Below are 63,294 nucleotides of genomic sequence, written 5' to 3' on the forward strand. Positions count from 1 at the left end.
CGTTCAGGAATTTGCACAAAAAAATAAGTGTAATCGCATTCCTTCACCAGATACTCAGCCCACTCCAAACAAGTGCGCATTGAAATAAATCAAAGACTATATTCATGTATTTTTAGATAAGAGGTTAAGCTTTTTGGTGCAGTCACTTAGTTCCCATATGAACTGACCCCTAGCACAGCTAGAACATCCCAATAACTTCTGCTCATAGTTCCATCCAGACTTTAACCCCTTCACGACCTTGGGATTTTTTGTGATCTGGGGCCAGTGAGGGCTTATTTTTTGCTCGCCGAGCTGACGTTTTTATTGATACCATTTTGGGGTAGATCCGATATTGTGATCGCTTGTTATTGCATTTTATTGCAATGTTGTGGCTACCAAAAAAAGGTAATTCTGGCGTCTTGATTTTTTTTCTCGTTAAGCCATTTAACGATCGGATTATCGTATTTTTCGGAACATAAGACGCACTTGTCCCCCCCAAATTTAGGAGGAAAATGGGGGGAGTGCGTTTTATGGTCCGAATGTAGCTTACCGGGGAGTTGTGGTGGTGGTGGAGCGGGATCGCAGGAAGCAGGGTCCCTCCGTCAGAAACCCGGTGGCGGCAAAAGTGGTGTGATGATACTGGCCCGGTATCGGCGGTCAGGCAGAGCTTTCCCGGCGGCCATTTTCCTGAAGTCGTGGATTGCATGCGCAGACTGGGATCTTGACCCAGCCGAGATCTCAACCGCACATGCATTGCATCCAGCGGCCATCTTCCTGAAGCCGTGAGACTCAGGGAAATGGCCACCGAGATACTACTCTGCCCATGCGCCGGCTCAGGCTGCCATTTCCCTGTAGACTATGGCTTTTGGAAGATGGCCGCTGGAAAAGCAGTGAATTGCACTCTGCCTCACTGCCGCCACCGGGCCTACAGCATCTCACCACTTCTGCTGCCACCAGGTTCCTGAGGGAGGGACCCTGCTTCCTGCTATTACACTCCACCACTGCAACCCCCTGCTGCTGGGACACCCCTTTCTCCCACCTAGGGCCCGCAGCATTGCTCCACTTTGCCAGCTTCCTAAGGGACCATGCCTTCTGTGACCCCTGCTCCACCGCCGCCACCCCCCAGGTAAGATACCTATTCGGACTATAAGACGGACCCCCATCTTATAAAAAAATATAATTTTTCCCATTTTCCACCCCAAAATTTGGGGTGCGTCTTATGGTCCAGTGCATCTTGAAAAATATAGTTTGAAAAATATGGTAATTATTTTTATATTTTGATAGATATATGTATATTTTTTTATTGCTTTATTTTGAATGGGGCAAAAGGAGGTGACTTGAACTTTTCTATATATATTTTTTAAAACATTTTTTTCTACTTTTGACTTGGTTCAATAGTCTCCTGCGATCGTCTGTGCTGTACATAGCAAGGGTGTATTTAATTTTTCACTCGCTGCTTCTGCATTTTAGCCTAGTTTTTATACATAATAACACGCTGCAATTTATCATTTGAGGTTGCATTTACTGAATTTTAAGACCAGATTTTGTGTTATTGTGTCCTGATACGTAAAACCATAAAATTCAAAGAAGGCGTACTTTATTTTCTCATCATATACAGAGAAAAACGAAGTTCTAGCTCTATGAGGACATAGTCCACATTAATGGATAACTTGTAGTGACCGCTAACACACAGAATAACTAGACAGTAGAGTTTATTTTATCAGTGTAACGTGAAGGGTGCCGGATTATTAAAAGTTCTGGATTATCAGATGGGCCTAGAAAGTATATAAAGCTAATGAAAGTGTGGAGAAGAAAGCAGAAGAATTCATGGTTAAGTCAAAATGTGCTGCAAACCCAAGCATCTGATTATCCAGAAAATCTGATATTCTGCCATTAGTTTTTAATATGGTAATCCAGCGTTACTACCTTCCGCATGGTGAAATGAGCGACGCTGGATTACCCTTGTAATTAAATGCATAATCCAATGCTAAAAACAGATTGGTACAGCACTTTTTTCATCTGAAAATGATGGAGGATGAACAGGGGCAGAACTAAATGGGGCAGAGATAGGGAGCGCACACAGGCCCTGGAGTTTGGAGGGTCCAGAAAGTCTATGTCCTGATTAGTGTTGAGCCACCCCCGTAGTGTTCGGGTTCGGTTCGTCGAACACCGGTATGTTCACCGAACTGTTCGTCAAACACCGTCGAACACCGTTAAAACCAATGGCAGGCAAACAAAAACACATAGAAACACATAGAAAACACCTTCAAAGGTGTCCAAAAGCTGACAAACTGCTCAGAAGACACAACTACCACATGGAAAAGTGACAAGTACATATAGTCATGCGAAAAGAAAAAAGGTGGAGGAGTAAAAGGAGGGGGAGACACAGATATAGGCATGTCATGCCCTTCTAAAACCAAAAAAGTGAGAAGCCGACACAGCCAGTCCGTTCCTGCCCGTGCGACCTCTGTGTCGCCGGGTTTGTGCCAGAGCTGCGGTGGACCCTGACGGCCAGCCCCCCTCTCCCAATACTGGTGCCTGTCCGCTGGTGGGTCGAGCCCCCCCGTGGTGGAGGCTGGTCTAAGCTCTGTAATTTAAATTGTCTCTCTAATTTGAATGAGTACACTTTAAATCCTTTTACAAGGATCAATTGGAGGGCAAATCTGATGCCAGCAGCCACGGTAATTCCAGCTCCAGTAGCGTCCACTAAAGCTGCTGCAGTTAAAAAGCTTTTATAAGGATCGAGCTTGGCGGTCCACCACAAGGCGTCCTACCGCCAGTCCCAGCCCCAGTGCCTTGGGGTGCCTCCCCCGATGCTCTTCACTGAGTGTCCCAGGGGCCCGAAGCATTTCCTTTGAAAAAATTAAGTGTCCAAACTACAGGTGGTGTAGCTTGCTTAACAGCTGGGATAATCCGCTGACTAGCAGACACTGCTACTAGGCCCAAAGTATTGCCTGGGCTAGATGCAGTTAAAAATTTGTAATTAGATTTACAGGCGGTGGCTACTCCGCTGACTAGCAGACACTGAAGCTTTGCAGCAGATCTCTGATTCCCAGGCTAAATTATGAGTAAACAGCTCTTCAGACTCAACCATCTGTGTTACCCCAAGCCATAGTGTATGTACTTTCTTACGGTTAAAAGGGGGGGTAGAGACCCGACCCACTTGGAATTGACGATGCCAACGTCATGTAAAACACAGCAAGGGGACTCCAAAAAGAGTCTCCATTTTTTCCAAAAATTGTGGCACAGACATCAACTTAAGTGGCATCAATTGTCCCAGAGTTGCTTAAAATGGTTGGTGAGGTGATTTTCCAAAATCCTAAAGCTTTTAGTCTCCCCAGGATGACACAGGTGGGGGAGATGGTGGTTGGACCGGCCCGCTAGGCCGCATTGTAGCACAGTGAGCTTCGCACTGCAACTTATGCTTCATATTCATGTGACGGTTCAAGCATAAAGTACTCAAACTATTATTTTTTTGGCCTCTACTTAGCTTTTGGTGACAAATGTTACAGATAACATGAGTTGGGTCATCCTTAGACATCTCAAAAAATGCCCAGGCTATGCAAGGTTTAGAGCCCATGCGACTCTGCTACTAGCAATACTATCAAATGATTGGCTGGGTTAGATACAGTAAAAAGTTCTTATTAGATACACAGGCGGTGCAGCTTGCTTCACAGCTGGGCTACTACTCCCAAAGTATTGGTAGACTCTATACTAAATAAGGAAGGATTCACTGACTGTGGTGGCCCCTCCGCGAGCCGTGGCGATTGGTCATCCACTTTCGCTGCCCCTTTCTCAATGAATTCACAAACATCTCCCATCAGTTTGGAGTCCCATTATGCCCAACCAAAAACATAGGCCCCACAACAAAGATATCGTTCTTAGGCATCGAAATCGACACCACAGCAAGGTTGTTTCGCCTCCCATGGGAAAAAATACCAAAACATTACACCTGATCTAGGTTTTTTGCGCAGTATGGAAAGTAACACTACAGCAGATGCAAGTATTACTAGGTCTCCTCGTGTTTGCGAGCCGGGTGATGCCAGTCGGAAGGGTTTTTTCTCTTCATTAGTGTTGAGCCACCCCCGTAGTGTTCGAGTTCGGTTCGGTTCGTCGAACACCCGTGTGTTCGCCGAACTGTTCGTCGAACACCTTCGAACACCGTTAAAACCAATGGCAGGCAAACAAAAACACATAGAAAACACCTTCAAAGGTGTCCAAAAGCTGACAAACTGCTCAGAAGACATAACTAACACATGGAAAAGTGACAAGTACATATAGTCATGCGAAAAGAAAAGAGATGGAGGAGTAAAAGGAGGGGGAGACACAGATATAGGCATGTCATGCCCTTCTAAAATCCAAAAAGTGAGAAGCCGACACGGCCAGTTCGTTCCTGCCCGTGCCAACTCCGTGTCGCCGGGTTTGTGCCAGAGCCGCGGTGGACCCTGACGGCCAGCCCCCCTCTCCCAATACTGGTGCCTGTCCGCTGGTGGGTCGAGCCCCCCCGCGGTGGGGGGGGGGGTAACAGCTGCAGAAGAAAGACCATCTTCCAGCCAAACTAAGATGTCGACTTCTTTTCGTGGACAATGTGATACGATCCCTTTCTTACGGACACGCTCATCGCTACAAATTCCAGATGAGGCACAAAAACAGCAGGTGCTTCAGCGGATATCAAGTGCTCCTTCAAGTGGGCTCTCCTCCACCTCAATTTCAACATCACAAATACTCCAGTCCTCAGAGGTGTCACCCCAATCGCACTTGCTTCCTCACAGCTCCCAAGTCTCCAGCTGCCCGTCTGAGTATGGGGTAACACAGATGGTTGAGTCTGCAGAGCTGTTTACTCATACTACAGCCTGGGAAACGGAGGTCTGCTCCAGAGCTTCTGTTAATCCAGACGAGGAAATGATCTGCACTGATGCCCAGAATCTTTATAAGTCAGATCCAGGACCAGATGAAGAAGGTTCTGAGCATAATGTAGACCCTCGTTCCCAAACTGTCACTCCTGTTGGTGGAGACAATGATGAAGACGATGATGAGACTCAAATACCTGATTGGAGCGACAACTTGACTTTTCGGTCAGGGCAGGAAGAGGTTGGCTTTGAGGACGACGGGTGTGATAACACACAGGGTGATGATGACGAGGTTGGAGATCCCACTTACTGTCAACCCACAGTCAGCCAATCGATGAGGTCAACGGAGGAGGTGGAGGAGGATGTGACTAGCCCAGGGGATGGGGATGACTCGGTACCCGGGCCTTTGCCTGGCCTTGGGGATGTCGCGGTGGTCGGCTCCCTGGCCCGTACTCTGGGGTCACTCTTTAAAAGAGTGCATAATTGTTAATTTTAGAAGAGTTCGTGACGCCACCTGTGGTATCTGGTGAGAAGCACCAGCGCTGCAGCAGTCCACTGAGACCCGTGATAAGGCAGCTTGATGGTATAGCTCCCCACAGGTGGAGCTAGGTCTCAGGGCAGCGTATGCAGGGGGAATGCTGGACAGGCGAGACCCAGCTGGGTCAGAGCAAGAACGGGAACGGACACGGTAGTCACTTCAGTACCTTTTACTGGAGGAAATTCAGGCACATCCCGGAGCACTGTAGGGTGAACGGTGAATATCAGGATCCTCCCCAATGAGCGGGTGTAGGGCCTCCTGTTTCTTGCCTCTGCGTAGTAAGTTTCTGACCTGCCTGGAGCTAGGCCTAACTTTGTCTCTGTCCTGCGCTGGCTGACCTTGTGGTAGGGCCTTCTCTTGGAGTTCACGCTCCCACTATGCGGGGCCTAAGCGTCTCCTGGCTCTGTTACGTATCAGCACCTTAGTGATCCTGGGACTTGTAGTTCTCCAGGGATTCCGGTTATGCCTTACTGAATCTAGCTAGCAGGAGTCTCGTGCTCCACTGCTGAACTATTAACTGAGTTCTCTAGACTAGACTGAGCTCCACTGCAGACTGACCTCTCTTAGGCTTCTCTACTGCAGGAACTCTTCAGAGGAACTGAACTGCCTAGCTCCACCTTCCCTATTTATATCCCTAACGGGCTCCCTCTGCTGGTCTGAGGTGGAAGGTGGAGATGTGTGAATGTTTATGGGGGCCTCTTGTGGAGGATCTGTGATACCAAGCACAGCGGGGCGTCACAGATGCTATTGACGACGAGGTTAGGTTGCGCCTTCCTGGACAGAGACGGAGTACTGTAAGCACGTCAACAACTGCATCCTCAACCACAACTCTGCCTCTGACCACAAGTCGTAGTGGCTCTTCAGGTCGCATGGGCTCTAAGCCTTGCATAGCCTGGGCATTTATTCAGAATGATAAGGATGACCCAACTCGTGTTATCTGTAATATTTGTCACCAAAAGCTAAGTAGAGGCCAAAAAATCAATAGTTTGAGTACTTCATGCATGTACCGTCACATGGATATGAAGCATGTAACATACCTGGCGGCGTCCTTGCATGGTGGTCCATCTCCCACTGTGCAAGAGCGCGCACTTGGTCTCCAGTCCAGAATGTCTCTCTGGCTTCCCTCCATGCTGTCTGTTTGTGTCTGTTTCTGCTGCTTAAGGGCGGCGCCCGATCACTTCCTGCTTTTTGTACCTGCTGTGGGTCACACCCCTTGTGCGTCCTCAGCCTATTGCTGTCTGTCACCTGGTATATAGCTCAGCTGCTCCCATCTATCCCTGCCTGAGCATAGTGTTTCATTCAGTGTGTGCTGCACTCTGAAGGTGCCAGGTCCCGTTCTTTGTCTCCTGCCTTGCGGTATCAGTTCCCGTGTCTGAACTGAGTCCTGTCTTTGTCTCCTGCCTTGCGGTATCGGTTCCCGTGTCTGAACTGAGTCCTGTCTATGTCTCCTGCCTTGCGGTATCAGTTCCCGTGTCTGAACTGAGTCCTGTCTGTGTACTCTTGCCTGCTGCCTCTCCTGGAGGCTGTATTTCCAGGCCTGTCTGAACACGCTCCTAGCCTGTTTCTCCCGCCTTCTAGGGGCCGATTACCTAGACCCGCTCCTGTATCTTGTCTGTCCTGTCTGAACACGCTCCTTGCCTGTTCGTCCCGCCTCTCTGGGGGCCGTATTCCCAGACCCGCTCCTGTATCCCGCTGCAGTGTCGGTCTCCTCCGTACACTCAGTTCCAGTCTGAACTCTCTCCTATCCTTTACCTGTTTTGCCTCTATGTCCGTTCCCTTCCTTTTTCTGCAGAGTCTGAACTCGTACCTAACTCCTGCTTGTTGTCTCTGTACTTCCGTTTGTGAGTTTGTGGTCCACTCGCTACTTCACTGCAAGTACCCTGTGGGTATCTGGCTCTGCCTTTCTCTTCCTGTCTGTTCCGTGTGAACAGAGCCCTGTCCCCCCTGCTCTGGCTCCTTTGCTCACCGCTCCGGCGGTTCTAGCCTGCTCTGGCTCCTTTGCTCACCGCTCCGGCGGTTCTAGCCTGCTCTGACTCCTTTGCTCACCGCTCCGGCAGTTCTAGCCTGCTCTGACTCCTATGCTCACCGCTCTGGCGGTTCTAGCCTGCTCTGATTCCTTTGCTCACCGCTCCGGCGGTTCTAGCCTGCTCTGGCTCCTTTGCTCACCGCTCCGGCGGTTCTAGCCTGCTCTGACTCCTTTGCTCACCGCTCCGGCGGTTCTAGCCTGCTCTGACTCCTATGCTCACCGCTCCGGCAGTTCTAGCCTGCTCTGACTCCTTTGCTCACCGCTCCGGCGGTTCTAGCCTGCTCTGGCTCCTTTTGCTCGCTGCTCCGGCAGCCTTGCTCCGCTCTGACCCTTTTGCTCACTGCTCCGGCAGCCTTGCTCCGCTCTTATCCTTTTGCTCACTGCTCCGGCAGTCTTGCTCCACTCTTGCTCACCGCTCCAGGCGGCCTCGTCCTGCTTTACTCTTGCTCACTGCTCCGGCAGTCTCGCTCAGCTCTGACCCTTTGCTCACCGCTCCTGGCGGCCTTGTCCTGCTCTACTCTTGCTCACCGCTCCAGGCGGCCTCGTCCTGCCCTGCTCTCGCTCACCTCTCTGGGCGGCCTCACTCTGCTGTGTTTGTCCGCCACATCTGTGGTTCTGTTCCCGAGTCCCAATGTGGACTGGGTCCTATCCCGCCAGCGTCCCTACCTGCTAGTGCCTCCCTGTCTGCACTCTAGCTGTGCTTGCCTGTACCCCTCTGCCTGTATTGTTCCTGAGTCCCAGTGTGTACTGGGTCCTATCCCGCCTGTGTTCCTACCTGCTAGTGCCTCCCTGTCTGCACTCTAGCTGTGCTTGCCTGTACCCCCCTGCCTGCATACCCGCCTGCCTGCATCCTATTCGAGCCAGCCTATACCCACCAGTCTGTGTGCCAGCCTACCAGTCTGTTCCTGTATTCCCCTGTGTGGGTCAACAGCCGCGTCCGGGGTCTGTCCTGGAGTAGCACCTGGTCCCTCTGCTCGGTTCCTCCTTGGTGCACTGGCGTCGTATGCCGTCGTGCGACCCTGGTCGGATCGGGTGAATACCTAGTTACGCCCCTCCAGGCATTCACTCTCCGGCACGGTCCAGTGGAATCACTACAATCACACGCACACGCCGCTCAGCCCGGGCGTGTGCATTACAGCATGCTCAGGCCATGGTTCCCGTTGAGCCCCACGGCCTTCGCTCTCTGAGACGTTTTCCAGCGAATACATGCATTAAAAATAAATAAATAATTTTTTTTTTTTTCTCAGCTGAGTTCCAGGCGAATTACGCACCCGTCCAGATGGATCTATCTGCTCTCGTTCCTGCGGATCCGCCACGTTACTATGGGGATCCAAGACAAAGTCGTGCATTTGTGGAGCAATGCATGCTACACTTCAAGTTCTACCCTCTATGTTTTCCCACCGATCGGGTTAAGGTGGCATTCATTATGTCTTACCTGGCGGGTGATGCCTTGGAATGGATCAACCCCCTATATGAAACACAGGATCCGATCCTCCTGGACCTAATGGCCTTCCTGGTGGCCTTTCTAATGGTCTTCGATGATCCTAACCCGGAGGCTCCTGCTGAAGCTTCACCTCCCAATATCCCGGAGCAGCCCCGATGGGTAATGTGTGTGGGTAGCGCAATAGTCCTCCAGCCCAATGAGACTACTGCCCACCCAGAATCCTCACAGGGTGACTACGCTTTCCGGAATACTTCTCCCAACCTCAAGAGGCAGTCCAGACGTGCTAGACGTAGAGGCAAGCCGTCACGCCAGGGTCTGTCCTCCCTGAGACCTCCTGACCCCAACTTTGAAGTCCCTACTGAAGCTTCATCTCCCTGTATCCCGGAGAAGCCCCAACGGGTAATGTGCGTGGGTAGTGCACCGGTTCTCCTGCCCGAAGAGACTTCTGCCCATCCAGACTCCACACAGGAGAACTTCCTGCACCCGGCATCAGATGCTTCACCCACTTTAACCGGTGTGCATGTCCAAGGATGCTCCAAAGCTGTGGATACCTCTGAGTCTGTGCACCTCTACTACCTGGCGGAGGACCCCCTGTTGCCTCCTGAATCCTCCGGGATACCACTCGATGACAAATGGAGAGAGACTTCTCTACACTCGGTACTCAATACTTTGTCCGCTTCGTCCTGTGAGCCTGACAATGGGTACCCCAAAGTGGTAGTTACCCCCGAGTCTTTACACCCCTCCGACCAGGCGGAGGACCTCCAGTTGTCTCTAGAGCCCTTCGGGGTGCCACCTGGTGGTGAATGGACAGAGACTTTCCTATATCCTGGATCTGGTACCTCGCTTGCTTCGTTCAGTGAGTTCGACCTAGTGTACTCTGAAGCAGAGGATACCCATGAGTCTCCACACCCCTCTGACCAGGCGGAGGACCTCCAGTTGTCTCCAGAACCCTTCGGGGTGCCACCTGGTGGTGAATGGACAGAGACATTCCTATATCCTGGATCTGATACCTCGCTTGCTTCGTTCAGTGAGTTCGACCTTGTGTACTCTGAAGCAGAGGATACCCATGAGTCTCTACACTCCTCTGACCAGGCGGAGGACCTTCAGTTGTCTCCAGAACCCTTTGGGGTGCCACCTGGTGGTGAATGGACAGAGACTTTCCTATACTCGGTACCCGATACCTCGCCTGCTTCCTCCAGTGAGTCCGACCTAGTGTACTCTGAAGCAGATGTTTTCTCTGAGCCTCTGCACTCTTCTGACCCAGCGGAGGACCTCCAGTTGTTTCCTGAATTCTCCGGGGTACCACCAGATCACAAAGAGACAGTGACTTTTTCTCATTATGTACCTGATAACCCGTCTATTTCTTCCTGTGAGCTTGACAAGATGGACCTCGAAGCAGAGATTACCCCCAAGTCTCTGTCCCCTTCCAACCCGGTGAAGGACTTCCAGTTGTCTCCTGTACCCTCTGGGGTGCCACCTGAAAATATGTGGAGAGAGACTTCCTTGTGTGCTGTTCCTGGTACTCCACCCGTTTCGTCTGTTGCTGAGGATGGCTGGATAGGAGGTAGCATCCTAGCTAACCAGATGGGATCAATTTTTCCTGTGGACAGTGGAAGTGAACTCCTTGAAGTGAACGACTGGTCCTCGAATTCCCTGCGGAAGATTCTGGCAGGCCTGAAGAAGAGGGGGCGTAAGGGGGGGGGGTACTGTAACATACCTGGCGGCGTCCTTGCATGGTGGTCCATCTCCCACTGTGCAAGAGCGCGCACTTGGTCTCCAGTCCAGAATGTCTCTCTGGCTTCCCTCCATGCTGTCTGTTTGTGTCTGTTTCTGCTGCTTAAGGGCGGCGCCCGATCACTTCCTGCTTTTTGTACCTGCTGTGGGTCACACCCCTTGTGCGTCCTCAGCCTATTGCTGTCTGTCACCTGGTATATAGCTCAGCTGCTCCCATCTATCCCTGCCTGAGCATAGTGTTTCATTCAGTGTGTGCTGCACTCTGAAGGTGCCAGGTCCCGTTCTTTGTCTCCTGCCTTGCGGTATCAGTTCCCGTGTCTGAACTGAGTCCTGTCTTTGTCTCCTGCCTTGCGGTATCGGTTCCCGTGTCTGAACTGAGTCCTGTCTATGTCTCCTGCCTTGCGGTATCAGTTCCCGTGTCTGAACTGAGTCCTGTCTGTGTACTCTTGCCTGCTGCCTCTCCTGGAGGCTGTATTTCCAGGCCTGTCTGAACACACTCCTAGCCTGTTCCTCCCGCCTTCTAGGGGCCGATTACCTAGACCCGCTCCTGTATCTTGTCTGTCCTGTCTGAACACGCTCCTTGCCTGTTCGTCCCGCCTCTCTGGGGGCCGTATTCCCAGACCCGCTCCTGTATCCCGCTGCAGTGTCGGTCTCCTCCGTACACTCAGTTCCAGTCTGAACTCTCTCCTATCCTTTACCTGTTTTTGCCTCTATGTCCGTTCCCTTCCTTTTTCTGCAGAGTCTGAACTCGTACCTAACTCCTGTTTGTTGTCTCTGTACTCCCGTTTGTGAGTTTGTGGTCCACTCGCTACTTCACTGCAAGTACCCTGTGGGTATCTGGCTCTGCCTTTCTCTTCCTGTCTGTTCCGTGTGAACAGAGCCCTGTCCCCCCTGCTCCTACTCCTTTGCTCACCGCTCCGGCGGTTCTAGCCTGCTCTGGCTCCTTTGCTCACCGCTCCGGCGGTTCTAGCCTGCTCTGACTCCTTTGCTCACCGCTCTTGTTCTTGCCTGCTCTGACTCCTATGCTCACCGCTCCGGCGGTTCTAGCCTGCTCTGACTCCTTTGCTCACCGCTCCGGCGGTTCTAGCCTGCTCTGGCTCCTTTGCTCACCGCTCCGGCGGTTCTAGCCTGCTCTGACTCCTTTGCTCACCGCTCCGGCGGTTCTAGCCTGCTCTGGCTCCTTTTGCTCGCTGCTCCGGCAGCCTTGCTCCGCTCTGACCCTTTTGCTCACTGCTCCGGCAGCCTTGCTCCGCTCTTATCCTTTTGCTCACTGCTCCGGCAGTCTTGCTCCACTCTTGCTCACCGCTCCAGGCGGCCTCGTCCTGCTTTACTCTTGCTCACTGCTCCGGCAGTCTCGCTCAGCTCTGACCCTTTGCTCACCGCTCCTGGCGGCCTTGTCCTGCTCTACTCTTGCTCACCGCTCCAGGCGGCCTCGTCCTGCCCTGCTCTCGCTCACCTCTCTGGGCGGCCTCACTCTGCTGTGTTTGTCCGCCACATCTGTGGTTCTGTTCCCGAGTCCCAATGTGTACTGGGTCCTATCCCGCCAGTGTCCCTACCTGCTAGTGCCTCCCTGTCTGCACTCTAGCTGTGCTTGCCTGTACCCCTCTGCCTGTATTGTTCCTGAGTCCCAGTGTGTACTGGGTCCTATCCCGCCTGTGTTCCTACCTGCTAGTGCCTCCCTGTCTGCACTCTAGCTGTGCTTGCCTGTACCCCCCTGCCTGCATACACGCCTGCCTGCATCCCAGTCGAGCCAGCCTATACCCACCAGTCTGTGTGCCAGCCTACCAGTCTGTTCCTGTATTCCCCTGTGTGGGTCAACAGCCGTGTCCGGGGTCTGTCCTGGAGTAGCACTTGGTCCCTCTGCTCGGTTCCTCCTTGGTGCACTGGCGTCGTATGCCGTCGTGCGACCCTGGTCGGATCGGGTGAATACCTAGTGACGCCCCTCCAGGCATTCACTCTCCGGCACGGTCCAGTGGAATCACTACAATCACACGCACACGCCGCTCAGCCCGGGCGTGTGCATTACAAAGCATAAGTTGCAGTGGGAAGCTCACTGTGCTACAATGTGGCCTAGCAGGCTGGGCCAACCACCGTCTGCCCCATCTTGTGCATCCGCGGCCTCTTCATCCTCTGTGACTGGGGGGACAGCAGTCACACATGTTTTTGGACGCAGACCTGCCACCTCTTTACCTGCAACAGCCAGTGTGATTGGCAGGTCGTCAGTTCATTGGGAAGTGGAAACACCTGCTGGTGTTGAGCACTCTCTGACATCGAGAGCACCACCTTTGGATCAAGGCAACCTAACATGTCCGCCTGCATCTTCCTCACAGACCGGCTGTTTGCTGGGGACACCCTACTCAACCCCGTCTAAGCACAACAGCCAGCCCTCGGTCCCTCAGATGTGGACAAGTAAAAGACCATTTCCTCCTAGCCATGAGAAAGCTAAGAGGTTGAATTTCACCATCTGCAAGCTCTTGGCTACAGAAATGCTGCCTTTCCGCCTGGAGGACACAGTGGATTTTCGAGACCTTATGTCCGTCGCAGTGCCCCAGTACCAGATGCCCAGTCGGCACTACTTCTCAAAGAAAGGTGTGCCTGCGCTCCACCAGCATGTCGCACACAACATCACCGCTTTTTTGAGAAACTCTGTGTGTGACAGGGTGCATTTCACCACAGACACTTGGACGAGTAGGCATGGACAGGGGCGTTACATGTCGCTGACTGGGCACTGGGTAACTATGGTGACAGCAGGACAAGGGGCTGCTGTCCAAGTCTTACCGTCCCCACGAGTTGTGCGTCAATCCTCTTTATCTCAAAGTTCCTCCACTGCTTCTGCCTCCTCAACCTCCTCTCGGTCCTCCACCTGCACCCAAAGCCTGTCTGGTAATGCCACCTGCTTTCTAACTGCGCAGAAGGAATCCTGCACACCTCCTTACTATGCTGGCAGCAGGGCTCAAGGCATCAGTGTTTACTTTGAAATGTCTGGGAAATGTGAGTCACACAGCTGAGGAGTTGTGGTCAGCTCTGGAGACCCAGTTTCATGAATGGTTGTCTCTACTGGACCTGCAACCAGGGAAGGCCGTGAGCGACAATGCTGCAAACCTGGGTGCGGCCCTTCGCCGGGGCAATGTCACACACGTGCCTTGTATGGCTCACGTGTTGAACCTGGTTGTCCATAAATTGTGCATCCCGGACTAGATGGCCGTCTGCAGAGGGCACGGTCGCTGTGTGCTCACTTCCGCCGTTCGCATCCCGCAGCTCAGCGACTTACATCTCTACAGAGGTCGTTGGGCCTGCCAGTTCACTGGCTGAAATGCGATGTGCCGACACGGTGGAATTCAACACTGACCATGTTGCAGCGACTGTGGCAGCACTGACAAGCCCTGGTGCAATACGTTGTGACGTATAGCCTGGGCCAACGAGATCCAGAGGTAAGGCAAATCACGCTGCAGGAGTGGTCTCTGATCAGGGACCTAAGAAGCTGATGCGCCCCCTGGGCCGTGGGGTACCCTGAGCCGGGCCGGTAGACGCTGGGGGTTGTAGTCACTGTGGCGGTGACCGGGTCCGTGATCCAGGGCGGTCAATCCAAGGGTAATTTGTATATATGGGTTTTATAATGTCCGACTACGCCACCTCTGGAGTGGGGCAAAAGGGGCCGCCGCTGCTGAACAGTCCTCTGAAGCTGGTGGTTTTGCAGCAATGGTATTATTACTCACCACAGGAAGAGTGTAGCTTCAGGGCAGTGTGGGTAGATGATGGTGGTTGTAGTGCAGGGAGTCAGAAATGAACACAGAGTCCGTGTCATGCAGTCCCAAGATCTTTACTCACAGTTGTTGCAGTCCAGATTACAGGTACCAGAGCAATCTCACCCGTCGTGCTGTGCGTACTCAGTGAGGGGCTCAGTCCACCCCCAGATAGCTCCGGAGTACTTAGCAGGACCCCCTTCTGTGTGTCCTTTCTCTGGCCTTCTCCCTGCACCTCACACCCAGTGACACTTCTCTCCGGTATCCTCGGGCCTTGGCGGGCAACTTGTGTTCCGTCCCCTGGGTCCTATGTGGCTACCTTCTTAGTGAGACTGGTGTGGACTTTTACCTGCAGTATATGAAATGCTGCAGCCTCCGGTTTCTAGTTGAGCCTTGCTGTTTCTCCGCTAGTTGAGGGACCGGTTCCCCTTATCTGGCCTGACCCCTCTACCTCCTGGTAGCAGCAGGAGTACGGGTGGCCTTCTTCACGGCCCGTAGCCCTAGGGTCCCTTCGGTTCCTGGAGCCTTCCTGCTCCCACTCCTCTCTTCTCTCCTTCAGTCCTGGGCCTCCCAGGCTAGGCCCGCCTCTGGAGCAGAGCTCATGCCGAGCCTCTGCTCCTGTCACTTTTCCTCCTCTGACTGGCTTGCTCTTTCTAAGATGGCTTCCTATTTATACTCTTCCTGTCATGTGCTCCGCTAAGCTGCTCCCCTAAGCACCCACTGCATAGGACCCTCCCACCAGCTAGGGACCTGGGACTGTGCTCTCCCTTAGGAGCAATCTCGCCCTACCCCCACTGCGGGTATGTGTTGGATGCAGGTGTTAGGGTCCCGAGCCATATGCCTTCCTTACCTGAGGGTGAAATACCACACCTCTGAGTAAGATGCAGTAACTCTGTGGTGACTGAACCCTCAGGGGCGCCACACACCCTTCTGCACAGTTTTGAAATGGCGACGAAGATGTTTAGTGCTGACGACGATGCCATTATCAGCATGACTATTCCGGTGATTTACATGCTGGACCACACATAAAACAGAATTCAGAGTCAGGTGGTGGGACAAGAGGAGGTGGAGGAAGTAGAGGAGGAGTCGTATGTGGAAGGGATAACATCTCCAAGGTCCAGACGGTTGGCAGCACCAAGGCAGCAGGCATGGGAGGGTGGGGGAGAGGGATTAACCAGGGCGCATGGTAGCAGCCAAACTGTTGAGGAAGGTGCAGGAGCCGAGGAAGAAGTGGAGGACGAACTGGCGATGGGCATGGAAGACTCATCAGATGAGGGAGACCTTGATCACATTTCTGTTGTGCGAGGTTGGGGGGGAGAGGGCAGAGGAAGGAAGCATGATTCTTACCTCGCTACCAACACAACAAGGAATTGGTCCTCCTGGATGCGCAAGACACATGAGTGCCTTCTTGCTGCACTACCTGCAACATGACCCTCAGATTGTCAGAATTCGAAGTAATCCCGACTACTGGGTTGCCACACTCTTAGATCCCCGGTACAAAAGTCAATTTGCCGAAATAATTACTGCCATAAAAAGGGATTGACGCATGCAGGAGTATCTGCAGACGCTGTTGCAGAATCTTACATGTGCTCTTCCACAAAACACCAGTGGTGCACGTAGTGAATCTCACAGTTCTAACTTGCCAACCGTGGGACTGTCGAGTCTTCATCACTCAAACCGTAACAGTAACACAGTATCTGCTGGTAACAGCAATTTTGTGGAATCGTTTCACCACTTTTTTAGACCACAGGAAACAAGAAGTCTGACACATAGTTGTAGCACCCTGAGGACTCGGCTGCTACAGGGGTATTACACCTCAAGCCAGAGGTGTGGTATTCCACTCCCGGGTAAGGATGGAGTGTGGGACTGAGCTCAGATAGCTGCATACACTACATACATCCCATTTCCGGGGGACAGACCGACGGTACTCCCACCAGTATATGTGCAGGTACGACAGTGTCTGTCCCTGGCTGGAGTGGGAGGGGGGTGGAACATCCCAGTAGTGTAGGGGCAGATAGGGGGAGCAGTCTGGGTAAGGCTAGGAGCTCATTGGGTGCTGGTCACCTGAGCTCACACATAGAGGGAGTATATAAGGTGGGCACCATCTTAGATCAGGGTCAGTCTGTCAGAGTTTAGCCTGAGGAGCAGAGCAGAGAAGCTCAGCCAGAAGGGCTGACAGGGAGTTGTGGTTCCGGCTGGGCCCAGCTCCAAGGCCAAGTCTGAGGGAGAGAGAGGAGTCAGAAGGACCCAGAGAGAAGAAGAAGGAACCCCAAGACCCCAGAATACAAACAGCAGGGTGAAGGGTTGGCACCCAGGGTACCGGATCCCAAGCTGGCAGAGAGAAAAGCACACCTTAGCCAGGAACCGGAGGTCGTGGGCAGGATCTGCCACGACCCTCACCAAATCCACTAGAAAGGCATACCAAGCATAGGGTCAGGGAGCCCAGAGGAGGCTTGACCAACAAGAGACCCGAGGGAGCCGGACATAAGTGGATCCCTGGTGGGAACGGCCAGTAGAAAGGACAGTCAGAAAGGAGCTCAGGACCACGCTCCAGAATTGCTTGGGGGTTGGCCGAGTCCAGGACCTGGTGGACGCAGCACGGCTCGGGTGGTCGCTTCAGGCCAGAGTGACCATAAGAACACCCGTAAGTAAAAACCCCTGAACTGCACAGCCCGACTCTGAGTCTTCTTGCTTGATCATCCTGCACCTTCACAACCACCATCCTCTACATCTGACCCCCTGAGGCTATACCCCTCCCGTTGGGGGTTATACTACCACAGCTGCACACATACCACCAGCCTCAGCGGACCCTGCTGCAGCGGCGGCCTTTTGACCGCAAATCAACGGGTGGCGTAGTCGACACTAAGAACATCAATAACATCTATCAAGACTGCCACACACTGAGTTTGACACCCTGGGCACGGACCGGGTCGCCGCCACTCGGAGACTACAACCCCCATCTGATCCGGCTCCGGGTATCCCCCAAACAGCACTGGCCCAGGGAGCGCGTCATAGTCAATGCCTAGAGAGGATGGTGCAGGAGTATCTCCAAGTGAACATCGAAGCCATGACTGTGTCACTGGACCCTTGCTCATTTTGGTATTCCAGTCTGGAAAAATGGCCGGAGCTCGCCACTCACGCCTTGGAGATCTTGTCATGCCCTGCAGCCAGTGTTCTCTCTGAACGGTGCAGCTTGCTTCGCAGCTGGGCTACTATGCCCAAAGTATTGCCTAGGCTAGATGCAGTTAAAAATTCTACGCTGACTAGCAGACACTGAAGCTTTGGAGCAGACCTCTGAGTAAACAGCTTTTCAGACTCAACCATCTGTGTTACCCCAAGCCATAGTGTATGTAGTTTCTTACAGTTAAAAGGGGGGGGGGAGCGACCCAACCCACCTGGAATTGACGATGCCAACGTCACGTAAAACACAGCAAGGGGACTCCAAAAAGAGTCTCCATTTTGTGGAAGTGAGCACACAGCGACCGTGCCCTCTGCAGAAGGCCATCTAGTCCGGGATAGTGGGCTAAAAATTGCTGGACAACCAGGTTCAACACGTGAGCCATACAAGGCACGTGTGTGACATTGCCCCGGCGAAGGGCCGCACCCAGGTTTGCAGCATTGTCGCACACTGCCTTCCCTGCTTTCAGGTCCAGTGGAGACAACCATTCATGAAACTGGTTCTCCAGAGCTGACCACAACTCCTCAGCTGTGTGACTCACAATTCCCAGACATTTTAAAGTAAAAACCGCCTGATGACGTTGAGCCCTGCTGCCAGCATGGTAAGGAGGTGTGCAGAATTACTTCTGCGCAGTTAGAAAGCAGGTGGCATTACCAGACAGGCTTTGGGTGCAGGTGGAGGACCGAGAGGAGGTTGAGGAGGCAGAAGCAGTGGAGGAACTTCGAGATAAATAGGATTGACGCACAACTCGTGGGGACGGCAAGACTTGGACAGCAGCCCCTTGTCCTGCTGTCACCATAGTTACCCAGTGCCCAGTCAGCGACATGTAACGCCCCTGTCCATGCCTACTCGTCCAAGCGTCTATGGTGAAATGCACCCTGTCACACACAGAGTTTCTCAAAGAAGCCGTGATGTTGTGTGCGACATGCTGGTGGAGCGCAGGCACACTTTTCTTTGAAAAGTAGTGCCGACTGGGCATCTGGTACTGGGGCACTGCGACGGTCTTTTACTTGTCCACATCTGAGGGACCGAGGGCTGGCTGTTGTGCTTAGACGGGGTTGAGTAGGGTGTCCCCGGCAAACTGCCGGTCTGTGAGGAAGATGCAGGCGGAAAAGTTAGGTTGCCTTGATCCAAAGGTGGTGCTCTGGATGTCGGAGAGCGCTCAACACCAGCTGGTGTTTCCACTTCCAAATGAAATGATGACCTGCCAATCACACTGGCTGTTGCGGGTAAAGAGGTGGCAGGTCTGCATCCAAAAACATGTGTGACTGCTGTCCCCCCAGTCACAGAGGATGAAGAGGCCGCAGATGCACAAGATGGGGCAGACGGTGGTTGGCCCGGCCCTCTAGGCCGCATTGTAGCACAGCGAGCTTCCCACTGCAACTTATGCTTCATATCCATGTGACGGTTCATGCATGAAGTACTCAAACTATGGATTTTTTGGCCTCTACTTAGCTTTTAGTATCAAATGTTACAGATAACACAAGTTGGGTCATCCTTATCGATCTGAAAAAATGCACAGGCTATGCAAGGCTTAGAGCCCATGCGACCTGAAGAGCCACCACGACTTGTGGTCAGAGGCACAGTTGTGTTTGAGGATGCAGTTGTTGACGTGCTTCCAGTGCTCCGTGTCTGTCCAGGAAGGCGCAACCTAACCTCGTCGTCACTAGCATCCTCCTCCACCTCCTCTGCTGACCTCATCGACTGGCTGACTGTGGGTTGACAGTAAGTGGGATCTCGAACCTCGTCATCATCACCCTGTGTGTTCTCACACCCGTCGTCCTCAGAGCCAACCTCTTCCTGCCCTGACCGAAAACTCAAGTTGTCGCTCCAATCAGGTATTTGAGTCTCATCATCGTCTTCATCATTGTCTCCACCAACAGGAGTTACAGTTTGGGAACGAGGGTATACATTATGCTGAGAACCTTCTTCATCTGGTCCTGGATCCGGCTCATAAAGATTCTGGGCATCAGTGCAGATCATTTCCTCGTCTGGATTCACAGAAGCTCTGGAGCAGACCTCTGATTCCCAGGCTATACTATGAGTAAACAGCTCTGCAGACCATCTGTGCTACCCCATACTCAGACGGGCAGCTGGAGACTTGGGAGCTGTGAGGAAGCAAGTGCGATTGGGGTGACACCTCTGAGGACTGGAGTATTTGTGATGTTGAAGTTGAGGTGGAGGAGAGCCCACTTAAAGGAGCACTTGATATCCGTTGAAGCACCTGCTGTTTTTGTGCCTCATCTGGAATTTGTAGCGATGGGCGTGGCCGTAAGAAAGGGATCGGATCACATTCTCCACGAAAAGAAGTAGACATCTTAGTTTGGCTGGAAGATGGTCTTTCTTCTGCAGATGTTACTGTTGCTTTAACACCTACCCCACGGACACAACCTTTTTTTCCCTTCCCAACACGCCTATTCCCCTTTCCACCAGCAGCAGGCCTTTTGCCACTCATTTTGGAGGATAACTAATTGACAACTCTATAGTTGTTTGCACAAAAAACGATGGATGGAAACCGAGCAGAGCTGAGTGGCCAAACTGTGGTACTAGCCCAAAAGGATTGGCTGGGTTAGAAGCAGTAAAACAATTTTATTACATACACAGGTGGTGGAGCTTGGTATAGATGGCCTAATACAATGAGTACCACACACTGCTCTAGGCCCAAAATTATTTTCCGGGCTAGATGCAGCTAAAAATTATTATTAATTTCAAAGCTGGTGGAGCTTAGTATAGATGGCTTAATACAATGAGCAACACACACTGCTACTATGCCCAAAAGGTTTTACTTGGCTAGGTGCAGTAAAAAATTCTTAGCTAGATTTAGCCAAATGCTGTGAAAAACATTTGCACAGCACTAAAACAGACCTGCCTGGCAAAAAGTCCTAGGAAATGCTGTAACCTAGCCCTCAAAAGGGCTGGAATTACAACTAGTCCCTACTCCCAACCTACAGTATCTGTCTATTTAAGAGCAAATTCGCTTGCAATTCACACAGTTAGAAAGTATAGCGCCCACAGCAGCAGCAGTGCCGTCTAACACTCAGCTGCAGCAGTGAGAAAATGGTGGCGACGGGGAAAATGGCTTGGTCTTATAGGGCAAGGACATGTGACATACACTGCCAATGACACATGCCCTTGCTTGTGTGAAAAAAAGCACTTCGCTCCGTGTGTGCGCTGCTGATAGGCTGACAGATTGCACCTCCCCACTGCAAATGCGGGAAAGAGAAAAAAAAATGGAGATCTTCATTATTTCTGCAGAGATCCATCCCCTGCCCCTCCCCCCACCCCGCTGTACACTCAAACTGCGTATTAACATTAATTTTCATCATTACTGAGAAAAAATCCAGTTATGATTTTGGTGCACGAACAGTTATCGAACATAACCTCGAACAGCCGAATTTCTCTCAAATCGTTCGTGTTCGCCGAACGGCTCGAACACCGCCCAAAACAGCTCGAATTTGAGATTGGCGAACAGTTCGAGTCGAACAACGCTCATCTCTAGTCCTGATAGTGGAGGCCGACACTATGCATGTGGCCCTGGTGCCGGTCTTGGATTGGGGCCCAGGAGCTTCACGTTATGCCTTTCATGATGAGATTGGTGATGGCCCTACTGTCAAGCGCCTTTCCCCTTCTTCACCACTTTGCCCAACGCCATCATGCACAGGCCTCATCTATCCATTTCTTCTATTTTGCTGACATAAAAAATTGTCTTGTCACCCATAGCAACCAATCAAAAAGCCCAGCCTTTATTTCCTAAACTTGCTATGGGAAACTAGGCCCAGGTTTTCTGTTGGATGGTTTTGCTATCATAGAGAAGAATGGCTGCTGGTTGCTATGGATAAGGTATATGTTATATGCACATCCTTAGCAACAAGTCCAGACTGTCTCTTGTATCTCCCACCATACATCTCCTGCTATTTCACTACGACATATAGAAATAAAGAACTTCCTAAAGATGAGACTCCAGGCAAAAATGGAATACATTTAAAAAAAACTTTATTTAATTTTTTTACAATATTAGATTGCTGTAAAATAGTAATTTCGTATTTCCAAGTGACCACTAAATGATTTATTTTCTATTATAAGCATATTTACCCACACCTATATGAACCATGTGAAAAAGTAACTGCCCCCTCTCAGAATGCTGTCACAGCGGTTCCTGCTATCCCTGGCCTTTTGTAAGACAAGGCTTTGTTTGGCCAGACATTTCCACTGCATGCAGGGAAGATATACTATTGTCACTTTTAAGGGGTTGTCCGGCCTTAGGCTACAAGTCTGCAGTTACGCTATGTGACTGCAGACTTGTGAATACTCACATTGCGCTGTAAGGATTCTCGGGTGCAGGTGCTGGGAGCGGGCGATCATGTGACGTCAAATATGCAGTATGCATACTCACGGCCACATTCCGACTAGACTGTATCCGTCCTCGCTCAACACACTTGCATTGAGCGAGGCCACACACATGTAGTTGGAAAGTGACTGCATGTATGCAAATCACATACAGTACTTGTAGTCAGACGCCCGCCGCTCTTGGCGCTGGCATCAGAGAACCCTCACAGCGCGCAATGAAAGTGATGTGAGGATTCACAAGTCTGCAGTCACATAGCATGACTGCAGACTTGTAGCTTAAGGATAGACAACCTCTTTAACAAACAAAAAATACACCAAACTTGTGCCTCGCATCTAATTTTTAATCTATTTATTATGTGTTTAAAACACTGTTGGCATTTGACTTCAAAAGTGGGCATGTCTTTGCGGAGAGGGGTCTGGTCTATGCTGCACCAACGAGCTGCATTTTTCTTCCCTTTTGCTGCATTTGTGGGTCACTATTTTTAGTATTATTTTTTATTTAAACAGTGAAGCTTTTTTCCACACCATCTCCCATATGCTTTTATATAGAACTGGAAAAACGCATGAAAAAAACTTCTTAGAAATTGTCAGTACAAAAAGCCACCACCAAAGATGCGTGAAAAAAATAAAAGCTGCAAAAAAATTATGTATGTAGAAATGATATAAACCCTATGGTAAGTAGTTACAATTTTGCATAAGGCCTGTTGGCATGAAGTGGAAATCCATAATTTGATATAGAAGATACAGTATAAGATCTCACGTGATCTCAAACTCAAATTGCCACGCAAAGGTCTCAAAGGTTTTTAATAAAAGAAACAACATTATCCATAGCCAGCTTTCCAGATACCACCTCAGGTTGACCAAAGAAACTGACAATTGCATGGAAGCCATCTTTAACATGATACCATGTGACCGGGACTCCATTATCTTCCAGCCGTTTCTTGTAGAGTATCCCATCATCGCGGAGAATATCAAACTCACATGTTAGTATGTAGGCCTGTGGTAATTGCCGGATTACAGCATCATCGGAGAACAATGGAGAACATGGAAACTCAAGAGCTTTCTTAACATTTACATAAATGTCTTCATTAAAGGGCGCCATGATGTGAGGTTTGTAGCCTTTGACCTTAAATTCCTCAGAACTCAACCACTTACTTAATTTTTGTCTTGTCTCAGGAGGAACATGGCTGCCCTTTATCAGTTCTTTCGACAAAGACAAATCGCCACCTATATATGTCAATGAGGAGTGTAACGCAAGTGATCGGAGGTACAAAGGGACCATCTTGTTTTGTTGATATGAGGGTAAATTGAAGTCCGCCATCTGGACCACTGGGTATATCATCACCTGGGCAAGAGGTTTTGGAAGATCTAATCGACCCACAAGTGCTTGACAAACCGTAGCTGTTAGATTGCCCCCGGCACTGTCTCCACATATGATAACAGAAGAAGGATCGACTCCATGATCTTCTGCCGTCTTCAGAAAGTGAACTGTAGCTGTGAGACAGTCATCAAATGCAGCTGGGCATCTGTGTTCTGGTGCCAGGCGGTATCTAAAATTAGGCGAAAAATTTGTCATTGGGCTTGTAATATCGAAATCATGATTCAGTATCTGGATAATAAAGGATCCCCATGTGCATTCTTTGCAACCTCCACCAAGTATTCCAAATTTGGAGGTACTTTGCATAAGGTATTATTAATTACCCCTGCAATATTACACAATGAAAAAGAGCTGCGGTCAAGCTAGGTCCTCGAGAATAAGAGCCGCTGTTTGTTGCTACTCCCAGTCCTAAGTGCTAAAGTTTAGTCCTGAGTTGGGAAACCCTTCCATTACTTCAAAACACTTTAAAAGGGTACATGGATAGGGTTTGTCTTACGTAAACCACATTTTTTAATAATATTACTTATGAGATTAAGGAAGGAAATTCTAATTAATTTTATTATGGCAACCATTCATGTTGCAGCCTTTTCATTACAGTGTTTGCCTTGGACAACCTCTTGACTACTACAGACAAAAAGTGGAACAGTTGCCCAAAACAACAGGTCATGTCATCTTTTATCCAAACTAGTTGTCACAATACCTACAACCTGATTCCCTTCTCATTGTCACTACTGTCCATCATTAATTTAACGATAACGTAAGAAAATTATGACACCTTACCCAACAGAGACAACCACGGCACCAGAATTTTTAGTGATGTGCAGACAGTAAAGGTCATAGCGGTCTAAAACCAAATAAACAAGACATTAGTTCCTGACATTCTTCCATCAATTCTAAAAGAAGTCTCCAATATGAGAACACATTAAAAATTCTCTATTTCCCACAGCAACGAAACCATATAAAAAGAAAGAGAAGATGCTATATGCTGTAAGCGATAAGGTAGAGAGCCGGATATCAGATATCTATAATAAAAAAAATAACAGTGTTATATACAAAGCACAAATGGAAATTATAGAGAACTAACTAACAATGACAGTCTGGTATAGAAAGGAGAGGGTCCTCCCTTGCGGGCTTATAGTCTACAGCAGAGGTCCCCAACCGCCGGTCCGCGGACCAGGACCGGGCCGTTGGAGTTTTTCAGCCGGTCCGCGGCACCGCCACAGACAATCACTAAACATTGACAGTGTGCTCTGGTCTGCGGTGGCTCAGAGCACACTGTGTGGGGTGGATGCTGCCCGCTGTTCTAGACTCCCGCAGGGTAGACCTGTAGAGGACCTGTGATGACATCAAGGTACATAACTGTGATGTCACCACAGGTCCTGAAGCAGGATGAAGCAGGGGCGGAACTACCGCCCGTGCAGCCGGTTCATTGAACGGGGGCCCCGAGGGAGAGGGGGCCCCTCCAGCCTCCAGCAGGGCCGCCATCAGGGCATGACTGCACTGACTCCAGTATGGGGCCCGGCCGGTAGGAGCCCCCTCGGAGCCCCCCTCTTGTGCATCTCTCTCCTCATGGGGCCCCCGGCCCCATGCAAAGCGCCGGGTCCAGGACATCTCATAATTCCTCTGACTTCCGGTCATGTGACGGCGCCGTCACATGACCGGAAGGCAGGAGAACCTGGTGTCAGCGATTTGGACGAGCGCCAGGATTCTGCAGGGATCGCATGGGGGTAAGTATAACAAGTTTTATTTTTTTTTAAATACAATTAACTAGGAGTGGGGGGAATGGGAGATGCACATGGGGGGAGGGGAGAGATGAGAGATGCACATGGGGGAGGGGAGAGATGAGAGATCCACATGGGGGGGAGGGGAGAGATCCACATGGGGGGGAGGGGAGAGATGAGAGATGCACATGGGGGGGAGGGGAGAGATGAGAGATGCACATGGGGGGGAGGGGAGAGATGAGAGATGCACATGGGGGGGAGGGGAGAGATGAGAGATGCACATGGGGGGAGGGGAGAGATGAGAGATGCACATGGGGGGCAGGGGAGAGATGCACATGGGGGGGAGGGGAGATATGAGAGATGCACATGGGGGGAGGGGAGAGATGAGAGATGCACATGGGGGGAGGGGAGAGATGAGAGATGCACATGGGGGGGAGGGGAGAGATGAGAGATGCACGGGGGGGGTGAGAGATGCACGGGGGGGGATGAGAGATGCACGGGGGGGATGAGAGATGCACGGGGGGGATGAGAGATGCACGGGGGGGATGAGAGATGCACGGAGGGGATGAGAGATGCACGGGGGGTGGATGAGAGATGCACGGGGGGTGGATGAGAGATGCACGGAGGGGGATGAGAGATGCACGGGGGGTGAGCTGCACATGGGGGGGTGAGAGATGCACATGGGCGGGGGTTATGTTTACATAACTTTGTTGCCTTATGAAGGGCGGGGGGGGCCCCCAAAAATTTCTTGCACAGGGGCCCACTACAGTCTGTGTCCGCCCCTGGGATGAAGTAAATGCAGCTGAACAGCAGCTGTCAGGACAGCTGCCCTGTCCTGCTGCAGGGCGTGATGGGGCCTCAGTGATGCGGCTCCTGGCACAGCACATTATGTGGGGCTCCTGGCATAGCTCCTGGCGGGGACCTGGTCTACACTATATGATAAGTATGCACTAAACTCCAAATCCCTCCATTACCCCGCCCCCATATGACCAAAGCCCCGCCCACCCCACCCCCTCCTTGCTGGGCCATGGAAAAATGATCTTGCTTCAAGCCGGTCCCTGGTGCAAAAAAGGTTGGGGACCACTGGTCTACAGGATAACGGGGAAGGAAACAGTAGGTTGGGGGATTTGTGGGAGCTTCGTGGTGAGGTGGCAGCAGGGTCAGTGCGGGCTGTAAGCTTTCTAGAAGAGATGGGTTTTCACGTTCTGTCTGAAAGTTCCGAATGTACAGTACAGACCAAAAGTTTGGACACACCTTCTATTTTAAAGATTTTTCTGTATTTTCGTGACTTTGAAAATTGTACATTCACACTGAAGGCATCAAAACTATGAATTAACACATGTGGAATTATATACTTAACAAAAAAGTGTGAAACAACTGAAAATATGTCTTATATTCTAGGTTCTTCAAAGTAGCCACCTTTTCCTTTGATGACTGCTTTACACACTCTTGGCATTCTCTTGATGAGCTTCAAGAGGTAGTCACCGGAAATGGTCTTCCAACAATCCTGAAGGAGTTCCCAGAGATGCTTAGCACTTGTTGGCCCTTTTGCCTTCACTCTGCGGTCCAGCTCACCCCAAACCATCTCGATTGGGTTCAGGTCTGGTGACTGTGGAGGCCAGGTCATCTGGCGTAGCACCCTATCACTCTCCTTTTTGGTCAAATAGCCCTTACACAGCCTGGAGGTGTGTTTGGGCTCATTGAACTGTTGAAAAATAAATGATGGTCCAACTAAACGCAAACCAGATGGAATAGCATGCCGCTGCAAGATGCTGTCGTAGCCATGCTGGTTCAGTAGGCCTTCAATTTTGAATAAATCCCCAACAGTGTCACCAGCAAAGCACCCCCACACCATCACACCTCCTCCTCCATGCTTCACGGTGGGAACCAGGCATGTAGAGTCCATCCGTTCAACTTTTCTGCGTCGCACAAAGACACAGTGGTTGGAACCAAAGCTCTCAAATTTGGACTCATCAGACCAAAGCACAGATTTCAACGGGTCTAATGTCCATTCCTTGTGTTCTTTAGCCCAAACAAGTCTCTTCTGCTTGTTGCCTGTCCTTAGCAGTGGTTTCCTAGCAGCTATTTTACCATGAAGGCCTGCTGCACAAAGTCTCCTCTTAACAGTTGTTGAAGAGATGTGTCTGCTGCTAGAACTCTGTGTGGCATTGACCTGGTCTCTAATCTGAGCTCCTGTTAACCTGCGATTTCTGAGACTGGTGACTCGGATAAACTTATCCTCAGAAGCAGAGGTGACTCTTGGTCTTCCTTTCCTGGGGCGGGCCTCATGTGAGCCAGTTTCATTGTAGCGCTTGATGGTTTTTGCAACTGCACTTGGGGACACATTCAAAGTTTGCCCAATTTTTCGGACTGACTGACCTTCATTTCTTAAAGTAATGATGGCCACTCGTTTTTCTTTACTTAGCTGCTTTTTTCTTGCCATAATACAAATTCTAACAGTCTATTTAGTAGGACTATCAGCTATGTATCCACCAGACTTCTGCACAACACAACTGATGGTCCCAACCCCATTTATAAGGCAAGAAACCCCACTTATTAAACCTGACAGGGCACACCTGTGAAGTGAAAACCATTTCCTGTGACTACCTCTTGAAGCTCATCAAGAGAATGCCAAGAGTGTGCAAAGCAGTCATCAAAGCAAAAGGTGGCTACTTTGAAGAACCTAGAATATAAGACATATTTTCAGTTGTTTCACACTTTTTTGTTAAGTATATAGTTCCACATGTGTTAATTCATAGTTTTGATGCCTTCAGTGTGAATGTACAATTTTCGTAGTCATGAAAATACAGAAAAATCTTTAAATGAGAAGGTGTGTCCAAACTTTTGGTCTGTACTGTATAAGTGTGGAGGAGAGAAGGAGGTCTTTAGAGGACTGGAAGTTACATGTTGGAAGATATCGGGAGATTAGTTTGGAGATGTACTGAGAAGATAGATTATGGACAGCTTTGTAGGTCAATGCTTGTAGTTTGAACTGGATATGTTGGGGAATTGGTAGCCAATGAAGGGATTTGCAGAGGGGAGAAGTAGAGGAGTATTGAGGAGAAAGGTGAATTAGCTGGACAGCAGAGTTAAGGACGGACTGGAGAGGTGCGAGAGTGTTAGCAGGGACGCCACAGAGGAGGATATTGCAGTAGTCGAGGTGGGAGATGATGAGGGTATGAACTAACATTTTAGTAGATTCAGGGTTAAGGAAAGGATGGATTTTTGAGGTGGCGAGAGCTTGGATGTGCGGTTTGAAGGACAGGGCAGAGTTGAGGGTTACTCCGAGACATCGAAACTCCAGCACAAGGGAAAGCGTGATGTCATTTATTGTGATAGACCAGTTAGGGGTATTAGGTGAGATGGAGGAAATATGATGAGTTTTGTTTTGTCCACATTCAGGATCAGAAAGCGTGATGAGAAGGAGTATATTGCTGATAGACTCTCTGGGATTCTGGACAGCAGAGAGGTGACATCTGGGCCGGAGAGGTAGATCTGAGTATCATCAGTGTATAAGTGGTAATGTAAGCCATGGGACTTTATGAGTTGTCCCAGGCCAAAGGTATAGATTGAGAAAAGTGGGGGTCATAGGATAGAGCCTTGAGGGACACCGACAGAGAGATGGCAGGATATGGAGGTAGTGTTGGAGTGGGAGACGCTAAATGTGTGCTTGGAAAGGTATGAGGAGATCCAGGAGAGGGCAAGGTTTTTAATGCCAAGGGAAGAGAGGATTTTTACTTGGAGGGAGTGATCGACTGTGTCGAAGGAAGAGGACAGGTCTAGAAGGAGGAGTATAGAGAATTGTCTATTAGCTTTGGCAGTAAGCCATTAGTAATTTTGGTCAGGGCAGTTTCAGTGGAATGGTGGGGACGAAAGCTGGATTGTAGGTCATTAGAGAGTGAGTCACATGACAGATGGGAGGAAAGTTCAGCATCGACATGCTGTTTGAGGAGTTTGGAGGCAAACGGGAGCAGCGATATGGGGCGATAGCTAGACGTAGAGCTTGGTTCGAGGGATGGCTTCTCAGGATAGATGCGATCATGGCATGTTTGAAGGCAGGAGGGAAGGTACGAGAAGTTAGCGATAGGTTTAAGAGATGGGTTAGAGCCAGGATAAGCAAGGTGGGGAAGTTGGTAGGGGGTTGGGTGGGATGAGGTTGAGAGCTCAAGTGGTGAGGTGCACTGTGGAGAGGAGATAAGTAGGCTGTCCTTCAATGATAGTGGGGAGGAAGGTTATGGGTGAGGGGAAGTGGCCTGTTATACATAGAGGGTTGTGGTGAATGGGCAGTAAAGATTTGCCTTGTTTGGTCAATCTTATTTTTGAAATGTGTGGCAAGTCTTCTGCAAAGATTAAGGGTGTCGGAGGGGGCAGTGGAGGAAGTTAAAGGTGTTGTGGGATAAAGAAGATACAAGCGTGGTGAAGTAGTCTTGTTTATCACAGGTGAGGGACGACATGAATTTGAAAGTTGTTTGTTTGAATGTGGTGAATTCATCCTATGAGTGCGAGGACGCACATTCCGATAGGACTGGCAGTGCCTCAGAACCAAATCGGGGCACTGCTTCCTGTTGGTTTGGGGAACCGGCAACAATTTTAACAATCGGTTCTCCCAAACTGGTGGTAACCACCTCAATCCCACCCCTGGACTGTACCATTGAAATGAAAATACACTATTAGCCAAGCTGAGAATTCTGGTGGAGAATGGAGAATTAGTTTTTGGTTGAAAGAGTAATTGGCCTACAGCTATCCCATATGACGCTTTAGCATTTTTAGGATCATGGTTCATGCACCCTACAGAACCGTGTACATGGGGCCTGTAAAATGGTGCATGGAGTCCCTCATGGACTTCTATATTTATTTCTGTTATAGAGCCTTCCAAAATAGAGCCATATGATCTGAAAGCTGGCAACATCATGGATGATATTACAAAATCTCATCAACTTGCTGCAGAGAAAATCCGCAGCATAAATTGACCAGTGTTGCGGCTATGACATCCACAGCATGTCAATTTATGCTGCAGAAATTTCACCACGGATTTTACCTTTTTTGCAATATTTCTGATTTCTGCAGCAAAATCCACAGTGGATATTAAACCAAACCGAGACTAGGAGTATAAATGGCTTACAAAAGAAGATTGTTTATTAATAGATAAATATACAGTACAAAAATACATTTTAAATATCATAAATGTAGGAGAAGGGGAAAAAAAGTGCAAAGTGCATAAACCAAGGTCCCCCAAAGTTCACTGCATCCCATTCCAAATGCTGAGGAAGTTGCTGCCATCAAAATTTAAAGCCACACTCACCACTGCAGTAGTGGCCCAAATGGATGTGGGAAAACCCCACTTACCAGGTAGGAAACAGTATGTACTCACCGCAAAGTGGATGGGAAAGCAGGGAAGGGGGGAGCCTCAGGGTAGCAGGTGCACCTCGACGCACGTTTCGCTGTCCTGTAGCAGCGAAACGTGCGTCGAGGTGTGCCTGCTACCCTGATGCTCCCCCCCTTGCCTGGATTCCCATCCACTTTGCGGTGAGTACATACTGTTTCCTACCGGGTAAGTGGGGTTTTCCCACATCCATTTGGGCCACTACTGCAGTGGTGAGTGTGGCTTTAAATTTTGATGGCTGCAACTTCCTCAGCATTTGGGATGGGATGCAGTGAACTTTTGGGGACCTTGGTTTAGGCACTTTGCACTTTTTTTCCCCTTCTCCTACATTTATGATATTTAAAATGTATTTTTGTACTGTATATTTATTTATTAATAAACAATCTTCTTTTGTAAGCCATTTATACTCCTAGTCTCTGTTTGGTTTTATATATGCTGTGAGTAGGCTGTCTGGGTAAGGCCCAGTTATCCGGGATTCTAACCTGTTTTTTTTTGTTATTTGACATGTTGGCTGCTGTTTATAAAATCCACAGTGGAGTCTGTACAATTTTGTCGCTGCTGAAGAGGTGCAGGAGATAATTCCTCTCTGGACCTAATTAAGTGCTACTGTGTGCAAGAGCCATTCAACAAATGAATAGACAAAGTCAGCCCTTTGGAAAATGGATCAATCTTTAAACCACAGCTTTGATTTACTTACCAATACTTCCAGACAAGAATCCTCCTCCATGAAAGAACATGACTCCTTTTCTGCTACCAATTGAAGGAGATCGGGGCTGGTAGACTCTCACCGGCACGCCTCCAAATTGTAAATCTTTCTTGAAGATCTCTGGATCATCCTTCAGTGTAGATACAAATGATTTTTGGAGAAAACGAAAAAAACCTTCAAAGCTACATATTCCAAGTTTATCAAAAGCTGTTGCCTGTAGTGTGAAAGAAATACAACCTTAAAGGGATTTTCCATACTGTAGGTCCTACAACAGTCTGTTATTGACAAGCAAGTGGTGATTAAACGCTCAATTTTCCTGCAGTAATGACATTAGGAATATAAACTATTATTTTGCACTTATGAAAATCAGTGTGCCGCAAAAGTTTTGGGTAGGTGTGGAAAAAAATGCTGCAAGGTAAGAATGCTTTCAAAGATAGAAGTGTTAATAGTTTATTTTTTATAAAGTAAGAAAGCGCAAAGTGAACGAACAAAAGAGAAATGTAAATCACATCAATATCGGCTGACCGCCCTTTGCTTTCAAAACAACATCAAAGCATCAAATTCAGCTGGATACACTTATCACTTATACACAGTTTTTGAAGAAACTTGGAGGGCAGGTTGTTACAAATATCTTGGAGAACTAACCACAGATCTTCTGTAGATGTTGGCGTGCTCAAATCCTTCTGTCTCTCCATGTAATCCCAGATATACCGAATGATACTGAGATCAGGGCTCTGTGAGGTGGTATCATTACAGGACTCCTTGTTCTTCTTTACGCTGAAAATAGTTTTTAATGACTTTGGCCGTATGTTTGAGTGGTATTGCTGCAGAATGAATTTGGAGTCGATCAGATACCTCCATGATGGTAGAGAATGATGGATAACTTACTGTCTGTATATGTCAGCACTCAGGACACAGAGAAATAGGCAACACTGAGGACTGTAGACGCAGTGGTCGGCGGAGGACATTTAGTGCGGCATATGAAAGTCACATCATGCTTACTTCCCTTCAAAATCAGAAGATGTCCAGCAGCGCCATCAGATCAGAACTGGCAGCAACCAGTGGGAACCAGCTACACCCATCTACTGTTCGGAGGAGTCTGGCTAGAAGTGGTATTCATGGAAGAATTGCATTAAAAAAACAGACCTTCTACATGGAAACGAGACCAAGCGTTCCAACTAGGCAAGAAAACATAGGAACTGGACTGCAGAAAAATGGCAGAATGTGCTCGGGACTGATGAGTCAAAATGAGAAATACTGTGAAGCATGTTGAATGTTCACTGGAAGTTTGGGGCTACATTTAAGCAAATGGAATTGAGGATTTAGTAAGGCTCAATGGTGTTGCCAGTGCTAAGAAATACAGGCAAATACTTATCCATCATGGAATAACATCATAAATATATTATGCAGTGTGATAACGAACCCAAACATACAGCCAATGTCGCTATAAGAACTATCTTCAGGGTAAAGAAGAACCTTATGGCCTCTGCCCTCTGTTGTGCTCCATGTCAGGTTTTGCAAGTGGCCTGGCTTTCCTCTATGACATCATCTCCCTTGGTCTTTTAAGGACTGTTTGGATACACCCCTGTCTCTGAGTGTTTAACCAGAACTGAGTCCTACAGACTTGTGCTTGACTGTGACTTTAGTCCTGGGTTCCTGTTGTTTCTTCTGACTTCTGTGAACTCTTCATCATTCGAGCAGGATAACTCATCCCTTTGCTTCTTGAACTATGATTGAAGTCTGTTGGCAATACCTGCACCTGCTGCCTCTTAACTGATTACCTGCTGTGAACATCCTGAACTGTTATTGAAGACTATTGACATTACCTACATACCTGTTCCTGCTTCAGACCGGCCATCTTCCTACTTCTGTTATTCTGCCTCTGTGGCTTCCAGCGTGTCCTGCATTGCCAGTTTGTCTGCTCTTCGCATTGCTAGTTATCTGAGTCCTAATCATACCACATGCCTGACAACCGGCTGTGCCAATGCCCGGGGTCCATTTGTCTACCCTGACTAGTGGCTTCGTGGATCCACCTCACCAGATGACCTTAACAGGCCCTCACAGAGCCCTATTCTCAACATCATTGAGTCTGTGTGGGATTACACGGAGAAAGACAGAAGGATTTGCACAAGCCTCCATCCACAGATGATCTGTGGTTTGTTCTCCAAAATGTTTGGAACAACCTCCCTGCTAACTTTGTAACATTTTTCCAACACCTGCCTAAAATGTTTGCAATGCACTGTATATTAAAGGGAAACTGTTACCTCAGAGAACAACATTTACCTGCAGATATAAGGTTAGTCGGTAGATAAATAGAATTACAATGCTTCCTGGAAGCCGCCCGCTTTCAGTCATTGGGGCATGCACAAAGAGGCTACAGTCACCACCACAGTATAGTAAGCAGTGACTGAAGCCGCTCTTGCACGTACACATGACTGAAAGCTGATGGCTCCCAGGAAAAAATAGGTTAATTTCTCCCAACAGCCGCACTTTCAATAAGTCAGCCAGGAAGCACGGTAAGTCTGCAGGTAAATAGCGTTTTTCAAGGTGACAGGTTCCCCTTAACACTTCTACAGAGGAAAACTTTGCTGACATTGTAGCATACTCAGTAGCATTGAAAAAAACGACATAAACATGATAGACTTTAGTCTGGTGGTATAATCCAGGTCAAAAATGTGGTGGTGGCCCCCATCTTATCTTTTGAACCAAGAATATCTAACTCCCCTCAGATTGGAGATCTGACAGCGTATGCATGTGACCCCACCAAAACAGACACACATTTGGGATAACTGCGTCTGTTACTTCCCGTACAATTAAACTATTTCACTATTTATCTCTTACTTATTCCAATAAGGACTATCTAAACAAACCCTCACACGGCTCTCCAAAAAAATGTTATGGATCTCAGAATGTGGCAACCAAAAAATCATTTTTAAACGTAGTGCTTTGTACACAAGTAAAATAAAGTATATGAATAAAAAAACAGATTTTTTTCTTATGCTCAACCCTTTAAACAAAAAAAGGATTAAAAAGTGGTTAAAAATATGCATGCACCTATGAATAGTGCCAATGAAAGCTAAGGCTTGACCCACCAAAAAAAACAACAAAACATATAATCTATGATGCTAGTCACTACCCACGGAATAGCCGTGAGGCAGAGTGGTCAAGAGCTCCTAGGTTAAAAGCCAGGAAGGTACAGAGGGATAAGACAAACGGATAGTCAGGGGTAAAGTCCGGGGTCTGATAACTAAAGTGAGAATACATCAAAGGCAAAAGGGGTTATACAAACGGGTAGTCGAAAGGTAAATCCAAGGTCTGGCAACAAAAGATCAGAATATCAAAATACAGAGTAAGCACATCATTGAGTTAAAGCTACAATTGACAATGATCTGACATTGCCAGCCAATTAAATAGCCTGGCAATTATCCAGAAAGTAAAACACTTGGAGGAAACCCAAACACTACAGTGACAGCCCGACACGCACCTGCTATCCATAGGGCGGCTGAGCTGTCATTCACAGCGTCTCTAGGACACAGCGAGTGGCGGATTTGTGATACAATCCAGATTTTGTTTTTGTTTTAGTTTATTCCACCTCCCAAAATGCAGAATAAATAGTGATTGGAAAGTTGTATGCAACATAAAAGGGTAATAAAGAGAATCTGTCATCACGTTTTTGTTACCCCATCTGAGAGCAGCTTAATGAAGGGGCAGAGACCCTAATTCCAGAGATGTGTCACTTACTTTACTGCCTGGTGTAGTTTTTATTACAAATAGTTTTCTCTGCTGCAGATCTAACAGTGCTGAAATGCTGAGCCTTGTATAACCCCGCCCACATCACTGATTGGCAGCTTTCTGCTTATGCACAGTGTACATAGAAACTGCCAATCAGTGATAGGGGTGGAGTTGGACTACATGGCAGCAAGTTTACTAGTCCTCTAGTGATAATCTCAAGCTGAATAAACAGTGATTTTATAAAATTACAGCAAGCAGCCCAATCAGTGATACATCGCTAGAATCAGGGTCTCTGCTCCTACATTATGCTGCTTTCAGATTAGGTGGCAAAAACCTGGGGACAAATTCTCTTAAAAGAAAACTACAGCTTGTCAGGCAAAAAAATAAGTCCCCCCACAGCCTCATAGACTGAAAACTATAAAACTTATGGCTCTCAGAATACGGAGACAAAAATTTCTTGCTGTGTATTTTAGTGTATTTATTGTACAAACGTAATAACAGTATAGAACTTTAATATCACCGTAATCGCACTGTACGACACTATAAAGTTTATACTTTATTCTGTGGATCTATTTTTTTTTCTATTCCTACCCATAAAGATTTATTAAAAATTTGTAAATTTATTTGTATCCTAAAACGGGGCCAATAAGAATATGGCTACATCTAAGGTAAAACAAAAAGTTATAGCTCTTGTAATGCGACAATGAAAAACAAAGGTTCCTCTTAAAGATCCAGAATAGTCTTGTCCTGAAGAGGCTAACTGACTAGTAAGAGTGCTGAAAATGGTAGATTAGATAGATGCCCACCTTCCCTGGCACCGTGCCCACATACCCTCACCCAATTATGCCCCGTGATGTTTGTTTACTGTATCTTCACTGAAAACCATTAGAGAATGAGCTGTGTCTCCTCCAAATACAATTACAGGGCAGCAGCCAGTTACACTATTTCTGTATCATAAAAAAATGAAGCAAAAATAACAAAAAATAAAAAAGAAATATGATTTTGCCTTCGGAACAGCACAGTAATGGTTATGTAACAGATGCCTCTACCTACCCCAGTGCATTACTACATGATTGTTGCTTTTACTTGCAATTTTTAATGAAAAAAGTTTTCTCTACTTAAGTTTTAAAGGTAAATATACAAAATAATAGAAATCACAAAATGTCCTAGAAACTGAAATGGAATTTCATAAAATCCTAAACATTTTTTTGCAGCAGGAAAAACGGCTGCATGTAACGAGCATTTGGAGATTTGCAGAATTACAGATCGTGGAGAGAACGAGTTCAAATAAGTCCAAATACAAAACAAATAAACTCTCAGATTCGGGTTATGGACTCACCACGATCAATGCGGCAGTGGCAAATGTATGGAATGTCTGAAGAAATTTGGGGTTTGCAATCCCCGGGGGGTACTCTGCTTTTGAGGATTCATACCAAGTTATTCCTAAAAATATCAGAAGACACAAGAGGAGAAAAGCGCAGATTACACAAAGCGGAGAAGCAAATGCTCCAAACATCTCTGCAGCTTCTTCTTGTTTGTTTCTTCCTTCCACTTCCTGTTTCCTCTCAATATTAATTGCAGAGGATATCAGGCTCCTAAAGGAGCAGCTACAATCTGTATACTGACATTATCTGCTCTATGTCAGTCCAACTTCTCAAATGTTGAAGTGTCGAGAAGAACTTCTATGTGTGAGCTCTTCTGAAAATATTTCTCGCCTCAGGCATCTCGCACACATAATTAACCCCTTAAGTTCTCCATACCAGGGAAAAATATGTGCTATGTCGAAAACCAATTCATAGCTTATAATAAAAAAACACAATACAAATGAATTTAAGAAATTGGCCACAGTGCTTTAAGAAGAGTAGTTAAATACATTGCAATAAACCACCGAACAGCTTAACCGGTTTGATGTTCGATCATGTGTGTGCTGGGCCGCAGGCATGCCAGAGACCACATGGCCTTACACTAGCCTTTATCCCCTCTTGGGTCACCCCCCTCCTGCCCTCTGGGCTGATCCTAACTCCCCTCCCCTGGAGGGTTATAGCTAAATCTCCCAAAACCTTTGAAAGGTCATAACTCCTTTCTAGATGGTTCTAGGGCGGCGGTTCTGGCGCCATCAGATCTGGCCGGGACCCTGCTACGCGTGGAAACTAAACACAGCTTTGCTACCTAGCTTTTACTAGCTGTTCTATGTATCTCCATAGCCCTGGGTGCTAGAACGGATTGAGACCATGGAAGGAGTCCGTCCAGGGATCTCGGAAATATGCACGATATATGGCTAGGTCGTATAGTATCTCCATAACTCTTTATGAAACGATAGCTGCCTTAACAAAGCAATTTAGACCGCACAATATCCACATGGCAAGCAAGCCCTTTGTTCTGAGCTGAGCTGGCTCAAGATGTGAGATTTGTCACTCAGTCTTTTGACTCTAGACCCCTCTCCTCCTGCTGCTTGCTGTTCTGTTACAACTACACACTGAAGGGGCTTTTATAATCCCATGCCAAATAGGACTCAAATGATTGACATGGAATTATATCTGCAATATTCTTCACTCCTACACTGTCTATTGCCTGCAGCTCATGAGCTGCTGACTAGTGTTGAGCCACCCCCGTAGTGTTCGGGTTCGGTTCGGTTCGTCGAACACCGGGATGTTCGAGGAACTGTTCGTCGAACTGTTCGTCGAACACCTTAGAACACCGTCGAACACCGTTAAAACCAATGGCAGGCAAACAAAAACACATAGAAACACATAGAAAACACCTGCAAAGGTGTCCAAAAGCTGACAAACTGCTCAGAAGACACTCTCTTTAAAAAAGCCGGCCGGCAAATTCAGCAGCGGCATACACCGGTACCCGACAATTTAGAACAGAAAGAATAGAGCTTCACACATAGATTAGATAGATAGAAACATGTCAGTCACATATATAATAAGTACAGTGATAGTGTTGCTTACTGTACTTGTCATTTAGTGTAAAAGATTTATTTAAAAAAATAATAGTGTTTTCATGCACTGTCTCTTTAAAAAAGCCGGCCGGCAATTCAGCAGCGGTACCCGACAATTTAGAACAGAAAGATAGAGCATCACACATAGATTAGATAGATAGAAACATGTCAGTCACATATATATGAAGTACAGTGATAGTGTTGGTTACTGTACTTGTCATTTAGTATTAAAATAAAGGATTTATTATTACAAAAATTGGCGTGGGGTTCCCCTTAATTTTAGGCTCTAGCGGAGGTTAAGCAGATGGCTGGGGCAGATGTTTGAAGCCTGGGAAGGGGGTAATACCCACGGAGCTTCCCAGGCTACTAATATCAGCCCCCAGCTGAATACCTAGCCTTTACTAGCTATTAAAATGGGGGACCCCCCAAAAAAAATGACGTGGGGTCCCCCCTAATTTAATAGCTAGCAAAGGCTAGGCAGACAGCTGGGGGCTGATATTAATAGCCCAGGAAGGGAGCCATGAATATTGGCCCCCTCCCAGGCTAGAAACACCAGCCGTCAGCCGCCCCAGAAATGGCGCATTCATAGGATGCGCCAATTCTGGCACTTAGCCTCGCTCTTCCACGCTGCCCTGGTGCGGTGGCAGGGGGTAATAGGGTTGGGGTTGATGTCAGCTTATAATGCCAGCTGACATCAAGCCCAGGTTAGTAATGGAGAGGCGTCTATAAGACACCCCCATTACTAACCCCATAGTCAAAGTTAAAAAAACCACAAACACCCAGAATAAAGTCCTTTAATTGAAATAAAGACACAATCCTTTATTGTTCTAAATTAAACCATACTTACCATCACGCCCATTCCAGCTGAAGCCAACGATCTCCTGCAATAAAAGAAAAATAATAAAGCAACATCATCCTTACCTTTCCATGGTTCCCACGACAGCTTCAGCTCTGCTACATCGAGATGACAGGCTGGACCGCAGCAGAACGCTGCCATCCAGCCTGTCATCCCGCAGACACTGAGAAGCGCAGGCTTGCTTGCGCTGCTCAGCGTCTCTCTGTGACGACATCCAGATGAGCCGAGTTCATGTCCAATGAACTCGGCTCACCTCATGCACGTCACTGACAGCGTGGGAAAATTCTCACGCTGAAGCGCTGATTGCAGGAGAATTTTCCCACGCTGTCAGTGACGTGCAGGAGGTGAGCTGAGTTCATTGGACATGAGCTCACCTCATGCACATCACTGACAGCGTGGGAGAATTCTCCTGCACTCAGCACTTCAGCGTGAGAATTTTCCCACGCTGTCAGTGACGTGCATGAGGTGAGCCGAGTTCATTGGACATGACCTCGGCTCATCTGGATGCCGTCACAGCGAGACAGTGAGGAGCGCAAGCATGCCTGCGCTTCTCAGTGTCTGCGGGATGACAGACTGGATGGCAGCGTTCTGCTGCGGTCCAGCCAGTCATCTCGATGTAGCAGAGCTGAAGCTGTCGTGGGAACCATGGAAAGGTAAGGATGAGGTTGGTTTATTATTTTTCTTTTATTGCAGGAGATCGTTGGCTTCAGCTGGAATGGGTGTGATGGTAAGTATGGTTTAATTTAGAACAATAAAGAATTGTGTCTTTATTTCAATTAAAGGACTTTATTCTGGGTGTTGTGTTTTTTTTAAATACTTTACTAGAAATTCATGGCGGTCATGTCTAATACTGGCGTGACCCCATGAATTTTGGGCTTGGGGCCAGCTGATAATACCAAGCTGGCCCTAACCCCTTTATTACCCAGTGAGCCACCGCACCAGGGCCCTGGATGAGTTGGGTACAGCGCCAGAAGATGGCGCTTCTATGAACGCGCCATTTTCCGGGGTGGCTGCGGACTGCAATTTGTAGCGGGGGGGGGCCCAGAAAGCTTGGGCCTCCCTGCGCTGCAGATTCCAGCCCCCAGCTGCCTAGTTGTACCTGGCTGGACACAAAAATAGGGCGAAGCCCCACGTACTTTTTTTTTAATTATTTCATGAAATTCATGAAATAATTAAGAAAAAAAGGCCTTCCCTATATTGTTGTGTCCGGCCAGGTACAAATAGGCAGCTGGTGGTTGGGGGCAGCCCGTTCCTGCCTGCTGTACCTGGCTGGACACAAATATAGTGCGAAGCCCCACTTCAATTTTTTTTAATTATTTCAGGAAATTCATGAAATAATTAAGAAAAAAAGGGCTTCCCTATATTGTTGTGTCCGGCCAGGTACAAATAGGCAGCTGGTGGATGGGGGCAGCCCGTTCCTGCCTGCTGTACCTGGCTGGACACAAATATAGTGCGAAGCCCCACTTCAATTTTTTTAAATTATTTCAGGAAATTCATGAAATAATTAAAAAAAAATTGACGTGGGGCTTCGCACTATATTTGTGTCCAGCCAGGTACAGCAGGCAGGAACGGGCTGCCCCCAACCACCAGCTGCCTATTTGTACCTGGCCGGACACAACAATATAGGGAAGCCCTTTTTTTCTTAATTATTTCATGAAATAATTTAAAGAAAATTGACGTGGGGCTTCGCCCTGTTTTTGTGTCCAGCCAGGTACAACTAGGCAGCTGGGGGCTGGAATCCGCAGCGCAGGGAGGCCCAAGCTTTCTGGGCCACCCCCGCTGCAAATTGCAGTCCGCAGCCACCCCGGAAAATGGCGCGTTCATAGAAGCGCCATCTTCTGGCGCTGTACCCAACTCATCCAGGGCCCTGATGCGGTGGCTCACTGGGTAATAAAGGGGTTAGGGCCAGCTTGGCATTATCAGCTGGCCCTAAGCCCGAAATTCATGGGGTCATGCCAATATTAGACATGACCACCATGAATTTCTAGTAAAGTATTTAAAAAAAACACAAACACCCAGAAAAAAGTCCTTTAATTGAAATAAACACACAATTCTTTATTGTTCTAAATTAAACCATACTTACCATCACGCCCATTCCAGCTGAAGCCAACGATCTCCTGAAATAAAAGAAAAATAATAAAGCAACATCATCCTTACCTTTCCATGGTTCCCATGACAGCTTCAGCTCTGCTACATCGAGATGACAGGCTGGACCGCAGCAGAACGCTGCCATCCAGCCTGTCATCCCGCAGACACTGAGAAGCGCAGGCTTGCTTGCGCTCCACAGTGTCTCTCTGTGAGGGCATCCAGATGAGCCGAGTTAATGTCCAATGAACTCGGCTCACCTCATGCACGTCACTGACAGCGTGGGAAAATTCTCCTGCACTCAGCGCTTCAGCGTGGGAGAATTCTCACACTGAAGCGCTGAGTGCAGGAGAATTCTCCCACGCTGTCAGTGACGTGCAGGAGGTGAGCTGAGTTCATTGGACATGAGCTCACCTTATGCACGTCACTGACAGCGTGGGAAAATTCTCCTGCACTCACCGCTTCAGCTTGAGAATTTTCCCACGCTGTCAGTGACGTGCATGAGGTGAGCCGGGTTAATTGGACATGAACTCGGCTCATCTGGATGTCGTCACAGAGAGACGCTGAGCAGCGCAAGCAAGCCTGCGCTTCTCAGTGTCTGCGGGATGAGAGGCTGGATGGCAGCGTTCTGCTGCGGTCCAGCCTGTCATCTCGATGTAGCAGAGCTGAAGCTGTCGTGGGAACCATGGAAAGGTAAGGATGAGGTTGCTTTATTATTTTTCTTTTATTGCAGGAGATCGTTGGCTTCAGCTGGAATGGGCGTGACGGTAAGTATGGTTTAATTTAGAACAATAAAGGATTGTGTCTTTATTTCAATTAAAGGACTTTATTCTGGGTGTTTGTGTTTTTTTTAACTTTGACTATGGGGTTAGTAATGGGGGTGTCTTATAGACGCCTCTCCATTACTAACCTGGGCTTGATGTCAGCTGGCATTATAAGCTGACATCAACCCCAACCCTATTACCCCCTGCCACCGCACCAGGGCAGCGTGGAAGAGCGAGGCTAAGTGCCAGAATTGGCGCATCCTATGAATGCGCCATTTCTGGGGCGGCTGACGGCTGGTGTTTCTAGCCTGGGAGGGGGCCAATATTCATGGCTCCCTTCCTGGGCTATTAATATCAGCCCCCAGCTGTCTGCCTAGCCTTTGCTAGCTATTAAATTAGGGGGGACCCCACGTCATTTTTTTGGGGGGGTCCCCCATTTTAATAGCTAGTAAAGGCTATGTATTCAGCTGGGGGCTGATATTAGTAGCCTGGGAAGCTCCGTGGGTATTACCCCCTTCCCAGGCTTCAAACATCTGCCCCAGCCGTCTGCTTAACCTCCGCTAGAGCCTAAAATTAAGGGGAACCCCACGCCAATTTTTTTAATAATAAATCCTTTATTTTAATACTAAATGACAAGTACAGTAACCAACACTATCACTGTACTTCATATATATGTGACTGACATGTTTCTATCTATCTAATCTATGTGTGATGCTCTATCTTTCTGTTCTAAATTGTCGGGTACCGCTGCTGAATTGCCGGCCGGCTTTTTTAAAGAGACGGTGCATGAAAACACTATGATTTTTTTTGATAAATCCTTTACGCTAAATGACAAGTACAGTAATCAACACTGTCACTGCACTTCTTATATATGTGACTGACATGTTTCTATCTATCTAATCTATGTGTGATTCTCTATTCCTTCTATTCTAAATTGTCGGGTACCGCTGCTGAATTGCCGGCCGGCTTTTTTAAAGAGACGGTGCATGAAAACACTATTATTTTTTTTGATAAATCCTTTACGCTAAATGACAAGTACAGTAATCAACACTGTCACTGCACTTCTTATATATGTGACTGACATGTTTCTATCTATCTAATCTATGTGTGATTCTCTATTCCTTCTATTCTAAATTGTCGGGTACCGCTGCTGAATTGCCGGCCGGCTTTTTTAAAGAGACGGTGCATGAAAACACTATTATTTTTTTTGATAAATCCTTTACGCTAAATGACAAGTACAGTAAGCAGCACTTTCACTGTACTTCATATATATGTGGCTGACATGTTTATATCTATCTAATCTATGTGTGAAGCTCTATTCTTTCGGTTCTAAATTGTCGGGTACAGGTGTATGCCGCTGCTGAATTGCCGGCTTTTCATGTTTCACTGTTGGCACTGTTCCCATCGATTTGGGCAATCACTGTAATGCCACAACCACCATGGCTGTGGCATTACAGTGAGTGGCAGACAATCCCTGCATGATTGGTGCTCTAAATAGCGCCAGACATGCAGGACACGCTTTTGGTGCACGAACAGTTATCGAACATAACCTCGAACAGCCGAATTTTTTGCAAATCGTTCGGGTTCGTCGAACAACTCGAACACCGCCCAAAACAGCTCGAATTTGAGATTGGCGAACAGTTCTAGTCGAACACCGCTCATCTCTACTGCTGACTATACACTAGTGTAATGCTCTTTGCTCCTCGATGGATGGACAATCAAAAAAGAGAGATGCTGATTGAAGCTTCCCTCTGCTGCTGGCTGCAGCTCTTTCTGAGAGTTATTCCGATTTGCCATCTGCTATTCATAACTTTACCTCTGGATGAACGTCCTGAAAGAGCAGAGTTAACACCAGCAGCACCAATGAGGACAATATTGCCAGATTGCCAGACTAAGGGGTTTTTACACCAGTTTCCTGTTTCTACTTCTTTGGACACCAATCTGGAAAAATCTTGACTTGAGCAGGATGATGTCTCTAAGATAATCCAAACCTTCATGGTGTGTTTATGACTCGCCCCCCTGGGCCGTGGGGCACTCGAGATCGGACTTCAGGGCAATGCTGGGAGTAGTAGTGGCGACCCAGTCCCGTGGCTCAGGGTGGTCAGACCAGTGGTAGTCTATGATGTGCTGTAGGTAATGTCCGACTACGCCACCCGTGGATTGCGGTCAGGGAGGACCGCCGCTGCAAGGCAGACCCCTGAGGCTGGTGTTGGGGATGCAGCAGGGAATAGTACGACTCCCCATGGGAGGAGTGTAGCCTCAGGGCAGGTAATAGGATGCTGGGGGTGATGGTGCAGGCGCAGCAGTAACCACACAGAGTCCAAGAATGCAGTCCAGGGTCTTTTACTGATCTTATCACAGACCCACCAGGAGTACAGGGTAGGAATGGACCTGGGTGTCTGAGGGAATTCGGGTGAACTCCGCTGGTCAGGGTGAGTGGGTAGGCCTACCGTTCTCTCTCTCTGCCCTTGCTGACAATCTCCCCCTTTAGTGGTATGATAGCCCACGTCCCTGAGCTTGCCGTGTACTACGCCTGTATGGCTTGCGACTCGGGCCTTAGGTACCTGTAGCTCTGTGTGGCGGAACCTCCAGGCTTCTTGGCCAAGGGACCTGAAATCCCTTGCGGGTTGGTTATCTGCTGCAGGGCTTGCAACCCTGACAGCCTCGGACCCCAGTGTCCGGTTGTGTGGTCTCTCTCTGCCAGGACCGGCTCTCGTCGCCTCTGTCCCTGGCTTTCTGTTCCTCCTTTGCCTCCTGGACTCCTCAGCTGCGGCTGACCTGTCCCTCTCTTCTGGGAACCCTTCTGGATGCTTCAGAAGTGGGTCCTGGTCTCTCTAACCCTGCCCTCAGTACTAGTTTTTATGGGGGCAGCCTGCTCCCCCTACTGGCCTGGGACAGGAGGTGCTGCATGCAAATGGTCCATGACCAGAGAACCTCCCTCCTGCTCTCAGACACAGCCTTACAAGTTTGTGGCATCCAGGCCTGGGGTGACACATTCCACCCTAGGAAAGCTTAGTACTCCGGGACTAAACGAGAAACACAATACAGGGTAAAAATTATAACATAAACACAACAGGGAAAGAAATAACAAACAACACCACATATTGAGTTCTTTAGGTCACAATATGATCCGTGACCGGGTGTCCATTTCACCAACACAACGGGAGCCTTAACCAGGTGGGGGTCTGTCCTTGCCCCGAGTCCTTGACAGTCTTTATTCTTTCCTTTGGTTAGGCTCTGAACATATTTACAAGGAAGTCCCGGTTACTCAAAGTTCATAACCTTTTAGTCCATTTGTCACTATGAAAAACTGGAAAACAGTATTAATAACCAGGGTACAAACATAACGCATTAAATATATACATTATACATTTAGATCTTCCAGCGAGCTGGCATTTGACCCCTAGTGCTCCGGGTTGACCTCCGTAGCCCACTGTCTGGTGATGGACCAACCTGGCTTTCCCCACTATCATTGAGGGTATAGCTACTAGCTGGGTGTACAGGCAGGGCAGGCAGCTGTCTGCGGGTCCTTTGGCATGGCAGGCTCACTGTCAGCAGAGGGCTGACTCTCCTGGGCTGCTGGCGTGGGTTCTTCCGCCTCTGGGGCCGCTTGCTCTTCTTGTTCTTCCTGTCCTCCTGTAGGCTCCTGCTCGGTAGGCTGAAGGAAGTGTAGGACGGGTACCACTATTGCGCCATTTATCTGAGTCCAGGTCCGGGGGAACTCTCCGAGAACTGTGCTGATCATCTCTTCCTTGTCCTCTGCGGGTTCAAGGTCATCTTGATCTTCACTTGGACTCTGTAGTGTTATGTTCTGCTACCAGAGCTAAGGAAAGAGAGGAGATCTGTCCCTACGATAGAACTCAGCTGAATCCCTACGATGTAACAGGGGACCTGATCCTGCGATCAGACCTGCTAAAGTCCTAAACTAGTCTGTACGGAGACCTATAGATGTGGGGAAGGAATCCCTACAAGTACTAAGGACTGGGAGGAAAATGGACACCTCCTAACAGAAATAGTAGCAGACAGACGAACAAACAACATATATAGAACATAGAGGTCCGTAGACCAAGCAAACTAACAGAGTTAGATACAGAGCACAGGCTAGCTAGAAAGTAGATATACAATGAAGTCCAGCAAAGCCAGAAGGGCGGAGCAGGATTAAATAGGCCAACAAGGTCATATGACCAGCAAAGGAAAAAAAAACCTAAGAGCAAGGTTCTAACAGTACCCCCCCTTCTAAGAGGTTCCTCCGGATCCCCTAGGACCAGGCTTATCAGGAAATCTCCTGTGAAACGCTCTGATAAGTCTGGACGCGGAAACATCATCCGACCTCACCCAAGAGTTATCCTCGGGACCGAAACCTTTCCAGGCCACAAGATACTGCAAACTACCTCTATACCGTCTAGAGTTAAGGATGCGAGAAATTTCATATTCCCCGTCCTCCACCACCGGAGGAACAGAGGCAGAGGCGTCACAATCCGATACAACAGCTTTTTTCAACAGAGAGACATGAAATACCGGATTAATTCTCCAGGAGGTAGGAACCTCCAACCTAACAGCAGATTGGTTGACAACCTGAAGCACCTTAAAGGGCCCTACAAACTTGGGACCCAACTTCTTTGAAGGAATCCTCAACCGCAGATTCCTAGAGGACAACCAAACCATGTCACCAACAGCGAACAAAACCTCCTGTCGTTTCCTATCAAAGTAGTCTTTAGATTTTCTGTTGGCCTCCTGAAGATTACCATGCACATCCGTCCAAACTCTCTCCAAATCACCGGAAAAATTCTCCTCCTCAGGCACGGCAGATCCCAACTTGGAGAACGACCCAAACGACGGATGTCTCCCAGAACAACAAAAAAAAGGCGAACAACCAGCAGAAGAAGATGTATGATTGTTCAGAGCAAATTCAGCAAGTGGCAGAAACTCAGACCACCCCTCTTGATTGTCTGCCACAAAACAACGCAAGAACTGCTCAACATCCTGGTTTTTCCTTTCTGTCTGGCCATTAGATTCAGGATGATATCCGGACGAGAACGACAAATGAACTCCCAACCTATCACAAAAGGCACGCCAAAAACGAGCCACGAACTGAGGACCCCTATCAGAAACAATGTCAGTAGGAACGCCATGAAGTCTGACAATTTCCTTGACAAAGGCCTTAGCGAGAGTTTTAGCGCAGGGCAGTTTGACGAAAGGAACCAAGTGACACATCTTGCTAAAACGGTCCACGACCACCCAGATGACAGTAAAACCCTCAGAGGGGGGAAGGTCAGTTATAAAGTCCATAGCCAAATGTGTCCAAGGAGCACTGGGAACCTCCAAAGGACAAAGCAACCCCGCAGCAGGAGTATGTGAGGACTTAGATCTAGCACATATAGTACATTGACGCACCCACTTAATGACTTCCTTCTGCCATCCAGGCCACCAAAAACTGCGACCCACCAGTCTCTTGGTCTCAGAGATTCCGGGATGACCTGCCAACCGAGATTCGTGACACTCAACAAACAAATCTCTCCTAAAGGTCCCAGGCACAAACAACCTCCCATGAGGAGTGTTAGAAGGGGCATTCTCCTGTGCTTTAAGAATCTCATTTTCCAAAACGGAGTCCAAAGCAGCTATCACAACACCTTCTTGTAAAATGTTCTCCTCTTTCTCAGCACCGACTATGGGAGAAAAACTGCGAGACAAGGCATCCGCCTTAACATTCTTAGTACCAGGGATGTAAGTAACGGAGAAATTAAACCGCGAGAAAAACAGTGCCCACCTAGCCTGACGGGCATTCAGGCGCTTGGCAGCATCAAGATATATCAGATTTTTATGATCCATAAGAACCTGAACGGGAAATTCCGCACCTTCCAAGAAGTGGCGCCAGTGTTCAAATGCGAGTTTAATAGCCAATAATTCCCGATTACCAATATCGTAATTCAGTTCAGTCTCCGAAAATTTTTTTGAAAAAAAGGCACAGGGATGTAATCCATCCCCGTTATCCTGAGACAATACTGCGCCAACCCCCACAGAGGAAGCATCAACCTCAACCAAAAACGGCCTAGTAACATCAGGCTGCATAAGGATGGGAGCAGAGGTGAACCTCTCCTTGAGATACACAAAAGCTTCAATGGCCTCAGAAGACCACTGAACTGCATCAGCACCTTTCCTGGTGAGATCAGTCAGAGGTTTGACAATACTAGAAAAATTTTTTATGAATTTTCTGTAGTAATTGGCGAAACCCAAAAACCTCTGTATCGATTTCAAACCAATAGGCCTAGGCCATTCCTGCACAGCCTGAACCTTAACCGGATCCATCTCAAAACCTTTGCTGGAGATAATGTAGCCCAAAAAACTAATTCTCTGTACAGCGAACTCACATTTCTCCAGCTTAGCAAAAAGCGAATTGTCCATTAATAACTGTAATACCTCACGCACGCTCCGCCAATGAGACTCCAGATCCGGCGAATAAATCAAAATGTCATCCAAATACACAACCACATTTTTACCGATCAAAGGTCTAAGGATGTCATTAATCAGATTCTGAAAAAATGCAGGAGCATTAGTAAGACCAAAAGGCATAACCAGATTCTCAAAATGACCCACAGGAGTGTTAAAAGCAGTCTTCCATTCGTCACCCTCCTTCATGCGCAACAGATTGTATGCCCCCTTAAGGTCAATTTTAGAGAACCACTTGGCCCCCATTAACTGGTTAAACAGATCAGGAATCAATGGCAGTGGGTAAGGATTGCGTACAGTAATTTTGTTAATCTCACGAAAATCCAGACAAGGACGTAAACCGCCGTCCTTTTTTTTTTTACAAAAAAAAATCCAACCGCCACAGGAGACTTAGAGGGCCTAATGTGACCGGCGGCCAAACTTGTCTGTATGTATTCCTCCAAAGCCTTCCTCTCAGGAATAGTAAGGTTAAATAAACGACTTTTAGGAAGAGTCGCTCCAGGGACAAATTCAATAGAACAATCATAGTCTCTATGGGGAGGCAAAACCTGCGATTCCTTCTCAGAAAAAACTCTCCAAAAATCCTGAATAGGAACAGGCAATTCTCCCCTATCCAAAGCTGCAATACGCCCGTTACAACACTTGTCATAACATTTATGGCTCCAGGATTTAATTTCACTGGTAGACCAATCCACTACAGGATTGTGAAATTTTAACCAGGGCAATCCCAATATTACTGGAGAAGGCAAGTTATTCAACACTACCAAATCCAATTTCTCATGGTGAACACCATTAATAGTGAGAGGAAATTCACAGACCTTGAGAGTAATATTCTTCAAAGGGGAACCATCCACAGAAACCACAGCAATGGGGGATGATAAAGGTTCAGGTTTTAAATTGAGTCTTTCCACGAATCCCCCATCAATTACATTCAGAGTAGACCCACAATCGACAAACACCCGAAATTCCATTAATTTTTCCTGAGCAATCGTGGAAGCAGCTAAAAATACACCCTTGGAATTTAAACAGGCAATACGGGCATGACTGACCATTTTTTTTTCTTTCTTCATACGAAGCTCACAGCCTTTAATCAAATGACCAGATTTTCCGCAATAGAAACACAAGCCTTCAAAAAATCGACGGTCTTTTTCTTGAGAGCGAGGTGCCACCGATCCAATCTCCATCGGTTCACCACTGTTAGTACACACATTCTCATAACCAGAAACTGACATAGCAGAGGATTTGCTCTCATTAACCCTTGCACGCAGTCTTCTATCCACCCGTATAGCTAATTGCATAGCCTGTTGCAAATCTTCAGGTGTAGGATAAGCAATTAGCAGGTCTTTAACCCTTTCACTAAGCCCAGCAAGAAATAGACTTTTCAGAGCAGAATCGTTCCACCCTGTTTGAGTAGACCAACGACGGAAATGAGCACAATATTTTTCCTTTGCTGGTCACATGACTTTGTTGGCCTATTTAATCCTGCTCCGCCCTTCTGGCTTGGCTGGACTTACTGTTATGTTCTGCTACCAGAGCTAAGGAAAGAGAGGAGATCTGTCCCTACGATAGAACTCAGCTGAATCCCTACGATGTAACAGGGGACCTGATCCTGCGATCAGACCTGCTAAAGTCCTAAACTAGTCTGTACGGAGACCTATAGATGTGGGGAAGGAATCCCTACAAGTACTAAGGACTGGGAGGAAAATGGACACCTCCTAACAGAAATAGTAGCAGACAGACGAACAAACAACATATATAGAACATAGAGGTCCGTAGACCAAGCAAACTAACAGAGTTAGATACAGAGCACAGGCTAGCTAGAAAGTAGATATACAATGAAGTCCAGCAAAGCCAGAAGGGCGGAGCAGGATTAAATAGGCCAACAAGGTCATGTGACCAGCAAAGGAAAAAAAACCTAAGAGCAAGGTTCTAACATGTAGTTGCTCGGGGCACCGTTTTAGGTGGTCTCTGGAGACGGTGCTAGTGGTTTCTCCTCCATCCTTGGTAATCACACATACCTTCGGGTTGTCATGGTCGGACTGCAGCTTGTGAAGCCTTCTCTTCCGCTTCAGGACCTGCTCACCAGGTTCCAGGGGACCAGCAGGGGCGTGTTGGTTGAAGAGCCTCTCTTGCTTTTCTCTCGCTTGAGCCAGACTCCTCTCCACACTCTCCTGTACCTTCTTGTACTGTAGCCGCCGTTCCTTATCCCAGTCCGCGTCTGGGGAGGTGTCCTCAGGTGTCAGGACTTCCATTTCCTGGTCGATCGGCAGCTTACCTGGTCTTGCTCGAATCAGGTTAGCCGGGGTGCAATTTGTAGCATTCACCGGGATATGGTTGTAGAAGTCAATCAGATCTGGCAGCTTCTCCGGCCACAGGCTGCGTTCTTCCAGGGGTAACGTCTTGAGGAGGTCGATGACGATTTTGTTCATTTTCTCACACAGCCCGTTGGTTTGCGGGTGGTAAGGCGTTGTCCGAATCTTCCTACAGCCGTAGAGGTTGCAGAACTCCTGGAATACTTCAGCCTCAAATGCTGGACCTTGATCTGTCAAGACCTGTTCTGGATACCCATGTGGACGGCAGAAGTGTTGCTGGAAGGCTCTGGCCACTGTTTGGACTGTCAGGTCTTTAACAGGAACCACTACCAGGAACCGGGAGTAATGGTCCACAATTGTCAGGGCATAGATGTAGCCCGACCGGCTTGGAGCCAATTTCACATGGTCCAGAGCTACCAGCTCAAGAGGCTGCCTGGTGACGATGGGCCTCAAGGGTGTCTGCTGGCTGGCACGGTCCTTCCTTCTGAGGTGACATGAGCCGCAGTCCCTGCTCCACTTCTCGATGGCCCTTCTCATGCCGACCCAGTAGAACCGCTCCCTCAGTAGGAACTCCAGTTTCTTCCACCCGAAGTGTCCCGCTCTGTCATGGTAGGCCTCCAGGACCATTGCTGCATCTCGCCTTGGGACCACTATCTGCCAGGTTAGCTCGTACGTCCAGTGATTGACAAGCCTTCTGCACAGCTTACCCTCGTAGAGGAATAGCCTGCTTTTCTCCTTCCATATCTGCTTGGCTTCCTCTGGAGCGTCTGGGCCAGGGCTAACGTCTTCCTGGGTTAACATGTCTTTCACCAGGCGTATTGCAGAGTCGCTATCTTGCGTTTCAGCCCAGCCGTGGTGGGGTAAGGGGTTGAACATGACGGTGGTTAAGTCTTTGTCTCTTACCCGGTGAGAATGTTGAGTGGCCCCATACCGGTGGAACGCAGGGAGCTCTATTTCCTCCAGCTCTTCCGAGTCGTCTTCTCATTCGGGTAGGTGGGGCATTCTTGATAGGGCGTCGGCGTTGGCGTTGGTTCTGCCTGCCCGGTATTTGATTGTGAAGTCATAATTGGATAGCCGGGCCATCCACCGCTGTTCTAGGGCACCTAGTCTTGCATTGTCCAGATGTGTCAACGGGTTGTTGTCCGTGTACACGGTGAACTTTGCAGAGGCCAGGTAATGCTTAAACCGTTCCGTGACGGCCCACACCACTGCCAAGAATTCTAGCTTGAAGGAGCTGTAATTCTCCGGGTTTCTTTCAGTGGGCCTCAGCTTCCGGCTTGCATACGCGATCACCCTTTCTCTGCCCCGTTGGTTCTGTGACAGTACGGCTCCCAGCCCCACATTACTGGCATCTGTGTGGAGGATAAAAGGCTGGCCATAATCGGGGTAGGCTAGTATCTCATCCCCCGTGAGGGCCATCTTCAACTGGCGGAAAGACTCCTCTTCCGGCTTGTCCCACTTGAAGGGTGGCTTGTGACTTCTGGATTTAGATTGCCCTATCAGGAGGTCCTGCATAGGGGCTGCCATCTTAGTGAACCCGGGGATGAACCTTCGGTAGTAGCCTACCAACCCGAGGAATTGCCTCACTTCCTTGATGTTAGAGGGGCTTGGCCAGCTCTTGATGGCTGTAACTTTGTCGGGGTCGGTGGCTACTCCCTCTGCACTCACCACGTGTCCTAGGTATTGGACCTTCGGTTTTAACAGGTGACACTTTGAAGGCTTCACTTTCAGGCCGTAACCTGCCAGGGCTTCGAACACCTCGGCCAGGTGCTTTAGATGGTCCTCGTAAGTCTTTGAATAGACGATCACGTCGTCCAGGTAAAGGAGGACCGTCTCGAAGTTTCGGTGCCCTAGACAGCATTCCATCAGCCTCTGGAAGGTCCCTGCTGCGTTGCAGAGCCCGAAGGGCATACAGTTGAACTCACTCAGTCCCATCGGGGTGGTGAAGGCGGTCTTCTCCTTGTCAGCCTCTGCCACAGGAACCTGCCAGTACCCGCTAGTAAGGTCCAAACTAGAGAACAAATTAGCTGATTTTAGAGCTGCTAAAGACTCCTCTATCCTAGGTAACGGGTACGCATCTTTATGGGTGATACGATTGATTTGCCTATAGTCCACGCACATTCTCATGGTACCGTCTTTCTTTTTTACCAAAACTAAGGGAGCTGCCCAGGGGCTACAGCTATCTCTAATGACCCCAGCTTCTTTCATTTCTCTCAGCATACCCTTGGCGTTCTGATAATGTGCAGGGGGTACAGGCCTGTGTCTCTCTTTTATTGGTGGGTGGCTCCCCGTGGGGATATGGTGTTCTATCCCTTTTACTCTTCCGAAGTCTAGCGGGTGCTTACTAAAGATTCTTTCGTACTCCTGAACCACCCGGTAGACTCCTTGTTTCTGGTGCAGGGGGGTGGAGTCAGCACCCACATGGAGTTTCTGGCACCAGTCCTCCTTTTGTTTCTGGGAGCCATTACCCTCCGCCTGAGGAGATGGAGGCAACGGTTCCACGGCCCTGATAGCTTTGTGCTCAACAGCGAACAGTTTGGCAAGTGTAGCGTACCTGGGTAAGTGTACCTCCCTCTCCCCAATATTGAGAATGCGAAAGGGCACCCTCCCATGACGGACATCAACCACCCCCCGGGCTGTCAAAATGGTGGGCCTGCTGTCTGAGTACACAGGTTCTACCATGGCTTGGTAGTCTCTGCCTCTCAACCCGATTGCAGTCCGACACCAGATCATCATTTCACTTTTGGGAGGCATGGAAATGGGGAATGGGTCACTCATTCTTACGCTACCGATCTCACCACCAGACAGTTCTACCTGCTGCCGTCTCATCAGGGCTCTTATCTCTTTCTGGGGGACCCTCTGTTGGCTGGAGCTCGCATTCATCGCCACCTGCTGTAAAATCACAATTACTTCTGAAAGACAGTTTTCAATCACATTAGTACCCACAGTTATTTTAGGGTGACTTTCACGACGGTCAATGTCCACAATGATCACTCCCTGTGCCGGCAGTTCCACCTTACCAATCTTGATGGTCATCTCTCTGAACCCCACCTGCGGCACGGGTTGGCCATTGCTGGCAATGATGCTTAAGTCATCGTCTGGGTAGCGGGTTATGTCAGCGTCACTCCAGTACCGCTTGAAAAGTACGTAGGGGATGGTAGTCACTTGAGACCCGGTGTCCAGCACTACGGGTAAGACCGGGCGTCCTTCCACGTACTTATCACGCCAATTAGACGGGCCTGATGACCTTATGCCTGGGGGTTGGCCCTCTGCCCCAGGTCGGACCCATTTAAAGTACAGTACCTTGCTATGTGTCCTGGCTGACTGCAACGGAGTCAAATCGGCTGTCCATCCTCAGCGTAGCGGTCGGCGGGCCTCCCTCTGAACGGCGGGATCCTCCTCTGTCGACGCCACGGGACATCCTCCGGACTGGAAGCCAGCTCGATTGGTCTTGATGGTTCCACCTGCAACGACTGTACGGTCCTGGTTAATGCAGCCACACTCTTTGTTAGCTCCTGGACCTGATGGTGCCGGTCTGCAGGCTGGGATGGATTTAGGGCCTGTGCATCAGCCCCAACAAGGTCTGCAGGGTAGGGCGCTGCCCCCTGGTGGTAAGTGATGGCAGGGCGCCGGGAAGCTACAGCGCCACCTGCTGCGGGGTCTCTGAGCACTCGGATGGCCCGATCCTTGAGCTGCGCAAAAGTCAAATCGGGGTTCTGTAGGGCCATGACGCGCAGCTGGGTTCTGTGGGAGCTGGACAGCAGACCTTCTATGAACTGGTCAGTCAACAGTTTATCAGAGTCCTGCACGCTACCAGGGTCAGCTTGTTTGATAGCTCTCAGGGCTTCTTGCAGGTTCAAAGCATAGTCTCTCATACTATCCTGGGCCCGCTGCTTACAGCCATAGAACCGCATTTTTATTTCTGCTGAGGTACGGGTATCAAAGGCACTCCGCAGCCGGGTCAGAATGTCCTTTACTGTCTTTTTCTCTTCATCTGACCATGATTTCACTTCCCGCTGGGCTGCACCGGTGAGCTGCCCCGTTAGAATGCTCACTTTCTGTTCTTCCGTCAGGGGATAAACTTTGAACAAACTGTGCAGTCTTTCCCTAAAGTCAGTTAAGGTATGGGATTCCCCTGAGTATTGGGGCAGCCAGGCTGCTCCGGGGATGTAGGGCATAGAGAACGGCATCACCGCTGCTGCAGCCCCGCTGGTTGTAGAAGGCCCCTCCGTGTCCGTCATCTTCCTCCCCCCTAGTTAAGCGTGGCCTACCTTCCGACGATCCTCTTCTGTAGGCCGCGGCTCCGCTGGTGCTGCTCCGGACGAGGACCTTGCGTCGCGTCCTGGTGACGTCAGGGTCGCTCTCTCTCCCTTCCAGGACCTTGCGCAGCGTCGGTGCATGGGGCGGAGCTTCGGGTCTCGCGCGGTTTGGACGTCCGCCCCTCTTCTTCCCGCGCGGTGTCCTGAAGATGGCGTCCGATGGCGGGAAAACGGCTGAAGATGGCGGGAACCGACGGAAGATGGCGGGAGACAGCTGAAAATGGCGCGAAACGGCTCTGGATGGCGGGAAACCTCTTCTTCAGGTACGTGTACAGACTTTTTAAGGCACGCAATACCCGTTTGTGGCGGGTTGGTCTCAATCCTGCCGACTACACCAAAGCTGACTCGCCCCCCTGGGCCGTGGGGCACTCGAGACCGGACTTCATGGCAATGCTGGGAGTAGTAGTGGCGACCCGGTCCCGTGGCTCAGGGTGGTCAGACCAGTGGTAGTCTATGATGTGCTGTAGGTAATGTCCGACTACGCCACCCGTGGATTGCGGTCAGGGAGGACCGCTGCTGCAAGGCAGACCCCTGAGGCTGGTGTTGGGGATGCAGCAGGGAATAGTACGACTCCCCACGGGAGGAGTGTAGCCTCAGGGCAGGTAATAGGATGCTGGGGGTGATGGTGCAGGCGCAGCAGTAACCACACAGAGTCCAAGAATGCAGTCCAGGGTCTTTTACTGATCTTATCACAGACCCACCAGGAGTACAGGGTAGGAATGGACCTGGGTGTCTGAGGGCATTCGGGCGAGCTCCGTTGGTCAGGGTGAGTGGGTAGGCCTACCGTTCTCTCTCTCTGCCCTTGCTGACTATCTCCCCCTTTAGTGGTATGATAGCCCACGTCCCTGAGCTTGCCGTGTACTACGCCTGTATGGCTTGCGACTCGGGCCTTAGGTACCTGTAGCTTCTCTGTGCTGTACCGGTCCCTCTGTGTGGCGGAACCTCCAGGCTTCTTGGCCAAGGGACCTGAAATCCCTTGCGGGTTGGTTATCTGCTGCAGGGCTTGCAACCCTGACAGCCTCGGACCCCAGTGTCCGGTTGTGTGGTCTCTCTCTGCCAGGACCGGCTCTCGTCGCCTCTGTCCCTGGCTTTCTGTTCCTCCTTTGCCTCCTGGACTCCTCAGCTGCGGCTGACCTGTCCCTCTCTTCTGGGAACTCTTCTGGATGCTTCAGAAGTGGGTCCTGGTCTCTCTAACCCTGCCCTCAGTACCACTTTTTATAGGGGCAGCCTGCTCCCCCTACTGGCCTGGGACAGGAGGTGCTGCATGCAAATGGTCCATGACCAGAGAACCTCCCTCCTGCTCTCAGACACAGCCTTACAAGTTTGTGGCATCCAGGCCTGGGGTGACACATTTATGCCACATGACATGATTAGTTGTGGACAACCTCTTCTTAAATCTATCTATATTTCCCAGTATACAAGTTGGGTACTTGAGAAAATTTTTCAAAGTATCCAAAGTAACAGCGATTGAAGAATCTGGAAAAGTTTGGTACTTTGGAAAGCTATCAAGACATCGTATTTGCCTCAAATAAACATGTCAGCTCATCACACAAAAAAAGATAATCTCACACAGAAGAACTACGGAAAAATAAAAACCTTACGAGTCTCAAAAAATGGAACAAATAACTTTCTCTATCGCTTCATTGAGTGACACAGGAAACCATGGGTGCATTCTGCTGCCACTAGGAGGCTGACACTATGCCACAAAAATAAGTTAGCTCCTCCTCAGTAGTATACACCCACCAACCGGAGCCAAACCAATCAGTTTTTGCTTAGTGTCTGTAGGAGGCAGACCTGGATCTGATCCCAGAGCCGTCTTTTTCCTTTTAGGTACCCTGTTGTGTTTTATTAATCTTTTCCCTTTTTCTTTCAGATTTTTCCTTCCCAGTGTAACAGGGTGTAATGTCTCACCCTGTTTTCCCGCACAGGTGAGACCGAGAGAGCAGTGTGGTGTCGCCCATATCACCTACTCTCGGACCCGCTAGGCAGGACCTTTTTCCCCTGTCGCCTCACGGTGCTTCAGGGTGATTTCCGGTGGCCGGTCCTTGCCCATTCCCCACACCAGACCCCTCCTCCGAGGGGGCCAGGAGGAAGACGGTGTCACTAGCAGTGACCTTTTCCCTTTTAGGGGTCAACACCATCTTCTACACCGGCTGGGACCATAGCGGTACGGGAAGGAGGATGCTGTTCGCAGGGAGCCTCCGAGGGAGGGGGGTCACTGGTGGGCAGTGAACCCCCTCCCTCAGAGGCTCCTGATGCCATCCTCACACATGAGAAGAAGGGGCCGGACTCACATCACAAGGTACCTCCTCCTTATTCTCCACAGTCCCTCTTCAGCCGCTCTCCCGATGCAGTATAGGGACCCCATGGAACGCAGGGACTCTTCAAAGGCTCTGCCGGGCGCTGGCGGCTCTGTGTGCCTACAGCACAAATCTCCCTGCCAGCGCCATCCTGTCACCATCGTGCCGCTCTCGCTCCCTCAGCCGGCTCCCTAATCTAGGTCCCGGTTTTCTATGTGGCCTAGCCGCAGTGCTCGGTCCCGCCCTCTTACTCGCCGCCCTGCTTTCACTGGTGTGTCAGAGGTGACAGACAGTCACCCTGTAGTGGGTTGCAGGAGATCTCTGTTTGGCATTGCAGACAGCTTCTTAGATAAGAGGCAGTCTTTAGGACCGAGTGGCTACCTCTCTCTTGCTAATTAGCTCTCTGGCCTGGGTGTATATATACCTGGTGTGTCTGAGAGGGAGTCGCCGGCTATATCTATTTCTGCTTGTGAGACTCAGCTGGAGCAGTACTTCATCCTCTCTGGAGCTTGATGCCATGTGCATATTCGGAGTTCATCTAAAGCTAAGCCATTTCCCTTGTTTTGTCCACTCTTGTTGTCTATAGAGTTTAGTGGAGGTTGACTAGTGCTCATCTCCTTCCATCCCTAGCCGAAGCCATACGCCAGGGAAAGTATGGCGAGGCACGCGTGCGGCGATTGCTGAGGAGGCAATATAGGGACGGTAGTTGAGACAGGGTGATACCAGATCAGATTAGGAGGTCTCCACTTCCCCCTTTCCCTAGTGTCTGGGCTCCCTTTCCCTTTTTCCTCTGTGTTGCACTAAGTCTTTCCCACACCTGGTGGGGATATTATAGCCGGCCCCCGAACAGGTTTTCAGGAGGTAGGTACAAGTTTTTTGTATTTAAGGAGGCATGCAAATTGTATTTTAAACTTCGTCCCTACTCCTCCGGTAATGAGGAGCAACGGGTTGGTATTGTGATATCTCCATTGCAGGACGATCCTCAGCCATGGGCGTTTTCGTTACCCCAGGACTCGGTTTCTCTCCAATCTGTGGAGGGGTTTTTCGGAGCTCTGGCCCTCATCTATGATGACCCTGACCGAGTCACCTTGGCTGAGTCTAGGATACGTCGCCTTCAGCAGGGGATTCGGTCAGTGGAAACATACAGTTCAGAATTCTGTAGATGGGCAATGGATTCCAAATGGAATGACTCAGCCCTTAGAAGTCAATTTTGTGAGGGGCTTACTGAAAGGTTGAAAGATGCCTTGGCTGTATATGAAACTCCTCAGTCCTTGGAGGCAGCCATGTCTTTGGCCATACGTCTTGATAGACGCCTTCGGGATAGACGGGTGCGACCACCTTCTCCGGGGCCTTCTTGCCGGAGTTGTGTACCTCTGCCGGGGGCGGTCTGGGGGTGAACCAGTTCTGGGGGAGGTGGAAGAACCCATGCAGTTAAGGGGTGTCTCTACATCATACATCTCCCCGGAGATTAGCAAGAAAAAAGGCGTATGTTTTTTTTGTGGGAAAAAGGGACACTTTGTTGGGACCTGTCCTTCAATTTCTGAACAAAAGGAGACTCGATTAACTCTCGGTAGTCTGGATTTGGATAAACAAGGGGTGCATTTGTGGCCAAACTGCATTTCCCGCTTTGTCCTGACAGCATAGGTGGTGCTAGAGAGCAAAACCGAAAAAAATTCTGTGTTTGTTGATAGTGGAGCTGGAGTCGGCATGGTTGATGCTGAGTTTGTGAAAACTCATGGTCTTGCTTGCTGTGCTTTAGTTGAACCTATTCCCATCTTTGCCATTGACTCGGCGCCACTTGCACAGAAAGCATTTACTCAGATTGTGCATAATGTGAAACTGAGGGTGGGGTCAGTTCATTGTGAAATCATCTCTTGCTATGTTCTGGACGATCTTCCAACTCCGATTGTCTTGGGTATACCTTGGCTTGTTAAACATAATCCGTTGGTGGATTGGCAAGCCGGGGAAATTATTGAATGGGGAGATTACTGCCATTAGAATTGTCTAGATATTTCCAATGCTATTGTCTCTATGGAAATGTTACCTGCTTTTCTGTCTGGTTTTGAGGACGTTTTTTCTGAGAAGGAGTGTCAGGATTTGCCTCCTCATCATGCTTATGACTGTCCTATTAACCTGAGCCCCGGAGCTAAACTACCGAAGTCCAAACTGTATAATCTTTCTGGCCCTGAGAGAAAAGCCATGAAGGATTTCATTGCGGAAAGTCTGGAGAAGGGACATATCAGACCCTCATCTTCAACTGTGGCGGCAGGGTTCTTTGTGAAGAAGAAAGATGGCGGTCTACGTCCCTGTTTAGATTGCCGGGAATTAAATCAAATTACCATCCGTGATCTGTACCCTCTTTCTCTGATTCCTGATTTGTTCACCCAGGTTGTGGGAGCAAAGGTGTTCTCCAAGTTGGATTTAAGGGGAGCCTACAATCTGGTTAGAAAAACATAAAAAGGAAAGACTGCGGTCTCTGGAGCACCAGGGAGTGCAGAGTGGAAAGGGGGATGCTGCCTTCATCAGAAGACCTGATGAAGGCAGTATTCCACTGCCGAAACGCATTGATTTAATGTTTTAATTTTGACCTAATAAAGGTTTGGTTTTATCTTGCATCCCCCTTTCCACTCTGCACTCCCTGGCGCTCCAGAGACCGCGGTCTTTCCTTTCTATGTTTTTCACTATCCCTCTATGAGGGTTTGCGGCAGGAGCTGCCATGCCACTTGGAGTCGGGTGTCTTGAGGACCTGCGCTTCAGGAGGACCTGCGCTGACGTCATCTCCGGTCACGTGATCGCACGGCCGCAGCAACGTGGCAGCCTCCTGAAAGCTCCGCTTTCCAGGCTGTGTCCGGGGTTGTGCAGGGGTGCACAACCTAGTCAGGTGAGCAGACCTCGCTCTCCCCCCTTCCATTCATCTCCAGATTCCACCCATAACGCCCCTTGTCTCCCTTTTTCTATTACAATCTGGTTAGAATCAGAGAAGGGGACGAATGGAAGACAGCATTCAATACCCCGTAAGGACATTTTGAGAGTGTGGTTATACCTTTGGTTTGACCAATGCACCTGCGGTATTCCAGCATTTCATAAATCATATTTTCCATCATTTGGTGGGGAGGTTTGTGGTGGTCTATCTGGACGATATTTTGGTTTATTCACCTGATTTTGAGACTCATCGGGGGCATGTTAAGCAGGTGCTCCAGATATTAAGGGATAACAAACTTCATGCCAAACTAAAAAAATATGTTTTCGCTGTTCAGGCGGTGCAGTTTTTGGGGTACCTGTTATCATGTTCAGGTTTTCGGCTGAATCCGGAGAAGATCCGTGCAGTTCTTGACTGGGAACATCCCGAGAACCTGAAGGCTCTACAACATTTTCTGAGTTTTACTAATTTTTACAGGAAATTCATCCAAAATTACTCTGTTATAGTGAAACTCCTTACTGACATGACTAAGAAGGGGTTTTCCAAATGGTTGGATGCTTCCCTCCAGGCTTTTCTTCCTTAAAGAATCATCTTGCCACTGCACCTATACTCAGTCAACCCGATGTTTCTCAATCCTTTATTGTGGAGGTCGATGCTTTGGATGTCGGGGTTGGGGCTGTGTTGTCTCAGGGTTCGTCCCCTGTTAAATGGCGTCCATGCGCCTTATTTTCTAAAAAATTGTCTTCGGCTGAGAGAAATTATGATGTGGGTAATAGGGAACTTTTGGTGATCAAATTGGCGTTTGAGGAATGGCGACATTGCTTCGAGGGGGCTGTCCATCCTATTACTGGTATTACTGACCATAAGAACCTGTCATATCTCCAGTCAGCTAAATGTCTCAAACCTAGGCAAGCCAGATGGTCCCTGTTTTTTACTAGGTTCAATTTTGTTGTCACTCTTCGTCCAGGGGTCAAAAATGTCAAGGCTGATGCTTTGTTCCGGAGCTTTCCTTGTGGTGGTGACCATGAGAACCCTGCCCCAATATTATATAAAGGGGTAGTCATTTCGGCTCTTTATCCTGAACTGGAGGGTGAGGTGTTGGATGCTCAGGGGGATGCCCCTGCCTCCTGCCCTTCAGGAAAGTTATTTGTATCATCTGATCTGCGTCGCAAAATAATCAAGGAACATCATAACTCTGTGCTTGCTGGGCATCCAGGTGGTAAGGCAACCGCAGACCTCCCCTCTCGTCGTTTTTGGTGTCCGGGGTTGCATCGGGATGTGATTGAACATGTAGCTGCTTGTAGTATTTGCGCGTGTTCTAAGGTTTCACATACCCATCCATCTGGTACTCTTCTTCCGCTACCTATCCCTAGTAGGCCATGGACACACTTGTCCATGGATTTTATTACTGACCTACCGGTTTCTGCAGGCAAAACGGTGGTTTTGGACGTAGTAGATAGGTTCAGTAAAATGGTTCACTTCGTCGCATTACCTGCACTTCCTAATGCCAAGACACTTGCTCAGGTGTTCATAAATGAGATTGTGAAGCTTCACGGGGTTCCCGCTGATGTGGTGTCTGATCGGGGGGCCCAGTTTATTTCCAAGTTCTGGAAGGCATTCTGTTCTCGACTGGGGGTGCGGCTGTCCTTTTCATCTGCCTTCCACCCACAGTCGAATGGTCAGACCGAGCGTGTCATCAGAACTTGGAGACATACCTCAGGTGTTTCATCTCTGAAAATCAGAAGAATTGGGCATCCTACTTACAGCTGGCCGTATTTGCCGTCAAGAATCCACTGGCAGGTCACCGTTCTTCGGTGCATACAGTTATCATCCAGATTTTGGTACCTTCAGTGGGGGAGGAGCTTCAGGAGTTCCTGAGGAGGAACGGTTTGCTTCGTCGCTCTCCTTGGTAAGGCAGGGTGTTCTGTGTAATTTAAAGACCATGGCAGACAAGTATAAACGTATGGCTGACAGAAAACACTTTCCAGGTCTGGACCTGAATGTGAATGACTTTGTGTGGTTGTCTATCAGGAATATAAGATTGAAAGTTTCTTCTTGGAAGCTGGGACCTAGGTCTATTTGTCCCTATAAAATAACCGCCGTCATTAACCCAACAGCGTTTAGTCTTGAACTTCCTCAGGCCCTTAATGTCCACAATGTGTTCCACAGGTCCTTACTCAAAAGGTACAGTATGTGGAACCTTTTGAGCCCTCACCTCTACCACCGCCTCCAGCATTGGTTAACGGTAATCTGGAGTTCCAGATTTCGAGGATTGTAGATTCTCGTCTCTGTTACGGATCCGGGTGGTGGAACCTCTGTGCTGCGGTGCAAGGAGGGACCAGAGGGGCGTAACTAGGTATCAACTCGGACCGTACGGCGGCTCAATCGACTCTGTGACCAGGGAACGACCGAGCAGAGGGACCAGGTGCTACTCTGGGGACCGACCTTGTATGAGAGCAGGTGACTCCCACGGGTCAGAAGGCAGGGACTGACCGGTACAGCAGATGAGCACGGCAGGCAGGCAGACGGGTCATCTAGGTAGACGGACTGGCAGACACGGCAGGTAATAAGCAGGAGCCTCCAGGTAGGCTGACAGGTCGGCATGGCAGATAACAAGCAGGAGCCTCCAGGTAGGCTGACAGGTCGGCACGGCAGGTAACAAGCAGGAGCCTCCAGGTAGGCTGGCTGTTAGGCAGCGCAGGTAACAGGCAGGTGCTTCCAGGTAAGCAGGCGGGTAGGGCCCCTAGACAGACTGGTGGACTGGACTGCAGACAGACTGTCGGGCTGGAGAGCAGAGAAGCTGGCGGACAGGGCTGGTAGTCAGGCTGGCAGGATGGACTGGTAGTCAGGCTGGTGGACTGGACTGATAGTCAGGCTAGCGGACTGGACTGGTAGTCAGGCTGGCGGACTGGACTGGTATTCAGGCGGGCGGACTGGACTGGTAGTCAGGCTGGCGGACTGGACTGGTAGTCAGGTGGGCGGACTGGACCTGAGGGCTGTAGCAGAGTTACACACAAAGCTACAACCTTGCACGGGCACCTCCATTTTGGAGGAATTGCCTTTTATATGAGAGGTCCTCCGGCCATTGGCCGGGGACTCCTTAGGACGACGCGTGCGGCCCCTTTAAGAGGGACGGAGCTCACGCCCTAACCACAGTGCCCAGGAAGCTGCGCGCGCCGGCAGCAACAGAGGCAGGAGCGCCGGAGGACGCCGGGGAGGGAGCGCGGCGGTACGTGGGACGGCGTCTCTGCCTGTTAGGGGGCAGAGACGCCGATACTACAGTCTCCAACGTTGTTTTCTACAATACTTGGTGCACTGGAAAGGCTATGATCCAGAGGAGAGGATGTGGATTTCAGTGTCAGAGGTGAACGCTCCCAGATCGGTTTGCTCATTCCACATCCCTCTTCCTGAGAAACCTGGTCCTGAGTGTCTGGGCGCCAGTCGTAGAGGGAGGGGTATTGTCACGGGTGTGTCAGAGGTGACAGACAGTCGCCCTGCAGTGGGTTGCAGGAGATCTCTACGTTTGACATTGCAGACAGCTTCTTAGATAAGAGGCTATCTTTAGGACTGAGCAGCTACCTTTCTCTT

The 63,294-nt window shown here is 49.1% G+C and overlaps 1 protein-coding gene across 1 annotated transcript; it reads right to left on the reverse strand.

The window, feature by feature from the left end:
• Nucleotides 1-21,468: 21,468 nt before the first annotated feature.
• On the reverse strand, nucleotides 21,469-36,466 carry LOC141172482 (arylacetamide deacetylase-like 4). Its single transcript, XM_073656747.1, has 4 exons — nucleotides 36,099-36,466; nucleotides 31,019-31,241; nucleotides 23,998-24,061; nucleotides 21,469-23,389 (listed from the first exon to the last, which is right to left on the reverse strand). The coding sequence occupies exons 1-4, from the start codon at nucleotides 36,273-36,275 to the stop codon at nucleotides 22,633-22,635; spliced, it is 1,221 nt and encodes a 406-aa protein (XP_073512848.1). The 5' UTR covers nucleotides 36,276-36,466; the 3' UTR covers nucleotides 21,469-22,632.
• Between the last annotated feature and the right edge of the window lie 26,828 nt (nucleotides 36,467-63,294).

Source organism: Phyllobates terribilis, unplaced genomic scaffold (genome assembly GCF_046119375.1).
Source record: "Phyllobates terribilis strain yellow unplaced genomic scaffold, ASM4611937v1 Scaffold_12__6_contigs__length_324123572, whole genome shotgun sequence".
In the NCBI taxonomy this organism is placed as follows: domain Eukaryota; kingdom Metazoa; phylum Chordata; class Amphibia; order Anura; family Dendrobatidae; genus Phyllobates; species Phyllobates terribilis.

Coding starts and splice junctions, on each gene's coding strand:
- LOC141172482 (XM_073656747.1), bottom strand. CDS start 36,275: ATGTTTGGAGCATTTGCTTCTCCGCTTTGTGTAATCTGCGCTTTTCTC. Junction 24,062..31,018: donor ATTCTTGTCTGGAAGTATTG/GTAAGTAAATCA, acceptor ATTTGGTTTTAG/ACCGCTATGACCTTTACTGT. Junction 23,390..23,997: donor GCCGTGGTTGTCTCTGTTGG/GTAAGGTGTCAT, acceptor GCCTAATTTTAG/ATACCGCCTGGCACCAGAAC.